Source organism: Bubalus bubalis, chromosome 2 (assembly GCF_019923935.1).
Source record: "Bubalus bubalis isolate 160015118507 breed Murrah chromosome 2, NDDB_SH_1, whole genome shotgun sequence".
Taxonomy (NCBI): domain Eukaryota; kingdom Metazoa; phylum Chordata; class Mammalia; order Artiodactyla; family Bovidae; genus Bubalus; species Bubalus bubalis.
The window spans coordinates 37,433,058-37,499,230 of record NC_059158.1 but is presented as its reverse complement, the minus strand read 5'-3'; the positions used below and the strand labels follow the sequence as shown (position 1 = coordinate 37,499,230).

At 50.0% G+C, this 66,173-nt stretch overlaps 1 long non-coding RNA gene across 3 annotated transcripts; it reads left to right on the top strand.

Annotated features, from left to right (window-relative positions):
- The first annotated feature begins 23,368 nt into the window (after positions 1-23,368).
- Positions 23,369-31,469, top strand: LOC123329956. Of its 3 annotated transcripts, none has more exons than XR_006545600.2 (3): positions 23,369-23,713; positions 25,761-26,002; positions 27,451-27,726. It is a non-coding gene; the product is annotated as an uncharacterized LOC123329956 (long non-coding RNA). The 3 variants fall into 3 exon arrangements; XR_006545599.2 differs by lacking the exon at positions 23,369-23,713 and adding an exon at positions 30,520-31,469 and having other exon boundaries at positions 25,567-26,002; positions 27,451-27,625; XR_006545597.2 differs by lacking the exon at positions 23,369-23,713 and having other exon boundaries at positions 25,567-26,002.
- The last annotated feature ends 34,704 nt before the right edge of the window (positions 31,470-66,173 follow it).

Here is a 66,173-nt window from a genome sequence, read left to right as displayed (position 1 = left end):
ATCTACATTGGCCTTCTTATCTTTTTGGCGTAAGAACAAGTCTTTGCAAGAGCTGGTTCTGCCCATTTTTTCACTTTATTTCTCCCAACTCTCTCTCCCTTTGTTCTTCTTGCTCCAACTACATTCAGCCTCTTTCACTTATAAATGCCAAGCTGCTCTTCCTCTGGGACTTACTCCTTGCTCTGGTCTCTTCCTGGCTTCTCTCCCACCTCCACTCCTGGCTAACCAAACTCCTAGTCCACCTTTAGGCTCAGCTTAAACATCACCTGCTCCAGGAAGCCTCTCCAAAATCTAGACCAAAATGGACCCTTCTGCTATTTGCCCCTTAGTACCCTATAGTCAAAAAACCTAGACAGCATATTAAAAAGCAGAGACATTACTTTGCCAACAAAGTTTCATCTAGTCAAAGCTATGGTTTTTCCACTACTCATGTATGGATGTGAGAGTTGGACCATAAGGAAGGCTGAGTGCCAAGGATTGATGCTTTTGAACTGTGGTGTTGGAGAGGACTCTTGAGAGTCCCTTGGACTGCAAAGAGAGCCACCAGTCCATCCTAAAGGAGATCAATCCTGAGTATTCACTGGAAGGACTGATGCTGAAGCTGAAGCACCAACACTTTGGCCACCTGATGCGAAGAGCCGACTCATTAGAACAGACCCTGATGCTGGGAAAGATTGAAGGCAGAAGGAGAAGGGGACAACAGAGGATGAGATGGTTGGATGGCATCACCAACTCGATGGACTTGAGTTTGAGCAAGCTCTGGGAGATGGTGAAGGACAGGGAAGCCTGGCATGCTGCAGTCCAAGGGGTCACAAAGGGTCACAAAGAGACATGACTGAGTGACTGAACGACAACAACAACCCTATACATGTCCTATGTATCACTCACCACACTTACATAGTTCCTTAATCACTTACATGTCTGCCTTCCTAGACCGGAAACTCCATGAGGCAGGGAATGTATCTATCATGTCCACCTGTCACTGTATCTTAGCACCAATACCACACCCACCCAATAGTAAGTTGCCCAATCAATATGGAATGAATGAGTGAGTGAACGAACTATGGTGCTGAGCCCAGTGAATTTCTGGCATTGTCACTGAGTTCTGAGTTCTGTATCAACACTGGCCAGAGCCAACACTCACTTGGCTAATCAGCTGAGAAAACCATCTTTGTGGGGTGGCCTGGTCACACAGAAGCTTCAGAAGCATCTTCTGCCGGTCATCTGCTATGCTCTCCAGGTTGGCTCACTGCGGTCATAGAATATGCCTCTGGCCACTGCATCTGCTCAAGGAGAGGTGAGAGGTATCCCCTATACTCACGGGGGACACAGGGACAGCCACAGTCACACCAAGGAGGTCCCTCGATAGTTAAACTGGAGGTGGCTGCATGCCTGCATGCATGTATGTATGTGCATGTGTATGTTTATGGAGGAAGGGGACAGGGTTTGAGAAAGGCATCCTCCTTATGAGCTCTTGTCACACTGCATTTTCTTTTTCTTTAAAACTTTTTATTTTGTATTGGGAGTGTAGCTGATTAACAGTGTTGTGATAGTTTCAGGTGGATGGCAAAGGGACTCAGTCATACATATACATGTATCCGTTCTCCCCCAAACTCCCCTCCCCTCCAGGCTACCACATAACATTGAGCAGAATTCCCTGTGCTATACAGTGGGACCCTGTTGGTTATCCATTTGCAATATAGCAGTGTGTACATGTCCATCCCAAACTCCCTAACTATCCCTTCCTCCCATCCTTCCCCTCTGGCAACCATCAACTCTGCATTTTTGGAGGCTCAGCAGCACTTCCCAACATCTCCCCGTCATAGCACACATAGCAAACAGTAATAATCATTGTCAGGTACATGTGAGTTCAGGGCCGAGGCTGTTGGTGGCCTGTGGGGGTATCTTCCACTGCCCCTCCAGATCCTCTCTCCACCCTCTCCAACCCTGCCCTGTGTCCTGGAAGGCTGACCAGTATGGCAACATCAGAGTCACATGGACTGACCGCCCTGTCCCACGGCGTCCTTGTGCCTTTCAGTCCTGCCTCCATTGGCTGCCCTCTGGGAGAGAGTGACAAGGCATCAGCAAGCAGGAAAGATCTGGACACTTTGGGATGCACAGAGCCCATGGTTTCAAACAGTTTCGTCCTTGTAAATTATGCTAAACAAAACACAGTTGTTTTAAAAAAAAGTTTGTTGAGGATTAACAAACGTCTAATGAATTCAAATCAATGACATAATAGAGCTGGGTAAATATATTTTAAGTAATCAGCATGGAAGATTACTGACAGAGAAGTGACTATTGAATCTTAATTAAAATTGTATTCTGAGAACTGTCACTTAATATATTACTCTCATAGCCAACAAAAAGCAGCTTAAACCCCAAGTTGGGAGGGAGGTGAGAGGAACAGGGTGAATAACAGGCAATTAGTGCACACCCTAGGGGGCAGAGGGCTCTCTCTTTTGAGAAGGGATTTTAGCAAATGCTAGAAGGAGCAACCCAGGTCCCTCTTAGCATCTCGGAATGGTGTAGGTGGTGGAGGGGACCACGGAGGGGTGGAGATTAGGAGTAGAAGGCTGGGATCAGGAACAAAGAAGCCAATGAAAGCAGGCAGGAGGGGCCATAGGATTATTTGCGGGCAAAACTGAGAGAGGTGCATGGGGATCTGAAGGAGGCTGTGAAATGGATGCTGGTATCAAATGTCAGAATCAGCCTTCATGGGAAGAATCCATCTGCAAGGGAGCCAGACCTTGTCTGCTCAGAATGTCTATGAGCCAGGACTGGGGGAAGGGAGGGGCGAGTCGGGAAAGTTGCCAGAGAAACAGAGGCGATGAACTGAAGAGGAAGAGAAACAGTCTCCTCTGGACCTACAGTGCCTGAGAAAATCAGCACATCTCGAGGAGTTTACCCAGGGTAGGAACGGTGTCTCCTGTCTCCTTCCCTAGGTTCTGCACTTGTTTTTCACAACTCTGCAAGGTGAGTACTAAGGCTGGTCCAACGGTGCTGTTGTGTAATTAGAAAGAGGTGTCCCCACTGGCGGAGAAGGCAATGGCACCCCACTCCAGTACTCTTGCCTGGAAAATTCCATGGGCGGAGGAGCCTGGTGGGCTGCAGTCCATGGGGTCACTAAGAGTCGGACACAACTGAGCGGCTTCACTTTCACTTTTCACTTTCATGCATTGGAGAAGGAAATGGCAACCCACTCCAGTGTTCTTGCTTGGAGAATCCCAGGGATGGGGGAGCCTGGTGGGCTGCCATCTATGGGGTCGCACAGAGTTGGACACGACTGAAGCGACTTAGCAGCAGCAGCAGCAGTCCCCACTGGGCATTTGGAGAGCTCCTTAGCTGAACAGATTTGTTCAGTGAGTAACCTGCCCTACCATACCTGACGACCTGAGTATTGCTACCCCTATTTTAACCACCAGGAAGGTTCAAAGAGATTTGGACCTGCCCAAACTCTCCCAGCTCCCCCGAGAAGAATCAGAATTTGAACTCAGGAGAGTCTAGCTTCGGGCCGTCCTAATAGTAGAAGAGGAGAGAGAAGAACCTGATAGAGAAGAGACACTCCAGAGGCTTCCACGTGCCTGGTGTACATAGAAACTGGCTGCCTCTACTACGAGATTGCTTAGTAACCTGGGACGGCCCAGCTGTTCAGCTAAATTTGGGCACTTGTGTTTCCTGCTTGGGGAGGAGCCTAGAAGGAATGCTGGTGTTCTCAGAAGCTGAGGCTTCACTGGCTCAGGAAGACCCACCTGTCAGGCCCAACGGTAGTAAGTCACTCATACACACACACACACAATGCATGCACACAATTAAATATACTGGCAATGAATTTAGAGTTGTGGAACAAGGCTGGTGGTTTGTACAGAATCTCCAGATGGGATTTTACATTTAAAACAAAAGGGAAAAAAGAAAGATGAGGACAGAAAGGGAAAAGCTAAGGGACATGGCAGACAAGGTGGCATAAAATGAAAGTTCCCCTTCCTTCACTTGATGTGGAGACCACAGACTTCCCTCCCCCACTTCCCCCAGCCCCTGGGCCTTGCTTCCCCGTCAGAACCACTTCAAGCTGTTCCAGACAGAAGAGGCAACATTTAGCAGATGGCTGGAACGATATATGTGATATCTCTCCACCCTGATTTCCATTTAAAAGATACCTTAGCAACCAGCCGAGGAGCCACCCGCCCCTGGAGCTTGTAAATCAAGTAAGATGCCTGTCTCTGCTTCAGGTGAAAAGAAATGGCCCCTCCAGGGTGCTCCAGGCTGATGGGAAAGTGTGAATTAATAAGAGTGGGAGGGGTTTGAATCCGCTAGGAGAGGCAGCCGCCTGCGTTTTGCCCTCGAAGAGAGCTGGCTGCTCCCCATAAATCACACCACTCAAGACGAGCTCTGAAGGGACCAACTCTGGAGCCAGGGGACTAGAAAAGGAAACTTGATTCCCAGACATGGGCTTCCAGAAGACGCTGCTTCTCTGGTCTAGGAGTTGCCAGGTGGGACCCTGCCCCCAGCCTGGGGTGTGGTTCCAGTTGGACACTTCCAGCCCTGCCCTTGCTCCAGGCCCACCACCTTCCAGGCCCTCCAGAAGTAACAGTTTGGGGCTTCTTCTAAGGGTAAGAAAAATGAGTTAGTATTAGAGAACGGTATTCCCCATTCCCCTCTCTGATGCTGACTTGTATAGGAATCCTTCTAGAACCTTGAGAAAGAAGGGAGGGTGCAAGTTCAATGAATGTGTTGGAGAGGAGATAGCTCCTGACTTCAATGATCTCAGTCTGACGGGGGAGGCATAGTCTTTGACCTCATGCTAAGTTGCTTCAGTCATGTCTGACTGTGCGACCCCATGGACTATAGCCTACCAGGCTCCTCTGTCCTTGGGATTCTCCAGGCAAGAATACTGAAGTGGGTTGCCATGCCCTCCTCCAGAGGATCTTCCCGACCCAGGGATTGAACCTGCGTCTCTCATGTCTTTTGCAATGGCAGGCAGGTTCTTTACCACTGGCGCCACCTGGGAAGCCTAGTCTTTGACATCAGGCAGCTTCAATTTTGATTACAGCTTCTAGTTTGAAGAGAGAGAAGGAGAGAGAGAGAGAACGAGAGAGGCAGAAAAAGCCAAATTCCCAAGGGATCCCTCTGCCCTTGGAAGGTCCAAGTTCCATGGCTGCAGAAAGACACCCACACAGAATGGGCAAAAACATTCCCTGTGCTGTCCCCGGGCAAAGCCACAGAGACAGAAACCACATCCTGAATCCCGGGACTGCTTCATAAACTGGAAAGAGTGGTCTTAGATAGCAGAGGTAAAAGGAAAGAAAAGGGGAAATGGAATCTAAAACATCGAGGGCAGATTGAGCCCATTTAGAGTCTGTGTAAACTTCTATTGTGCAAGGTAAGCAGTTGTTACGGTAAGTAAGTTATTAAGCTCAGAACTGCTTCCTCTCTGTTCTGGCTCTCTGTTTAGCACTCTGCCTCCGTGTTAAAGCATCCCCGGTAGCTTTCATTGTATTGCAGTGTAATTATGTGTTTCCCTGTCTTCTACCCCATTCACCTGGGAACCTCTTCTTGGCAGGGACTGTATTTTGTTTAGTTCTGAATCCCCAGTAGCAAGGCCAGTACCTAGCACTGAGCAGGCACTGGGGACGTTTGAAGGGACAAGGAATGAATGAATGACCAAATGAATGGATGGATGAGTGCTCCAACATACACCTTGGCACCTTTGACACTCTGTTCATGCCCTCTTACTGCAGAAGTGTGCTCACTCCCATCTGGGGCAGGCCAGGCAGGCTAGGGCAAATTCATGCCCTGGAGAGCAGCCCCCCAACCAAGGCCAGCAGCGGGGATGAAGGATAAACCCCTCAACTTCCTCACTGGTTGGGTGGGATGACTCCGAAGCACATTCTGCGCAGTCTCCTTCAGGTCCCCAGTGAGAATGAGCCCTGGCAGCCCTTCGCAGTAACCTGCTTCTTATACAACCTGTCCCGGCTCCTCATCTCACCTCCTACCCATCTTCCTTTTTTCCAAGTGCCCTGCCATCACGGGCTGAATACGCCACTTACGCTCAAATCCTTGTTTCAAGTCCATTTCTGGGGAATCCAGCCCAGGGGACACTTCTTAATTATAACTCTCAGGATTTAAGGTACCCACTGAGCCTGGACCATTGGGAATTAAAAAAAAAAAAAAGAAGGATCAAAAAGCCATGTACATTCTTGTCAAAGACTAACACAAACAGGCCACTCACTGAAGGAAAGGGACTTTTAGTTGCCATGCAAATGGTTGGTATTGAGAGTTGAATGGGAAAATGTCTCTACCCAATGTAGTCACACTGGGGTTGTAGAACACGAGTCCTCTTTTGTCTTGAGACCTGTGTGAGCCAATATGCGGATGAGTGTTTGTGCGTGGTGAGTGTTTAGTGTGAATGAAGAAGACCTGTGATCGGAGGGGTGTGGAGTGTGAGTGGAGAGGAGTGTGTGTGTGTGTGTGTGTGTGTGTGAAGAAGCGGGCGTGTCTGACTGAATGTGCCTTTGTGTATGAGAGAGGGGGCGTTGCATGAATGGAAGTGATGACTGAGAGAACTTGTGTGCTTGGTGAATGGAGGGCTGTGTGGGTGAAGGAGGGCCTGCTTTTACGAATGAGGGCCTGGATGTGAATGAGGGTGTGTGAGGGACAGGAGGCGAGCTTATTCGTTCGGCTTTGATAGGGACAAATACTGTTTTGTGGGCGTGTTGTCAACTACGAATGCATTAATCTCCATGGTTGCCTGTGATCTGGCCCTGCTTAGGGGACACAGACAGCCCACAGGGCTGGCAGCTCGCAGCAGCAGTTTAGGCCTCGGCCTTCCTCTCCATGTCCTCCTGTCAGCGTCCACTCAGGCCCTCAGGTGTGAGTGTGTGGGGGCTCTGGTTTCACACAGAGATTTTGTGCTTTTATTCAGTCATGACTTTCAAGACTCTCTTTCTGTCTCTGCAATACCCCTGGCCCCATTTCAAGCATCTTTTCGATTCTGTCACCTGAAGCCTCAAGCAAGGCTTCAGCTCTCGGAACCTGGGTGGCCTGCTTCCTTCTTACCTCACAGGTGGAGTGTGGAGAATGTGGATACACAGGGTTGCACTTCTAGTCAATCCAGGCTTTCAGTCCTAGCTCTCTCTCCCAAGGACTTCTCCAGCAGATTCACATCCAATGACCCAGTCTGTCACTTTAGCCCTTTCATTCTTCTCTGCTCTAAATCACAGAGCATCCCCAGGTTCACTGACTCACCAGCGCCGCCCTCAAGTACCCCTAGCCTCTCCCTAGTCCCCACACTCAGGGGAGCAAACTGAGTGTGTGGCCCCCTCTAGGACCTTGGTGATGAAGGGAGCAGTGGGGTGGATAATTCAAAGCGGCAGATAATCCAAAACTCATTTCCATTTGGCTGGGGAATGTTCACTCTATGATTTACTCTCCTCATTATGTTTGGCTCTGGCTAAAATTAAAATTGGCTTTTCTTCTTCAAGCCACCCAGGCTACACTGTAGGCAATGGTGGAATAGCACTGAAGTTTAGTCCAGCTAGGGAACTTAATTATAGGCTAACATCTGACGAGGATATCAGCCTTGAAGGTCAATAGAAGTAGGGGTTGGATTTCACCCAGCAGACTGGGCTCCCTGAGGCAGGGCTGTGTCCCCTCAGACTGGGGCTCCCTGAGGGCAGGGCTGTGTCTCCCCTCAGACTGGGGCTCCCTGAGGATTGGGCTGTGTCTCCCCTCAGACTGGGGCTCCCTGAGGCGGGGCTGTGTCTCCCCTCAGACTGGGGCTCCCTGAGGAGGGGCTGTGTCTCCCCTCAGACTGGGGCTCCCTGAGGCGGGGCTGTGTCTCCCCTCAGACTGGGGCTCCCTGAGGCAGGCCTGTGTCTCCCCTCAGACTGGGGCTCCCTGAGGCGGGCCTGTGTCTCCCCTCAGACTGGGGCTCCCTGAGGCGGGGCTGTGTCTCCCCTCAGACTGGGGCTCCCTGAGGCGGGGCTGTGTCTCCCCTCAGACTGGGGCTCCCTGAGGTGGGGCTGTGTCTAGCATCTGCCCACAGTTCTTCCTTTGGGATGAGGATTATTAGCAGCGTCCTGCTCCTCACAGCCCCCTCTCCTCGCCCCACCCTGGGAAGCTGAGGCGAGGGCCCGGCCTCCCTGAAGCAGCCCTTCCCCACAAGTCCACAGCTGGGCCTCATCAGGGGCTGCTCGCCGGCATTATATCACGAAAGCTCCCAGGCTGCTCTGAGAAGGACGCTGTCTCACGCCCCAGGCCTGCGGTTATTTACCCTCCCTTGTTATGTGCCTTTGGTACAACATTTAGCATAGCGTGTTTAATCTTGGACTCCTAATAACACCTCTGATTATTCAAATAAAAAGAATTTAGGCAATCAAATTGGCTTGATGGGAGTTTATTTGGTTATTTATGGGTAGTAGGGAGGGGGCTGCTGCAATGGAGGACACAGTTACAGACGAGGATTCCCACGTTGCCACCTCCAATGTCAGGTCTTTAACTGGCCTTGGGACAGAATCCTCATCACCTGTTGGCCAACCTAGACTCACAAGGTGACACACGAAAGCAAGAAGACTTTTCAGGACTTTCCAGTCGGCGCTGCCTTTGCTAACCCTAACCCCACAAATTCCCTCGGCAGACATAAGTCTTGAGAAAAAGTCTCACTAGAGAAAAGGCCTGCGAGACTGTCCTGTGTCACATGCCCCAGGCGAGCAGCACTAAAGGGGTAGGAGGGGTGGTGAGGCGGGGCTGTCCAGCCCTTCCGGGGGGTGGTGGTCTGGGGCGCCAGGCCTGTGTGCCCTCTCCACCTCTGCGCAAACTGCTCCTCACAGTCCAGGTCTGGTTCCAGCCCCTGAGGCTCCTCCCACTTTGTGAAAAGTGTCCTCTGTGCCCGCCCCTTTCTGAACAGAAGGGACAGAGAGACATCAGTCAGGGAGGAACAGATGACAGAATCGCAGGTGTACCTGAGGGAGGTTTAATGAAGGCACTGTTTACAGAGGTGTGGGCAGGGTTAGATGCGGGTTGGATCCCTGGGTTGGGAAGATCCCCTGGAGAAGAGAATGGCAACCCCCTCCAGCATTCTTGCCTGGAAAATCCCGTGGACAGAGGAGCCTGGCAGGCTATAGTCCATGAGGTTGTAAAGAGTTGGACACAACTGAAGCATGCACGTATGGGCAAGGTTAAGGAAACCCAAGATGGGTGACAAGGCCCCCAGGGGCTGGCAACAGAGGGGGGCTTTTCAAATCCTTTCACCCCAGGCCCGAAGGGGTGAAGGCAGAGGGCAGTTCCCAGAACCCATGCAGAGTTACAGCCACAGGAGAGAGATAGGGATGGATACAACCCACTGACCTACTAGGGCCTGGGAGGGAGCCAGCCAAGGAAACAGGCCCCCCTCTCATCCTCTTTCTCACCTCCTGCTGCGCCTCCCAACAACCAAATGGAGGAAGCCAGAGGACAAAGGATACTGTAGGAGGCAGTTCATATAGGCCAGCTTCCCAGGGCACAGGGCAGGGCAGATAAAGGAGGAAAGTTCACTTGGAGCAACAGATGGAAAAAAAAACTGCACACACAGAACAGCCTTCTCTCTTGTCAACTTTCCCAGTGAGTTGTCGGATAATAAAAGTACTTGTAAGTGTAAGGAGAACAGGGAGGAAAAGGAAGAAGGGGAGAGAGGAGAGAGACATGAATCCATTGGAAACAATAAACCCCACAGACTCAAGGGCAGTAAATATGAATTCAATTTGCTTTTGCCATTTACACAGCCCAGCCTTCTTAAGCGCTGACAGGCTGATCAGATAAAAGTCGCTATTGCCACCAGGACGGCACATTTAAATTTTTATTGCAAACACCAGGCTCCATTACCCTGGGATTTGCTCTCTGCATTCCTAATATTGTCTTTCTTCATGTAGGAATAGAAGCACTCTGGCTCCCAGGGGCAGACTAATTCGACAGGAAGAGTTTAGTGCTGGAGTTCTGAGACCTGGGTCCCATCCTGGCCCTGCCCAGGACTTCAGCAAGCCGCCTCTCCTCTGCAGGCCTCGGTTTCCTTATCTGGGGAATTTGGCTGGATGGTGTGGGGGGGCAGGGGGTGTGAGGGGTCCTCTATTCAAATCCATTTCCAGCCCCGGCCTGGTGAGATCTGGATGGGGAGCAAAGGAGACTCAAACCAGCTGAGCACCCTGCTGCTAAGTCACTGCAGTCGTGCTCGACTCTGTGCGACCCCATAGACGGCAGCCCACCAGGCTCCCCCAGCATCCTAGCGCACTCCTAACCTGGTCCCTTCCTCACGTGTGGGAAATGAGAGACCTTGGCTGCCTCTCTCTCCATCCTAATGTCTGAAAATCTCAAAGAGCTTCTCTTTTTCCTTTATTTTTTCTGTTTGCAGACTCATCTCTCCCTCCCCTTTACCGCCTTCCTTTTCTTCCTGCCCCTCTTTCTCTCATAATCCTCCATCTTTCCCAAGTTCCCTCTGCCTGTATGCTTCATCCTCTCCTTTCTTTCTCCCTCGGCTTCCTCTCTGGAGATATCAGAATCGAGATCTGGAATGGTACAGTCAATCCCCAATATGACCTTCCACCCACCTCTACAGACTTGGGGATGAGCCTGATCCCGCAGCAAGGGCTCAGTCATTCCATCAGGCTTCCGTGGAGCAGCTGCTCTATGTGGCAAGGAGGGCGTGGGCATGAAGGTGGACAGAGTCAGATGGGACATCTCCCCTCTCCTCAAGAGGAGCTTACACACACACATACTTAACCAGGAGCCACCAGAGGAGGGGAGTGTATTGAGTGCATCTGGCACTTTACACATGGCATCTCAGTTAAACCATTTGCTGCCATAATACTATTTACCCATTTTACAGGTGGAGAAACTGAGGCTTGGGAAGCTTCTATAACTTGCACAATGACTGAAGAAAAAAGGCAGAGCTGTAACTCCAAAAGGCAGTCCAGATATGCCCAACCCTACCACAAATGGCACTGTCCTCACAGAATTCTTCAGAAGACATCCCTCCTAACTAGAGTGATGGAATCCCCCTTGGAGGAAGGGATGTGAACTGTGGTCTTGAAGGATGGGTGATAGGCTATCAACAACTAAGGTTGATTCTCTTATGGAAATTATTCTAGAAGAACAAAGATTCACAGTACTTGGTAGACTGAGGAAGATCTAACAAAGCTGGGTAATTACAGAAACATTTTAAAGGAAAGTGCTTCTGAAGGCCCCAGTTTGAGAAGCACTGTGGTTAGAAGCTTGACTTGGAGGCACGTGGATTCCAGAGTCCAGCCCCCTTCATGGGCAAAGGGTTACCACTCACAAGCCTTGTGACCTTGGGCAAGTTGCTTCCCTTCCCACTACCTCGGTGTGCTCATCTGTAACACTGGATGATCTCACAGGGTTGTGGACGCTGACTGGGTCCCTCCATGTCAAACACCTCAGCAGGGCCACACAGAGTGAAATCTCAAACCTGTGTCACCCACTATAATTCTTCTTCTGGGGATGGTCTTTAAGTTGCAACTGGATGTTTTCTTAGATTTGCTACTAAAATCAAAAGCTAAAAGGTAAAACATATTCATAGAACTCAGCACCCACAGGGGACCTCAGCCACTAGTTTAAGAAATCTTGTCATTGTAGGCTCCATGGGAGGAGTTAAGGCCAGGAAAGCTGGGGTCTAGGACAATAACTGAATCTTCCTCCAACCCAGCTGCTCGGATTCTAGGATTAGGCTTGAGGGTTGCTTTGGATGTAGGATGCCTCCAGCCCAGGGAAAATGTAGCCAGAAATGAAGAGAGAGTAATTTTTTTTTTTTTTTAAGTGAAGGAAAGAGTCTTCAAAGGTAAAAGTGCTTAGAACCTATGAAAGTCATAATGAAGCTCTGATCAGGGTATTTTATGGCCACTCACTACGGGGCCAGAAAGAAAGTGTCCCCGCCTCTCCTCTCTTCTCACTCCAGGCTCCTTAGTAATTCTATCCCCAGCCTGTTTCTTCACCAGTGACCCCACCAGAACAGCAGTTCCATGTTCTGTTCATTAGGCTTCTGTCTTTAGGTGTTGAGTACATATCTATTGTGCTAAATCATTAAGCAGCTATAAATATTTATTGAGCACCTGCTGTGCTGGGCACCATACAGATTTCTCAATAAACAGTTCCTTCCTGTCCTCTGGGAGACTGCAATCTATTAAAGGCAAGACAGGAAGAGCCAGCCCTGAGGGAGAGGGGAGAGGTGGAGCTGGCAGCAGACACATGAAGGAAGTAAGATCTGCCCTGCCTCCTCCTCACCCTGCAACTCACCAAGAAACAGGGGCTGTGTCTCCCCTCAGACTGGGGCTCCCTGAGGTGGGGCTGTGTCTCCCCTCAGACTGGGGCTCCCTGAGGTGGGGCTGTGTCTCCCCTTAGACTGGGGATCCCTGAGGTGGAGCTGTGTCTCCCCCAGACTGGGGTTCCCTGAGGGCAGGGCTGTGTCTCCTGAGAGTGGGACTCCCTGAGGTGGAGCTGTGTCTCCCCCAGACTGGGGCTCCTTGAGGCAGGGCTGTGTCTCCTCTCAGACTGGGGTTCCCTGAGGATGGGCTGTCTCCTCTCGGCAACTGGGGCTCCCTTGTACCAAAATCCTGTATTTCACGATCATAATAATAGTTCTTCATAAACGCTCTGTGTATGCTTCTTTAGTGCAATAAATGAACACCTGGGGCTTCCCTGGTGGTCCAGTGGTTAAGAGTCTGCCTTGCAATGCAGGGGATGCAGGTTTTATCCCTGGTCAGAGAACTAAGATCCCTCTTGCTGTGAAGTAACCAAGTCCACAAGCCACAACTACTGAGCCCTGATACCACAGAGGCTTTGTAAGACACAGCGAAAGGTTCCACAAGACGCATCAAAGATCCCAAGTGCCAGCACTAAGACCGGACACAGCCAAACAAATAAAAGAAAAGAAAAAGAACTGAATACACCATTGACCTTTTCATTAACCTCAAGCTCAGCATCCTCCCAGTTCGTGCGTCAGTTTCCCCCATGTAAATGTGGGCATTCAGTTCAGTTCAGTTCAGTTCAGTTCAGTAGCTCAGTCGTGTCCAACTCTCCGCGACCCCATGAATCGCAGCACACAAGGCCTCCCTGTCCATCACCAATTCCCAGAGTTCACTCAGACTCACGTCCATCGAGTCAGTGATGCCATCCAGCCATCTCATCCTCTGTCGTCCCCTTCTCCTCCTGCCCCCAACCCCTCCCAGTATCAGAGTCTTTTAGAATGAATCAACTTTTCGCATGAGGTGGCCAAAGTACTGGAGTTTCAGCTTTAGCATCATTCCTTCCAAAGAAATCCCAGGGCTGATCTCCTTCAGAATGGACTGGTTGGATCTCCTTGCAGTCCAAGGGACTCTCAAGAGTCTTCTCCAACACCACAGTTCAAAAGCATCAATTCTTCGGCGCTCAGCCTTCTTCACAGTCCAACTCTCACATCCGTACATGACCACAGGAAAAACCAAAGACTTGACTAGACGAAACTTTGTTGGCAAAGTAATGTCTCTGCTTTTGAATATGTTATCTAGGTTGGTCATAACTTTCCTTCCAAGGAGTAAACGTCTTTTAATTTCATGGCTGCAGTCACCATCTGCAGTGATCTTGGAGCCCACAAAAATAAAGTCTGACACTGTTTCCACTGTTTCCCCATCTATTTGCCATGAAGTGATGGGACCGGATGCCATGATCTTCGTTTTCTGAATGTTGAGCTTTAAGCCAACTTTTTCACTCTCCACTTTCACTTTCATCAAGAGGCTTTTGAGTTCCTCTTCACTTTCTGCCATAAGGGTGGTGTCATCTGCATAGCTGAGGTTATTGATATTTCTCCCTGCAATCTTGATTCCAGCTTGTGCTTCTTCCAGTCCAGCATTTCTCATGATGTACTCTGCATATAAGTTAAATAAGCAGGGTGACAATATACAGCCTTGACATACTCCTTTTCCTATTTGGAACCAGTCTGTTGTTCCATGTCCAGTTCTAACTGTTGCTTCCTGACCTGCATACAGATTTCTCAAGAGGCAGATCAGGTGGTCTGGTATTCCCATCTCTTTCAGAATTTTCCACAGTTTCTTGTGATCCACACAGTCAAAGGCTTTGGCATAGTCAATAAAGCAGAAATAGATGTTTTTTTGGAACTCTCTTGCTTTTTCCATGATCCAGCAGATGTTGGCAATTTGATCTCTGGTTCCTCTGCCTTTTCTAAAACCAGCTTGAACATCAGGAAGTTCACGGTTCATGTATTGCTGAAGCCTGGCTTGGAGAATTTTGAGCATTACTTTACTAGCATGTGAGATGAGTGCAATTGTCCGGTAGTTTGAGCATTCTTTGGCATTGCCTTTCTTTGGGATTGGAATGAAAACTGACCTTTTCCAGTCCTGTGGCCACTGCTGAGTCTTCCAAATTTGCTGGCATATTGAGTGCAGCCCTTTTGCAGCATCATCTTTCAGGATTTGAAATAGCTCAACTGGAATTCCATCACCTCCACTAGCTTTGTTCGTAGTGATGCTTTCTAAGGCTCACTTGACTTCACATTCCAGGATGTCCGGCTCCAGGTCAGTGATCACACCATCGTGATTATCTGGGCTGTAGCTTTAAAGTTGTTGTGATGTTATGATGTTAACCACAGATTCAGAAGTGAGCCTCACCTTCAGTGTCTCTTCTTCCCCCAGACTTGGCTCCCTTTAGCATCCCCACAGGCACAGCCGTCACTGTCTGGTGATGCCTTCTCCCACCTGAACTAACTGGGGACCTGTGCTTAGAGAATCTTGAAAAAGTTTGTCCTTAAATTGATATATTTCTCAGAAGGCCAAAGACTTGAATGTGGCTTCAGTGATTCCTACTCTTCAGCACTTGAAATGTACATGACACCATCAACATCATCCATCCTGATCTAATGGTGAACACTTTAGAGTAATCATTACTCTTATACAGATGAAGCAAGTGAGGCTCAGGGAGGTGTATAGGTGACTGGCCAAATCCTCTTCTTAATCAGTGGCCGCTGGTGCCTCTGGGTTTGCCCATATTGTCAGCCCCGGGACCCTAGGACTCACTCATTCTCCTGGAGAGGCAACCAACAGAATACACCCAGGCTCTAGCCCAACAGTCAGCACAATCACCTTATTGTCAAACACTTAACTGAAGGAGAATGGGGAGCTTATCTTAGAATTTCAGGGTGGGGGTTCCCTGCCCTGACATGTCAAAGGTCAGAGTGCTCCCAGAATTTGAGCACAAGTACATGAGAGGTCAGGGGGCTGGTTGTTCCAGAGTGGTCTCCTTCTTACTGGCCTTAGTGGGGGAGTTTGAATCACACCATCGCTTGGCCTCAGGCTTCAGGGCGGCTGCCAACACAAGGAAAGGACTCATCCCTTCCTGCTATGAATGGGAGAAGTGGATCAGTGCTCGGTTGAGGCAATAAGTTTTATGTTTCTCCTGTAAACCTTGGGGGGTTAGTGCTCAGCAAGCCAGTGCTTCTTTTGAGATCCCAATTCAGGTAAGGTAAAAAAAAAAAATCCTTATTCTGATAAATTAGGGGATCAGAGTGAACTTGACGCCAAGGGGGAGCCATCCTTGGTGCCGTGTGACCACAGCCAACCTCGGCTAGCCTACCAACCTCAGTTGTCTCCAACATACATGGGAGGGGAGTTTGGGAGCAAGGCGATCTCTGAGTCCTCTTCCAGACCTAACCTTTCCTAATCCTATTCTTGCTGCAACACTTTAAAAGAGCAGATAAATCAATGGTTAAACTATTAATGGCTGATTAGGTTAACTGAGAATTCTGCACTGCCTTAACCAAGGGACTGAGTCCCTAATGAAATTTTAGGCATTATCCCCTGACTTGTGGGAGTGGTATTTGGTGAGACTGCAAGGCTGGGAAGAGTCTAATCATTTCCCCTAATTCACGTCACATAAGTGCCTCCCATCTTTTGACAGTAAGCAGGACCAGAAAGAACAAATGCCTGTGGCTTAAGGTCTCACGGAGAAGGAAATGGCAACCCACCCCAGTATTCTTGCCTGGAGAATCCCATGGACGGAGGAGCCTGGTGGGCTACAGTCCACAGGGTCGCAAAGAGTCGGACACAACTGAGCGACTTCACTTTCACTTTCACTAAGGTCTCTTGAAGAGCTAAGGAGATTGGATGGAGGCAGCTTGATAAGTAAAGGAAGACTCAGCCTGCTTTGCTGAAGGAAGGAAACAGGGTGACTTCCTTCTGTAGTTGAGTGGAGGAGTACTGGGGAAGTCAGGCTGGAGAGTTGAGAGGGTGATCAAATCAGTCAGCTCTTCCTCGACACCCAGCATTGTGCACTTCCCCCATGCAGTGACAGCATGGAGCCTCCAGGCTCTGTAGTTATTATTTGTTGTCCTCTAATATCCATTCTCCCCTCCTCCCTAGTAAGAATTTCCAAGTGTTATTTGGCCACAAGGCCATGCAGAATAAAGACCACATTTCCCAGCCTCCCTTGTACCTAGGTGTGGTCACATGATCAAGTTTTATCCAATGATCTATAGGCAAAACTCTAGTATGTGATATCCTGAAAGTGAAACTTGTGTCCTACTCTTTTGACCCCACAGACTGTACAGTCCATGGAATTCTCCAGGCCAGGATACTGGAATGGATAGCCTTTCCCTTCTCCCGGGGAATCTTCCCGACCCAGGGATGGAACCCAGGTCTCCCACATTGCAGGCGGATTCTTTACCAGCTGAGCCAAAAGGGAAGTCCAAGAATACTGGAGTGGGTAGCCTATCCCTTCTCCAGGGGATCTTCCTGACCCAGGAATCAAACTGGGGTCTCCTGCATTGCAGGTGGATTCTTTACCAACTGAGCTATCAGGGAAACCCTATGTGATACCCTAGTGGTGTACTTTAAAAAAGGATACACCCTTCTTTGCCCCTCCCTCTTTCCTAAGACTGGAATGCTGATGCATGTACAGAACTTGAGCAGCTATCTTGGCCCATGAACTGGCAGCCAAGTGTTGAGGATACAAAATTATGAAACAGAAGGAACCTGGACACCTGGTGATCATGGCACCACTATTCAGTCCTGGAATCTCTGAAGGCTTTGTCTTTTGTTTTAATTATAACTTTAAAAAATGTTTAAGACATAAGTTTCAAAAATAGTAAGAGTTCCCAAAGACACTTCACCCCACTTCCTGCCATGATAATATCTCACATACCCATAGTTATGAATACATTTTTAAAGGAGGAACTTGACCTTATTACAGTGCCATTCACTTGAATATGGACCTTATTCCTTGCACTTTCTACAAGAGAGAGAAATAAACATCTTTTTCATTTAGGCTACTTAGTTTTGTTTTTTTATCACTCACAATGAAATAAAAAAATTTCTAACTGATATAATTTCCAAAAGGTATAAGATGGCATCCAAATCCCACTCCAGAGAAAGGCACATGGTAGGCAGAAGGAGCTGGTCCAGATACAGGGAACAAGCAGACAACCTTCAGGGCAGTGTGGAGAAGCCCTTTCAAAGCGTGGGAGGCATAGGACTATCGTGCCATCTTCCCTTTGATGGTACTGGTGAACGGACTGTCCTCTCCCACCTCCTTGCTCCTCCACTGCCCTTGGCAGGCCTCCCTGTCCCCACGCTTAAATCTTCGCTCGTCTTTCTCTTGCTGGATCCACCTCTACCCCCACCTCTTACCTATGCAGAGCTCTGCATCCCCTGCTACTTTAGGGAGACCTGAGATGCTCATTAGTGTTGCTGGTTCCTGGCCCGTCAGAGTCACATGTCAGGACAGGGAAGCGAAGGCGGGTGACATTTGTTGGTATTTTCAACTCGGGTGAAAACAAACAAATTGCACTGGAGTTAAATGTCAAAGGCTCCTGAGCGTGCTGCCTGGGAGGGAGAGGGGATCATCTCCACGGGGGACAGCCTTCTCTGTGTCCCTGAGGGGGTGTGTGTGGGCGATGCAGCTGTGTTGGAAGTCTACCAGGAAGGCCGAGTGGGCTGTGTTTGTCAAAGTCCACCTTCATCCCACCATGGGCAGTCCAGTTAGACATGCGCAGTCCCCAAGGGAGGACATGCATTCCTCATCCATTGCTTCATCCAGAGAACATTTAGTGAGCGCTCGCTACATGCAAAAGACTCGAAAAGAGGGGCTGAGGGGCAACTGATGATGAGACAAATATGGCTGGTCCCTGCCTCCTGGGAACAGGCCTCCCTTCGAGAGGACAGAAGGCATCTAAACATACAATGTAAGAAGAAAATGGTCATCCTGGCCAGGGGTACAATGCTCTTTGGGTCCTTGGACAAAGAGGGAAGGAGAAATCAGGGATGTATTTCAAAGGCTTTGCCACGAGGCTTGAAGGATCTACCTTTAGATGTGCATGGAGGAGGGTTTAAGGGGACAATCAGCTCAAAGATAGCACAAGCCTCGTCTACCCACATTGCCATCAGCTTTAGTATCATTGTTACTCCCAAACAGGATGGAAATACACTCATGAAGCTGAACGCACATGATGTAACCCAGTAAGGAAGGGTTTCTGGGGTCCATGAAATTACTGGAATTGTGTGCTGAATTTTGTGTATTCAAGCACTTCTGTGGAAGGAATATGCATAGCCTCCACCAAATTCTGCAAAGTAGAGGTGATCTCCCCCTAAGTTGAACCCCTATTCTAGAAGCTGGCAAGAGGTAAGACCTTGCTGGATCTCAAACTATGACTTGTCTAAATGGATCCACTCCATGAAGAGCAGGTTGGAGATTTTCTAAATGCAGCCATTCCTTTACAGACTCTATTCCTGAGATCTGATTTGGAGAGACTAAACCAGTTCCAGCCCCAGCCCCAGCTCGGGGAGGGGGGCAGGAGGCAGAGGACAGGGTGAGGAGGGGCATCCAGGCAGGGCCAGCTCTTCTCCAAGGAAGCAGCATCCTCTGCTTAGGTCCAGCCCTGCAGTGATTGAATTATCCGCCCTTTCACTTAATGAGCATCTCTCTGGACTGGCCATGAGACCTGTGTTCAGGAGAGCAGACATTTCATTAGCAGGATTCAGTGGTGCTCTGTTGATCCTGGTTTCCTGACAACTAAGAGAAGGAGCCAGAGTCCTAAGCACAATCCTTTTGTGAGCCTTGCCTCTTTCAAAACGTGCAAGCTCTCATCCACCCCCCAGTCTCACGTGTAGCTCTGTGTGACTAGGGGAGGGAAGAAGGCCCTTGTAGGGGACTCCAGAGTATGTGAAGGCCTAGTGGGGCTATGCCCTTGGGCCCGGACCACTCTGGCTGCTGAGAGATGATGAGGAGACACATCACTTCTCCCTTCCAGATTAGGAATGAGAAAGAATTCCACAGGTGGCTGGTGGACAGTCTTCCAGGAACCATCCCTCCTTCATCTTGTCAGTTCCAAGGGTACCTCTCCCCATGAAAATGACATTATGGACATTCCAGGTCACTGTCAGGATCACCATTATCTTCCTTGCTACACAAGGAGAAGCAGAGGCCCAGGAAAGAGGCAGGGGGCATTGATGGAAAACCCTGGAAGGACGTTTAAAGGGATCAATGTTACCTCCTCCGTGAAGGTCTTCTGGAAACAAAGGGTGAGACACACCAGATTTGTTGTGTAATGCGACAGTGCATGGGTTTCCAAGGTGGCGCCAGTGGTAAAGAACCCACCTGCCGATGCAGGAGACACAGGAGATGCAGGTTCTGTCCCTGGGTCAGGAAGATCCCCTGGAGGAGGGCATGGCAACCCACTCCAGTATTCTTGCCTGGAGAATCCCATCAATGGAGGAGCCTGGTGGGCTACAGTCCAGAGGTTTACAAAGAGTCAGAAATGACTGAACTGACTTAGCACACACGCACATACCTGGCGGTGCAGTTGGGAGTTCTTCCAGGTCAGCCCGCTTACCATCCATGGTATCAGCTGGCCTCAAGGCCAGAGTCATGGCTGTTCAACATCGTAAGTCCAAGGCCAACTAACCCCGAGTCCGCCACGCCATCAGTCTGCTCCCGCAAGACCAGTAGCATGATCCATAAGGAACCACATGAGCTGTCAAAGCCACAGGAGCCAGCGGTGATGCCAGCCAGGATTATAACATCCCTGTCCACGCTGGTGAGCTCTGGGCCCAGCTGAACTCTCACCTCAGGGCATCCTGGGTATGGTAGAGAGAGGTGCTCTTCGGTCTTTGGGTCTGTAGTGTGTGAAGGGAGCCTGCCCCAAATCCTCTACATCAGAAGCGAGAACTGAGGGATTAGACACACCTGATCATTCCATCAGGTCTAGAAGAACTTACAGATGGGTCACAGGGGCTCTGAATGGAGCCACACAGGCACCAACAGAAGAGAAATGACTGACGACCTTAGCAAGGTTCCCTGCAGTCAACCATGAACAAACAGAATAATCCTTCCTCCCTGGCTGCTGCTGCTGCTGCTTTGGTCACTCAGTCATGCCCGACTCTTTGCTACCCCATGGACTGTAGCCCATCAGGCTCCTCTGTCCCTGAGATTCTCCAGGCAAGAATACTGGAGTGGGCTGCCATTTCCTACTCCAGGGAATCTTCCTGACCCAGAGATTGAATCCACATCTCTTGCATTGGCAGGCAGATTCTTTACCACTGAGCCGCCAGGGAATCTCCCTTCTTCCCCACACCTCCCTATAGCACAGGAAGAGGAACTGATATAGAGACAGGGAGGGAGGGAGTTAGAAGGATAGAGTGAGAAAGAGAAAAAAGGGAGGAAGGAAGTTGGGGGGGAAGGAAGGAGAGAGAGGAAGAGAGAGGGAGAGAATTATAAATGAATACATGGAGCTTTGGAAACAGACACACTGGCTCCCAAGGGCAGGAGGCTGGTTGTAGCTTAAGCTACCAATGCAGAAACAGAGTGTCCTGTTGCCAAGTACAGGCGATGGCGCCGTAGGTGATTTCTTCCCCATGGGGGATGTCCCGTGGCCCTGCTTCCCTGTGATTCACCACTGCAGGTGGATCCAGTGAACAATCAGCCGTGCTTCCCTATGTGTGTCCTGTAAGCTGCTGTCACCCTGGAAAGTTGCTGGTTGTGTCTGGAGCTTGGAAGGAGAAGGAAGAGGGGAAAAGGAGAGGTGGAGAGTGAGGCTGTGGCAGCGCCGTTGTGGATAAAGAGCGATGTGACTGGCCAGCCCCGACAGTCTCAGTGATATCCCACTATGGAGGATGGATGAAGTCTCAGCTCCCTCTAGCTTTAGGGATCTAAGAGGAAAGCATCCTTATAAACAGCACTGCCCCACTGCACCCACAGCCACCACCCTTAGCAAAGCCACTCCCCCACTGTAACTCCCCAGTAGTGGAAGTCCCCACTCATTCCCCTACCCAGACACACACACACACACACAACTCTGAGCCTGGCTTTGCTGCCCAGATGCTTCTTTCCTTTAGGTTCAAAAATCCCTCTTTTTTTCCCCCCAAAGGCATTTCCCCAAGGGAAGTGTGGTCAGGACTGGGTGTTTTGCAGGAGGGCTTGAAGTTATACTCACTGATCCTTTGCAGGGTCTCTGATTTTCTGGGGGGCAAGTTTCATGTCCAGGATCAGAAAGCCACTCATACTGACTATCATCTACAGCAAACTCATGTCAAGGTTGTCACAGACATGCCGGAGCTCAAAGTCAATAGGCATGTAAGCCCCATCCATCATTCCTCGGGTTCAAACATCTACCAGCCTCTCCCTGATTCGGGTTAACCCTCAGTCCCCACGAGCTTTTGTGCTTGACTAACTCTCTGCTCCATCTCATCCTGTTAGGAGTGAGCCTGTTCAGCTGGGATGCTCCAGACCAAGAGGACGGACTGCCAGATCCAGTGGGCAGGTAAAAAGTCAGAACTTCATTACTTTAAAACTCCCTCAACATTCTCAACCTTATCCATAATTAAGAAAATGCAAATGAAAACATCTGAATATCATCTTCCATTGAGAGGGTGGATAAAGACTGTTAATATCCAGTGCTGTGAGGCTATAGGCAAATAAGCACAACCAAACACTGTTGGGGTGGTAGGGAGAGGGGGTGCAAATTAGGATAGATTTCCTGGAAGACACTTTGGCAATACCTACAGAAATTCAAACGACGTCCACTAGTCCACATCTAAGAAGTGAATTTTGCATAGATACCTGTACATCTGCACAAAGAAGTAGATACAAGGATTTCATTACAGCATTGTTTGCAACAAAGTCTTCATATGATTTAAATGTTCACCTATAGCACATCTATATTTGAAGTGCTGAGTTGCCAAAACCTAATGTATCATGAGATCTTATACGTACCCAGAAAAGGACACATACTTTATCTATTTGTCTGTCTATCTGTCTATCTACCTATCTTTGATTTACAAGCCAGACAGTTTTTGGAAGGTCACAAAAAAATTGTGGTTTCTCTGGGAACTATACTTGGAAATCTAGGGCATAAAAAAGACTTTCATTTTATCATTCATACTTTTTTTTTTACTGTGTCCATTCTTTATTTAAAGGTACTACCTCTATAATAAAAAAGTAGTTATAAATATCTTGATTCCCCTCATACACCATATTGTCATTGCTCCTGCCTTTGAGCCATTTCCTCCATGTGGACCACAGCAGGTGCTCTCCGTTGCCCTTGCTCTCCCTCCTCTGTGAGTGGCTGCTTTTGCATCACCACGGGATTAGTGTGTATCACTCTACCAAACACACCATGATCTCCTGGCCTCACCTGCCTCCCAGATCATTAGCTGCATCTCAGTCGTCACCCTGGCAGAACACTTTCATGCAGACAAGCGTGGCCTGGAACCATACCCCACACCCCAGGGCATGGGATCTGGCTTCTAGAGCAGCTCTCTATGAAGGGACCAATGGAAAGCAGGAGGTAGGAGAAAGTCAGACAGCCAGCTTTTTCTATCGCCTCTTCCCTTCAAAGGACGGATTTCCCACACAACCTGTCCAGAGAAGTTTTGCTTGGCTGAGCAGGTTTATCTGATGCCTCCTTGGGGGCTGTTGTGAGGCCATGGCCATCGCAATGATAGTGACCCATCACCATGTGTGCTCCCATCCTTCCCTGTCTGTCTCCCCTTTGCCCTCACTCTCATTGCCCCGGGACTGTACCTCCTAAATAAGCATCAGCACTTCATCCCTGCCCCAGGCTCTCATTTCTAGGAACCTCGGGCAAAGATAACCACTCCAACAATTACTTGTTTCTAGGCCTCTTTGCATCTTTCATATTTAGGGTACCAGAGAAGACCCAATCTTTGTTGAATAGAGTTCAGCTTGAACTGAAACCTCTTGGATACTGTGGTAGGAAGAACGCTCAGATGGCCTCCAAGAGGCCCAGCTCTTGAACAATTCCCTCTCCACTCAGGGTGAGGAAGTGGAATGTGGGGACTTGTGAATATGCTGGCATATTACTCCCATGATTATGTTACATTATATGACAGGAGAGTTTTGTGGATGTTACTGAAGAAGGTCCCTAATCAACTGACTTTGAGTTAATCAAAGGGGAGATTATACTGCATGGGCCTGATTTAATCAGGTGAGCCCTTAAAAGGGACTCAGCCCTTTCTAAGATCAGAGAGATTTCTCCTGCTGGCCTTGAAGGTACACACTGCCATGCTGTGGAAGGGCCACGTGGCAGGGGACAGCAGGCAGGCTCTAGGAGCTACGGGATTCAGCCAACAAGAGAGTAGGGGCCTCAGTCCTACAGCCACAGGTAACGGAATTCTGCCAGCAATCTGAGAGAGCTTGGGAGTGGCTATCTCCCTACCTGAGCCTCCGGGTAAGAATTCCTTGATCTCAGCCACGTGAGATTCTGAGCAGAGGATCTACAAGACACAGTGAGGCAGTACGTCTGTGTTATTTAAGCCACAGCATTTGTTATGTGAGTGTGTGTGTGTGTGTGTGTGGTCAGTCACTCAGTCATGTCCTACTCTTTGTGGCCTCATCGAGTGTATGAGGCTCCTCTGTCCATGGCTCCTCTGTCCATGGGATTTTCAAGGCAAGAATACTGGAGTGGGTTGCCATTTTCTCCTCCAGAGGATCTTCCTGACCCAGGAATTGAACCCGCATCTCCTGCATTGGCAGGAGGGTTCTGTACCGCTAGCGCCACCTGGGAAGCCCCGGTTATCTGTTGTACAGTGATTAAATCTAACCCAGATATCCAGAAGTGTGGATTCTTTTCAGACTAAAAAGAGGAGGCACAGAGAGTCAGAGGAAAATGAAATCATACCGGGGGAACTGGATTGAGGAAAGAGAGGCTGAGGGAAACCAGACCCAGGCATGCTGACAAATTTGTTTCCTAAGCCAGAAATAGCCAGACTCGATAACTACTCTGGATACTAGTAATTGCTGCTATCTTTGTGTCTTCTGCTCTCATATACAGGAGTAAAATAATGGTGAGGATGACGACGACGACGATGATGATAGTACAATGCTAACCCCTTACTGTGCACAGCTCTTTATAGTTAAAAAAAAAAAAAAAAAACTGGTATTTTTTTTTTTTGCACGTTTGATTCTCCAAGAACTCCAGAGAGAATATTTCCATCTTCATTTTACAAGGGAAGAAAATGAAAACAGAGAGTTAAAGCCTCTCTGTGGTTACATCGTTATTAAATGGTTGTCCAGAGCTCAAGGCTCATGGGTGCCTCCAAGGAGGAACAGAAAAGAGAAGAATGAAGGAGGAGCAGCTCTGTTCCTTGGGTCAAGGCCATGGGAACAAGTCTGAAAGGCAGCCCTACTTAATGCTTACTTAGAGGAATTTTGGCACCTGGGGAAAACGGCATTCCAGAGTTCCCCTCACCCCATACATGTTTTCTCTAGCCAGTAGCAGATCAACCACACAGCCCTTCAGTTTTTTACTCAATGAAGGATTAGACTGGTCAGTGTCTCTCCACTCTGGGCATCTCACACTCTCCCTTCTGCACCTCCCCTCCCTTTCCTCTTTTTCCTCCTCCTCTTCCCCTATTGAAACACACCTGTTCTGATTCCCAGTCTCTGCCCACTAAGAATACCATCGCCATATGGAGGTGTGAATGAATAATGATGATTGTACATGCCTGTCTCCAAGCCAAGAGAAAGTGTGCATTTTAAGAGGGCTTTCCCACGGCTCTAATCCAAAAAAAGGGATGGTAATTATGTGGATTTGGGGCCTTGAAATATAAGTAAGCTGCCTACTCTGCAAGAAAGCCTAGCATCTCACAAGAAGGTTCTGGTTATGGGATTAGCCTTTTTCTCCCCCAAATGACTATCTTATCAGTCACAAAGGTAATTATTTGTTGTGATTTCTAGGGGAAAAAAATAGATGAAGCTTGCCTTATTATCAGACTAGGGTTACATCAGAAATGAGAAAACTCTTTAAAAAGCTTGCTGTTGCTGTTCAGTCTTAAAGTTGTGTCTGACTCTTTGCAACCCCATGGGCTGCAGCACTCTTCCCTGTCCTTGATTATCTCCTGGAGTTTGCTCAAACTTATGTCCACTGAGCTGGTGATGCCATCCAACCATCTCATCCTCTGCTGCCCCTTTCTCCTGCTGCCTTCAATCTTTCCCAGCATCAGGGTTTTTCCCAGTGAATCAGCTCTGCTCCTCACATGGCCAATGTATTGGAGCTTTAGCATCAGTCCTTCCAATGAGTATTCAGGGTTGATTTCCTTTAGGCTTGACTGATTTTACTCCTTGCAGTCCAAGGAATTCTCAAGAGTCTTCTCCAGCACCACAATTTTAAATCATTAAAAAAAAAAGGCTTTGTGCCATTATTTTCCATGAGATCTTGAGCAAAAAATTCATGTCTAACATTCACCCATACCCAACTTCCAGACAACACTTCTCAGCTCCCTTGCAGGTCTGTGAGCTCTGTGACTACGTCACAATGGAACATGAGCAGACTGTGTATCTTCATCAGACATGATTACCTGGTCTTTCTCTTGCCCCGCTTTGAGGACCAAAGGGCTGGCTTCATGTTCCAGATGATGAATGTACAAGAAGATGGAGCCATCATCATCCTGGATCTTTGAGGACCACATGGAAGACAGTTGCCCTGAAGAGTCTCTCAGGCCCCTTTTACTTTGTGTGGGTAAGAAGTAAACTTCTGTTGTGTTTGGGTACCAAGATTGGGGGCTGCTTGTTATTAAAGCATAACTAGCTTATCCTAATTAATACATCTAACTTCACTGAGCCTGTCTTCTCTTTGATGATGTGGAGAAAATCTGCCAGCCTTCATCCTAGGGTAGCCACAAGGAACAGAAACCATAGATACTGCTTTGCAAACATGAACCAGTGTCAGATTAAATCAGAGAATGGGCAGTTCACCAGAAGGGAGGTTTTGTTGACCCTTGGTTCTGTTCCTCCATGTGAGCAGGGATGGCCTTGGTGTAGGAGGCAGGAAGACCTCATGAAATGAGGTCCTGCTTAAGAGCAGCAGAAGCCCAGCAGTCTCAGAAAATCGCAACACATGTTCCTTTTAGTGCTCAGCTCCACAGCTGTCCTGAGTTTTCCAGGTGGTGCAGTGGTAAAGAATCTACCTGCCAATGCAGGAGATGCAAGAGATGCAGTTTCGATCCCTGGGTTGGGAAGATCCTTTAGGAAATGGCAACCCACTCCGGTATTCTTGCCTGGAAAATTCCATGGTCAGAAGAGTCTGGCAGGCTATAGTCCACGAGGGCACAAAAAGTCAGACACAACTGAGTACACACCACAGCTGTCCACAGTTATTTTCCATAATTGGGCTCTAAGCTCCAGTTTCATTGGGAGGTGATGGTCCAGAGCAATGGGAAATAAACCTCAGCTGCTTCTATTTCCTCAACAGTCAGAGCAGAAACACTCACACTCAGATTCCTTATGCTAACAGAACCCATCCCTTCCCCAGGGCTCCACCGGGCACAAAGTACTATCCAGAGACTATTTCCCAGCCCCTTGTAGGGTTAGGTGTGACAATGTGATCTTGTATTTTCAAAAGAAAGTGTGCAGAAGTGATGAGTGCAGCTTCTGCATCACTTGCTCTAAGGAAGAGCCTTTAAGCTCAGCTTCTCTTTCCAGTCCCCACGTGTTAGAAAGCAAATGTGCCAGCCTCACAGCTCCAACCACGCAAATGAGCACAATGCCCAGGGGAGAGTTGAGCCACAAGATGGAAGGAACCTGGGTCTGAACATTCTTTCAATCACAGTGGTCCCACCAGCCTGAACCAACTAGACTGTTCTATGAGAGTAAAACACACTTTCCTCTTATTTAAGCCACTCTCTCAGGACTCTGTAACAGCAGCTTCACCTTTATCCTAACTGAAATGCTGGGTGAAAAGAGGCTTCAGTGAATGCTTTAGTTTATTTCACACATGCTTTCCAAGAACCCATAGGGCCAATTGCAACAGAAGCAATCTTTCCTGTTTATGGAAACTGGCTAAACATTGCTTCTTCCCTAAGAAGGAAAGCCAGGTTCTTCTCCTAGGCAGGCAGGCTGGGGGCTCTGAAGAGTCTAGTGATCTGTTGCCCGTATCATCTAACACTTTTCTTTTCCTATTAATCCAAGGAAACTGTATCTCCAGCTTGGCTGCCACATTCTCAACAAAGTGGACAGAGTCTATGATGGGACTGTCAAAGGAGTAAAGTCTTAGACCAGAGGAGCTGCCACGGAAAAGGCCCAGCTGACACAGGCTGACACAGGCCCCCTGGTATCCCTGCCCAGGGGTGATAGATGGGACCGGGTAAGAGACTTGGGGAGGATGTGAGTAATGTATAACTTGTTTGTAAATTGCAGTGAAATTGAAAACATTTTTCATGTAAATAGAGATATTTTAGGTACAGATACAAACATGTGCCCTTTGTCTTGATGCACAGCCCACCATTTCTTGCTTCCTAATGGCCTCCATCTCCTCTCTGTCAGTCTTATCTATCAGTCTCGTCAGGCCCAGAACAAATGCTACCTCTTTCCCCTGAAAAACCTGCATGTTGTCCACACCCAGATCAATTTCTCCCTTCTCCAAACTGGTAAAGCATTTTCATCTGTGCTTCCTTGGGGACCCTTGGAACTGTGTGCCTTGTAGATGAGTTGGTGAAAATACATAATGAAGGCTTGCAGAGTGGCTGGAGAGAGGACCTTTTAATGAGAGCATCTAACATCTGTCTCTGGCTTTCTGCTAAAGGACTCAAATATATGCTCACTTGATTTTTTAAAATTAACTTTTTTATTTTTTTGGCTGCACTGCGCAGCATGTAGGATCATAATCTCCCAACCAGGGATCAAACCCATGCCCCCTGCATTAGAGGCGTGGCATCTTAACCACTGGACCACCAGGGAAGCCCTTCTCACTTGATTTTTATGTCAGTCCTAGAAAGTGAAAGTGAAGTCGCTCAGTCGTGTCCAACTCTTTGCGACCCCATGGACTGTAGCCTACCAGGCTCCTCCGTCCGTGGGATTGTCCAGGCAAGAGTACTGGAGTGGGTTGCCGTTTCCTTCTCCAGGAGATCTTGCCAACCCAGGGATCGAACCCAGGTCTCCCACATTGCAGGCAGATGCTTTACCATCTGAGCCACCAGGGAAGTCAATCCTAGAGTCAGGTACTATTGTTACCTCCACTTGAAGGATAAGGAAACTAGCACCAAGAGGTTAAGGAACCCATGGTCACCAAGCTAACAACTGGTGGAGAAGAGATTCCAGCCCAGGAAGCTGCAGTAGAGAGCTGACAGTTATGGTCATTGCATACCGCTGCCCTCATTCATGAGAGGGACAAGCGGATACCCAAGAAGCTGGGCACAAGGAAAATGTTCGTGACAGAGGAGGTGCTGCAGACAGGAACAGGCACCCCTGTGTTCAGAAGCCCCTTGGGCTTGTGTGTGGGGCCATCACATAACAGCAGGCTTGAGTTTTGAGCTACTCAGCTGAGACAGCAAAACAATTCTGCCAATTAAGCCAAACATCTGGTCAATGTAGTGAAAAATCAATCACGAGGGGTCTGGCCACAGACCCAGGGCTCCTCCCATGTCCCAGGTGATGGAAGTGAGGCTTCCCTAGTTCTGAGACCCTAATTCGCATGCTCCCCTTTGATTGATTGGGGAGATTCACACCTAAAGCAGACCTAAGGACATCAGGAGAGCAAAGGAGGGACAAATCCTGTGGGCTCTAAAAAGTGCTTCAGAATGGAGAGCCGCATTCACCGCAGATCCAAAAAGCACATTCCCAAGCCGGGTGGTAAATTCTGTACTGCCTGCTGTAGAAATGCAAATTGCCATAATAAATGCCGATTATCCCAATTACCTCTAATTGTCTGGCTTGTGTAGCAAGAGCATTACCATAGGAGAGACCAATAAGGGAGCCGGTGTATTTAGCAGAATACCCTATCCTGGGAGTTGGGTTACAAATGAAGTAGGTGAGCTGGGCCAGGAAGCCCCCTCTGCGGTCCCTGGGAGGGATGTCGCAGAAAGACAGGGGCTTCCCAGTCTCCCAGCTGCTTGGGGACGGCACTGATGCAGTGACATCTTTATGCAATGGTCATTAAATGCTATTTTAAAAATTGGCTGTGTGCTGGAGAGATAAGGGCAGAGAATATATGCTTGTTCTCCATGCTTCCTTCCTTCTGGCCAGCTGGGTCTGCGGAACAGCTAGTGGGGAAGGGCGGCTATCGGATGGAACATGACATTATTTTCCATCATTGTAATGTAACATTTGATTCATCCATTTATTTAATCAACCAGCTGGGGCAAGCATACACTATATACCCAGCATCTGGAAACACAGAATTTTAGAGCCAAAAGTGACATTAGAAACTGTTGCCCACTCTGTACACAACCATCATACCAGGTGATTTCATCCCTTGCAGTAGCAAATAATTTCTTGAGTTTCTGTCATGTGCCAGGCATTGTTCTAGGCACCAAGGACAGACACAGCAGTGAATAAATGAGACAAAACAGAGGACAGACAGGGAATAAACGAGTTAAACAAAATAGAGAGAATACTAGAAGGCAGTAAGTGTTGAGAAAAAACAAGCAATGGAGATGATGGAGATTACTGATGACCAGACTTGAGGTTGAAATGCAATGTAATCAGGTTGACATGAAAGAAGATGACATAAAACCTGAAACTGTAGCAGAAATGATAGACTGGCCCTGCCACTAAAAACATACATGCTTTTAGTCAATAACTGAATAAACCAGAGAAAATGTGGTACAAGACAGAAAAATGTGGTCCCCAGTTATTGACAAGTACATCAGCTAGGGTCTTGTCTGTAGTTATGTAGGCTCATTTTTTATTAGCTTAGGTAACATCACAAGGCTTGCTGGGACCTCTTAATTCTCTTACTGTATTGATTAAAGGCATAATAAATGCAAAATGCACGATTTGCCCGCACCCTTGTGAAATTAAAACCTTTCCATTCACTGATAGAGCAATAATTACTACAAGGAACTAAGGGCACCTCAGCTAAACCAAGCAATGATTTCATTTGCCCACGAAGAGGAAAACAGGACCTCAGCAAGTAATCTTCACCTTGGTTGGGTCCAAGGACAGAAGCTTTGTGGGGTCAGATGATGGAGGAGGCTCCAAAGATGACTGGATTATGAGGGAAGCTATTTAACTGCTTTCATACTCTCTTGCCCAATTCAGGTACAACCATGGGGCTTTGCTTGAAGATGCCTTCTCCAAAGATATGTGGACACCCCTCCAGGTGCCCTCAGTACCTGATTCACAGCCTCCCTGCCCTAAGCCCTCTCAGTCTGGAAAAAGCCCCAACACCACATTCCTCACTTCCCTCTTCCATCCCAAACTTTTTTGCTGACATCCTGGTAAAGCAGTTCCAACTCATCAATGGGGCCACAGTGCATACAAGCTCAGGGATATCTCACAAGTGACGGCACTTGACAGCTTATAAAGTTCTTTGTGTCCGTTATTTCATCGAGTTCTCACAAAAATCCTACATCGCTGTTTAAGGAGAAGGGCACCCAGGTTCAGAGGAAGAGTCTAACTAAGGTAACAAAGAATGGAAGCCAGGCCTGTCTGGTCACAACGCACATGGCCACTATTACCTCATCATGACCAGTTGCTTCCAGAGTCCACGGTGCCCTTCTTTGTGGCTGGGCATATGGCTTCTAGAAAGAAGACATTTCCCAGCCCTTCCTGCAACTAGGTGTGGCCATGTGACTGAGTTCTGGCCACGGAGGTGTAAGTGGTAGAGGTAAATGCAACTTATCAGAAGTGTCCTAATGATACAAATGAACTTATTTACAAAATAGATACAGACTCACAGACTTAGACAATGAATTTATGGTTGCCAGTGGGGAAGGATGCAGAAAAGGGACAATTAGGGAGCTTGGAACTGACACTTCTATATTTAAAATGGGTAACCAATGAGGTCTACTGTATAGCACAGGGAACTCTGCTCAATCTTATGTGGCAGCCTGAATGGGAGGGGAGTTTGGGGAGAATAGATACATACACATGTATGGCTGAGTCCCTTGCTGTCCACCTGGAACTCTCCCAACATGGTTAATCAGCTATACTCCAATACAAAATAAAAAGCTAAAAAAAAGAAGTGTCCTTACAGGAAGGTGTGATATACTCTTATTAGAATATAATTTGGTCTTCATTCTGGTCTGGGCCCAGAGCTCCTAAAATCCTTTATAATTTCCTGTGATGAGAGTCATAAAGGCATCTTCTGCTATGTTAATGGTACTTTTGGAAAACACCTAAGGATGGGGTCTGGTTGCTGGGGAGTCAACCATTTGGTTAGAGTTTGAACCTTCAGTCATACCCTCCTGACCTCTTGGGAGGGGAGTGATGCTGAATCAGTCACTGGTAGCCAAAGATGAATCAACCATGCATGTATGACGAGTCCTCAGTGAGAAGGCTCTGGAGAATGTCCAGGTTGGTGAACACCTCGTACAGGACATGGAAGTGTTCTCTGCCCCTTCCCACACATCTTGCCCTGTGCATCTCTTACAATGGCTGTTCCTGAGTAATGTATATATTTCTATAAGAAACTGGTGAGCTAGTAAGTAAAATGTCTCTCTGAGTTCTGTGAGCTGCTCTAGCAAATTAATGAAACCCAAGGAGAGGACTGTGGGGAACTTCTAATCAATAGTCAGTTGCTCAGAAGCATAGGAGACAAAACTGGACTTAAAACTGGTGTCTGAAGTGGAGAACAGTCTTGCAGGACTGAGCCCTTAAGCTGTGGGATTCTGATACTATTAATATCTCCAAGTAGATTGTGTCAGAATTGAGTTGTAGGACACACAGCTGACTCTGGAGAATTTTGGGGTGGAAAAAGAACACAGGTTGGAATTAGTGTCAGAATCATAGAAAGTTTGGGTGGGTCCTTCTCCTTCCTGGTACCTGGAATGTAGATGTGATGGCTGGAGCTGCACTGGCCATTTTGGGCCAAGAGGTGAGTTTGGAAATGGAGACCATAGTTAACAGGGAAACAAGGTAGAAGGAGGCCCAGCTGCCTAGCTGGGCTTTTAGGTAAAATGGAATAAACCTCTATTGTCCAGTTTGGATTTTCTGTAAGTCAAAGTCACACTTTATCCTAAATATTTCATCTATAAACACAGCTGGCTTTATAACACAGACATAGTCTTTCTACCTCTGCAACCAGAATCCTAATCTGAAGGCTCTTCTTCTCTCCCCTGGACCACTGCAATAGCTCCCTGCTTCTAGGCTTGCTATTTCATACACCAGGGAGGGACAGAGGCACCTACCAAGTATGCCCATCTGGCTATATCTCTTACTGTCTCAAAACCTTAAATGGTTTCCCCTTTGCTACAAGATGGTGCTCAAACCTCTTCTGGTGGGAGAGAATGCTCCATGACCACACCCCTGCCTAGGTCTACAGAGGAGTTCCCACAGTCCCCTGCCCAGTGTTGTAAGCCAGGCTGCTTACTCCACTCCATCTTCTCTGCATGCATCATACATTGCTTTCCCAGGTCTGTTTGTTCATGCCATCTCCTCCGTCAGGAACAGTGACCTGCCCCTGTGATCTGGCCAACTCCTAAATGTCCTTCAGTGTGAACTCAGGCTTTAGCACTGCAGGATACCGTCTCTGATCTACCCCTTATCCCCCATCCAGACCATGTAACTCTGGCTCAGGCCTATACTAAACAGACCACACTACATTATAACCATCTTCTTTGTGTCTCCGCTTCACAGAGTAGGGACTGGCATCAATTTCATCATTCCCTCACTGGGACTTGGTAACGACCTGGCCAAATCAGATATTCATATTTTTGGTGAATAAATAGATGAATTAACTGTAGCAGACTCTGTTGATGAGTGGACCATATCACCTCAGGACCATTCCAATGCTTGTTGATGGCTTCATACTCTAGCATGTGGGACTCTAAAAGCTTTCTCTGGCCACAGGAGTTCCCTGAGCTAGGACAGACAGGCCAGAAATGCTGAGAAATTACTTTCCCCTGCAACCAGGCTTGGATGGGGGTGGATAAATACTCTCTCACTCCTTGTGTGGAACAACTCTGAGGTGTGATCTATACAAATTCCTTTGGTGGGCTCCTCAAAGATGTCCATATCCTAACCCTGTGTATATGTTAGGCTATGTGGCAAATGGGGAATTGAGATTGCAGATGTAATTAAGGCTGCTAATCAGCTGACCTTAAAATAGAGGTAATCATGGAATATCTTGGTAGGTCCAATGCAATCAAAAAGATCCTTAAATGCGGAAGAGGGAAGCAGAAGAGGAGGTCACAGTGGTGCAGTGTGAAAAACTCTGTGGCCACCTCTGAAGGATGAAGCCATGAGCCAATGAATGTGGGCAGCCTCTAGAATCTGGAAAGGGCCAAGAAGAGGATTCTGCCCATGAGCCTTCAAAAAGGCAGCATTGCCAAGACCTTGGTTTCAGCCCAGTGTGAACAAGTGTGGAGTTCTGCACTATAGAACTATAAGGTAATACATTTGTCCTTTTAAGCCACTAAGTTTATGGTGTTTGTTACAGCAGCTACAGGAAACTAATACACTCCTAGAGCTCCCCAGTGGGACTGAGTTCCGGTTGTTCAAACCAGTAATCTGCTCATTAACACACATTAACATTGGCTTCCTGCCTTTCCTGATCTCATGTCCCCATTTCTCTGCTAATGCTTCCTGAGTTCATCCCCAATAGATTGAGGGTAATCTATTTACCCTCAAATCCTTGCCTTGGTTTGCATCTGGGGGACATGACATAAGGCATTAGTTAATTGGAATAACTAAAGTATTACTTGAACAATAAGGCCTGGGCTCTCCTGACGCAGAATTTGAACCAGGTCTGATACCCAATAGCTTCAGGAACTTTGGGGGGATTAAGTTCCCAGGATGATCACATTTATGGGAACTTGGAGACCTAAGAGATATACCGCAGTGACCAGGGGTGAGGGGAAGCCCAGTAGGAGCTCAAAAGGAGAGGTGGGCTGGAGCGGGTGGAACAAAGAGGAGAAAGGGCAGGTGGAGCAGCAGGGGGCTCAGAAGGGCCACCCAGAGAAGGAAGGCAGTGACTTCCCACTCACCCTCTGCTTCCTTCAGAAAGGTGCCTGTAGGAAATAAGAGGCTTTAGCCTGGAGAAGAAGAGGTTGGGGAGGGACAGTAGCTGGAGAATAGGGTGGTGGTGGTGACGTGCAGTGCCCTAAAAAACCCAGTTTATGGAAAGGAGAGAGTGGTGCCACAGAAGAAGTCAGGTTCCAGCTGTGAGCTGGGCACTGTCTCTCGAGCCACAAAGCACATCCTTTGAGTGTGGAATTTCTCTGCAAAGGATCCAGGAACTAGAATAAATGGGATGACCTTTGCAGACCCATTCAAATCTGAGTTTGGAGCTTTTATGACCTTAAAACCGCCCCAGGGAACAGACAGCATGGCCAAAGAGAGGGAAAATCAGGAGAACCTATAAATGCACTAAGCAAAGGTCTTCCTGGCACAACCACCACCTGCTCTGAGGCAGCAGTCCCCAGCATTCTTGACACCAGGGACTGGTTTCATGGACGACAATTTTTCCATGGACAGTGGTGGTGAGGTGGGGAATGGTTTCCAGATGATTCAAGAACAGTACTTCTATTGTTCACTTAATTTTTATTATTATTATTACATCAGCTCCACTTCAGATCATCAGGGATTAGATCCCAGAAGTTGGGGACCCCTGCTCTAGGGGAAGGGCCAGAAGGCAGAAGCAGAGCTCTGGCCTGGAGAGCTCCCAGTCTGAGGACAGAGACCCAGCCCCATCTTTAAGGAGACCCTGATATAATCAGGGGGTGGGGGATCAGGACACCCACCTGGAAGACATCCATTGGCCACACACCCAACAAAGCCTTGGAAGAGTGGGTGTCTTCACTACGACGTGATGTGAACAGAAAGGAGAGGACCCCACTCAAGCTCCTATCAGGATCACTCCCCCTAGAGGGTAAGCCACAGGGTCTTGGGCTGGGCACAGCATGAGATTTACAGAGAGAACGTGCTCTGACCTACTTCTGCTTCTCTGTGTGCTGTGCTGCCATATTCAGCACCATGGACTGTAGCCCGCCGGGTTCCTCTGTCCGTGGCATTCTCCAGGCAAGAATACTGAAGTGAGTTGCCATTCCCTCCTCCAGCGGGTATTCTCAACCCAGGGATCTCCTGCGTTGGCAGGTGTGTTCTTTACCTCTAGCGCCACCTGGGAAGCCCTCTGCCACTCAGATCACCCCAGACAAGCTACTCCTCTCTCCACCTTAACTTTCTCATTGGCAAAATGAAGACAACATATGTTTTACTTATCTCAGTAGCTGGAAATTTGAATGAGATGCCAATGGTGATGATGATGGCAATGATGATAGTGTGTATGGTCCAAACATGAGGCCCTCTCCCCTTCCCCTCTGCCTGCCTCCCAGGTCCCTGATGTCCTTTCTTTGACATCAGTTGGTGGCCAGAGGGGAAGAGCTTCCTTCAGATCCCATCTTGGGGCAGGCCCAGCTGCCCATGTTCAAAGAGACTGCACTCAGCCTGCAGACGCTGTAGCAAGCTCTGGGCTGGAGCCAAGGCCTGGATTACAGGACATGGCATCCCCTCCTATGCCTGCGTCCCCCTGCAGTCCAGCCATGCTCATGTCTCAGAAGCTCAGAGCTGGAGACACGGTGTCTGAGGAACATGGTAAGTGACTCTTGGCAAAGTCCAGTGAGATGCAATAGGGACTTTTTTTTTTTTTCAAGTGAGTTATCTCCAGGCTGGGAGGTAAGAAAAGAAAACAAGGATGCCTCAGAGAGGTCTGTACTGCTCAAGGACATCTCAGGGACAGGAGGCAGGGGGTCAGCTCTGCTTTCTGGAAGCACAAAGGAACACTGCACCTTCTCTCTTGCACAATGGCAAGAAGACAGCTCTCACTGCAGGAGCTTCTGATAGAAAAAAGAAAGCTAGCCCAGCCTTACAGATGGTCCAGTCTGATGGAGAGATACAGCCCCTGTCTTCAGGTGACTCCCAGTCAACTTCCCACCTCCAATTTCAGGAAAATCTCTCAGGTGAAAGACACCTTAGGATGCCCCAAGCGGATAGGGGAGACACACCTGATTTATGGTATCTCCCCTCATGGCAGAAGAGACCCCATGGCTGTGGCAGGTGGCCCCAATCTAAAGGGGATGGACGGCCTCTGCTTCAGAAATCTCCAAATCTGATTCAGGACCTGACCTCAGATGCCCAAACCCTGGCCTGAAGGATCTCGTAGTGAGAGGATTAGAACATACACAGAGAGCATCTGTCGCAGGCTAGTGCAAACATCACCATGTGGAAAGGGATATAATGGGTTCATCTGGGAATGATTCCCCTGAATCAGATATGGAATGGGCTGCCTTGCGAATACCTCCACCCAACCAACCCCAGACCTTGCTCATGACTTTCCTGAGTGGGCCGCAGGCTCTGCTGACCTACAACAGGAGGTTTAGCATCTACTCCAGAAACACTTCTGTTATTAATTCTATCAATTCTGCTTACTGAGCCCCTGCTCTCAGCCAGGCAGTGGGGCTTCAGAGAGGAACCTCTTTGAATCTGGCCTCTACCTTCCAGAAATTCCCACCCAGTGTCAGAAAAAGGGAAATGAACAAGTCCTCCTCCCATCGCTCTTCTTTCCTACCCCAAGCACTTGGCGTTTGGGTCAAGGATGACCTCATCACCTTAACTGAATCACATCTTCAAAGACCCCCTTTCCCAAGTCAGGCAGCATTCACAGGTTCCGAAAGTTAGGTGGTGGACTTATCTTTTGGGGGAGTGGACCATTCAACCCACTTTAACGGTCATCTCGGGTGAGCTCTTGTCCCTTCTCGATGTCCCCTACATGTGTCACCTCAGTGCTGTATTGAGAGGTCCCGTAATGCCCTGTTGACATGTTCTAACCTCACTGGCTGTCAGGATTGCCACCTCCCTGACCTGTGCCCAGCATGGGGTTCAGTCCCAAAGTTGGTGCTCAAAAATAACCAGCTGCGTTTAACACACAGCGAGGCAGCTATAAATACACTACTTTCTACACTTTTCTGGATGCTTGAAATTTTCATAATTTAAGAGAAAAAGAAACATGATGAGAAAGACATGCAATAGAACCACACAGAGAGGAAAGCTAAGGGAAATGTCCAGGACTCAGAGCAATGGGGGGATTCACATGTGGGGGAATCAGGTGTGGGATGGGGGAAGTGAGTGCAGATGTAGATTGTATTCAAGCTGTTTCCTGGGAGTTAGTGCATGCCCTCCATTACTAAAGACAGTAATGAAACAGCCACATAAAAGTGGCTCATAGGAAACCAGTGAGGTGTGCGACTCAACCACGTCTAGGTACCTGAAATCCAAAGAAGAAAAAATCACAGAGTAGAAACGATACGAAGAGATGAGTGGACAGAGCGCTGAGGAGCTGAGAGTGGGCTGATCTATGTCTGCTGGATTGGGGTGGGGGTGAGGGGTACATGACACAGAAAATCAACACCCCCAGGCTCCCCTCCTGCCTCTATTTCTTACTCCCATCCTCTCAGGCACATCTCTTCTCCTCTTTGGCTTCATTTGTAAATTGGAAATAGCGTCAGCCCTTCCTTCCTTTCTGGCCAGTTCTGAAATGCACTGAGGTGACACACGTAGGGGACATTGAGAAGGGATAGGCGCTCACCCGAGATGACCATTAAAGCGGGTTGAATGGTCCACTCCCCTAAAAGATAGGTCCACCTCCTAACTTCCGGAACCTGTGAATGCTGCCTGATTTGGGAAAGGGGGTCTTTGAAGATGTAATTCAGTTAAGGTGATGAGATCATCCTCGACCCAAACTCCAATGACAAGTATCCTTCCAAAGGACAGAAGAGGAGATACAACGACATAATGGAGAAGGTCACTGAGGACAGAGGCAGAAATCAGAATGTTCCTGCCACCGCCAAGGGACACCTGGAGCCACCAGAAGTCAAAGGGGGAAGAAGGATTACCCCCCAGAGCACTGGAGGGGGCACCGCACCAGAGACTTCATTTCAGACACGTGGCCTCCAGAACTCAGAGAGGACACCTTCCTGTTAAGCCATCCAATTTGTGGAGGAAGAGAAAACAATTCTCATCACTGGCTCACGCTGTCTATTCTCCGTGGATCCACCCCCTCTCCAATCCATTCGCTTTCCTGCTCAGACCCCTGCAGGCTAGTCCCCACCAGCTGCATTTCACAGACTCCCCTTTGCTCTGGCTTTCTTGGGTTGGTCTCCGGGGGCACCGACAGGAACCTGGAGAGTGAGGCAGGGCATTTTCCCCACCACCCTGCCATGGCGTGGGTTTCGTGGCCATCTGGCCATGGCTGTGTCCAGCGGCCACAGCTCCTGTGGGACGGCCCCTCTCCCTGGCCGCAGCTCTCGGGGGCACCTTTGCCCCCTCCCCTTGCTCCGCAGTCCCCAGGGATGGTAACTGTCCCAGCCTTGTGCTGGGAGTGCACCTGCCCTAGTGGGTCCTGCTGCCCTGCCCACACCTCTGCAAACCATCTGCTCACTCATCCCTCTGGTAACGCTGGGAGTTAGTCATCCTTGTAGCCGTGTTCCTGCTAGTCAGTGCCCACTGGCTTGGGGCAGAGGGACAGACTTCTCACCTCAGAGCCAGCCCCTTCCGTTTGAATTCTCACTGGCAGAGTTTTCTCTCGAAACTATCACGTGCGGTGACAATGGGCCCCTTGTCACCTGAAGCAGGTGCCCGGGCCTCCATGTCTTCACCTGCCACACATCCCCAGCTTCCCTGTGGAATCCCACCCAGGACTTCCCTGCCCCGGCCAGCTCAGTCCCCTGGGGCATGCCGGCTTGGGGCCCACATGCAGGGTGGGCCCGCCTCTAAGAAACATAGCGCCCCTCCTCATGCAATAGAAACAAATAGTGGAATTATGCCAACTGTTTATGCCAACTTAGCCAATGATTGAAGAGGCTGCTTTCTGCCTGCTCTCATCGGAATTCCCTGAGAGAGGAGAGAGAGAGATATTTGGAAGGTCGAGCAGCTTGTGATGACCCCCAGCCCCATCCCCCCTGACCTCAGCACCTGCACCCTCCTCCTGCTCTGGCCCCCACATCACCTCCCATTGCTCTGACTGTTGAGCTCTGACATATGCAACCGCCAGGCCCAGGCCCACTTCAGGGAGCACCTGGATGGGGTGGAATGTGACAGGCAGGAGACAGGATGGGGTAGAGGATGCACACGGGTACGGGCTCCAGTGTCAGAGCTGGACACGACATCAGAGCCACCTGAGCCAACTCTGTCCCTACAGATGAGGCCGAGGGCCAGGAGTGGCAGCTCACACCCAGAGAGTCCCTAAGCCAGTGGACAGCAGACGAGAAGAATGCTGGCAAAACTGAGCATGTCCAGCAGGCCCAGGCCTGACAAGTGAGGGGCATGGAAGCCGATGGTCAAGAAGGAGGAAGGGTTGAAGGGCCAGGGGACCCTACTTGTCCTATCCGAGTCTGCAGGTGCAGGTAGGAAGCTGGCCTGCAAATATCCGAGGGATCTCAGGCTGAAGGGACAGACTTCTCAGTGGTTCTAGAATTTCAGCCAGGGCAGGAGGGGAAAGGGAGGCAAGTTTGGGGCTCAGCATCCAAACATTTTTTTTTCCAAAACTCCAAACTCCAGGAAGACGGGTTCAGCCTCCTGGAGAAGTAACAAGCAGCCCATCATTGGATGTGTTCCAACTGGGCTGTGGGATCCAGGGATGCTGCCATGTGGGTCTCTGTAAAGGATGTTACTCTGACGGATAAAATCTCTTCCTGATACCCTGAAGTTGTTCTGTAGAGGTGGCATGCCGTGGAGTCCAGAGCATAGACTGGAGGCAGCTGGCCTGGATTCAAATCCCCCCATGTTATTAACAGCAGCGTGGCCCGGGGCAGCTGGCTGAAGCTCCCTGCTGTACAGTGGGGGTAAAAATGGCAGCACCCCCTTCGAAAGACCACTGTTTCATTCTGTATCATGTCAAGAGATGCCCTCTGTGAGGTGACTTGTCTACACCCATAGCCAGAGCAGATTTGCCCATAGGAAGAAGGTGAACAGGGGACCCCATGTCTGCAGGCAAGGTTCGTGAGAGGGTGCAAGTGCCCAGAATCAGTGAGGCGCCCACCACTCACACTTATTTAGTAAACTTTGTCCCCAAGCATCCCACGTGCTGGTGGCAGTTTTAGGGACCCAATAACCTGTCTGAACGCATGCTCCACCCCACACAGGGGCCTTGATGGTAAGCCTCCCTTATGTGTACACAGAGGTTAGAGACAAGGTGGTTATAAAAAAAAAAGCTGGACTCTCCCCCACCTCCCCCTTACCCTCCCCTCCCCACTGATGCTTCCCATCTTCCTCCCTGTTCCCTCCTTCCCCTTCAGTTTCTCTTGTTTCCTCTTCTTCCAGAGCCGGAATAGGTATTTCCAGGTCAAAACAACTGGTCAATTCCACCAGTTCAGGGACCTAGTGGGCAGGGCTTTGTGAAAGCCTGAAATCCAAGGACTTATTCTCACAATAACCGCCACTGCCTGCCTGAACTCACTTGTTCACCAGCTGAGCTGGCGTCTGAAGACCTGACCTGTTAGGGGGAGAATCTGAGGGCGTGGGGAGCAGGGGGGCCACTGTGGTCATTTTTAGTCCAATAAGGACTCCCAGGGGTCCAGCCCAACGACCTTGGGGAACAGTCTGCTGAGTGTCCCCTCGGGCCCCACAGAGCTCCAGCGCCCTGCCATGAACCTGTAGCCTTGGTCCTTGGGAAGTCCAGCGGCCCAGTGCACGTCCCTCCTCCTGATGCTGATGTTGGCACGAATCATTCAAGAAACTGCATCCTGTGGTTCCAAGGAGGCCCTATGGGGAGCCCTAGACATCTCACGACTCCGAGCATCAGTGGAGACAATGATGTCATATTCTCCCCCTCGGCCTCTGCTCTGCCCAGGGCTGTCATCCCCACCTTCAGCTCCCCTGGCGGTCGGACAGGCAGGAACCACATCATTCATTCCCTATATCCCATTTTCATTGGCTCTCAGCTTTCCACGACTGTGATTCTCCTTGGCCTGGAATCTCCTGTGTCTTTCCATCCTGGTGTTCACACCCTTCATTCACTATGGGCTGCATCCTCCAGTAGCTCCTTAAACACCTGTTTCTCAGGTTGCTATGGGAACGGGTTTCACTGGCTGAGATGCTGGGCCACCTTGTGCCATCAGAGGAACACAGCCCACACCAGGCCCATTCCTGCTCCTCTGCGTCTGGCTCCCCCCATCCTCCATGACCACTCACACCTCATCCTCCCATTTCCCTGCCTCCAGGCCCCGCCTCTACCTTCTTTTTCCTCATAATTTGAGACCTCCTGGGCACCAGCCCAGCTCCGAGGCTCTGCTCTCTGCCAGGTGGTGGCCAGGAATGATGGTTCTAAACCGACAAGCAGAACAGCCCCCAGCTGCCACCCCTTGACAAGACGCCCTGTTAGGCAGCTCAGGTAATGTCACACCTCCCCTCAGCTTAAATGTCAAGTCTCCAGGAAGCTCCTGAAAAGGAGACAGTGTGTGAGACTAGAGAGCGCCTCTGCTTCAAAGTCAGAAAAACCTAGAGTAAACTCCAGCCAGGCCATCTGCTAGCTGGGGTTAGGAAAGTGACATAACCCGCCTGAGCCTCCACTTCCTCCCCTGAGCTGTGAGGAGGTGATAGATAATGACTGAGACTCGCTGAGTCCCAGCACGATGCCCCACGTGTCATTTGCAGCTGATTCAGGTAATCCTCCCTACAGCCCTGAGGGTGGGCATTGCCGTTCCCACCGCCATTTCATTGATGAGGAAGCTGAGGCACCAAGTGGTTAAATCACCTGCCCATGGACACATGACTAGAAAGTGGGCCTCAGCTCTACTGTGGCCTTAATCACGATCACACACAACTTTTCACACATGTCTTTCTCACCCGTTAGGATGCAAACATCCAGATGTTCCCCGGCTCACAGCAGGCACTCGGTAAAGGCAAGATGGTCTTATGGTTGTTGGTAATCTAGACACTCAATATACCAGCAAATTTGGAAAACTCAGCAGTTGCTACAGGACTGGAAAAGGTCTGTTTTCATTCCAATCCCAAAGAAAGGCAACGCCAAAGAATGTTCAAACTACTGCACATCTGCACTCATCTCACACTCTAGCAAAGTAATACTAGGCTTCTAATTCTCCAGGCTAGGCTTCAATAGTACATGAATGGAGAACCTCCCAATGTTGAAGCTGGATTTAGGTAAGGCAGAGGAACCAGAGATCAAATTGCCAACAACCATTGGATCATAGAAAAAGCAAGAGAATTCCAGAAAAACATCTACCTCTGCTTCATTGACTATGCTAAAGCCTTTGACTATATGGATCACAACAAACTGGAAAATTCTTCAAGAGGTGGAACTACCAGACCACCTTACCTGCCTCCTGAGAAATCTGTATGCAGGTCAAGAAGCAACAGTTAGAACTGGACATGGAACAACGGACTGGTTCCAAACTGGGAAAAGAGTACGTCAAGGCTGTATATTGTTATTCTGCTTATTTAACTTATATGCAGAGTACATTATGCAAAATGCTGGACTGGATGAAGCATAAGCTGGAATCAAGATTGCCGGGAGAAATATCAATAACCTCAGCTATGCAGATGACACCACCCTTATGGCAGAAAGTGAATAGGAACTAAAGAGCCTCTTGATTAAAGTGAAAGAGGAGAATGAAAAAGCTGGCTTAGAACTCAGTATTCAAAAAACTAAGATCATGGTATCTGGTCCCATCACTTCATGGCAGATAGATGGGGAAACAATGGAAACAGTGATGGACTTTATTTTGGGGGGCTCCAAAATCACTGCAGATGGTGACTACAGCCATGAAATTAAAAGACACTTACTCCTTGGAAGAAAAATTATGACCAACCTAGACAGCATATTAAAAAGCAGAGATATTACTTTGCTGACAAAGGTCTGTCTAGTCAAAGCTATGGTTTTTCCAGTAGTCATGTATGGATGTGAGTGTTGGACCATAAAGAAAGCTGAGCATTGAAGAATTGATGCTTTTGAGCTGTGGTGTTGGAGAAGACTCTTGAGAGTCCCTTGGACTACAATGAGATCCAACCAGTCAATCCTAAAGGAAATCAGTCCTGAATATTCATTGGAAGGACTGATGCTGAAACTGAAACTCCAATACTTTGGCCACCAGATGCAAAGAACTGACTCATTGGAAAAGACCCTGATGCTGGAAAAGATTGAAGGCAGGAGAAGGGGATGACAGAGGATGAGATGGTTGGATGGTATCACTGACTTGATGGACATGAGTTTGAGCAAGCTCCAGGAGTTGGTGATGGACAGGGAAGTCTGGCCTGCTGCAGTCCATGGGGTTGCAAAGAGTCAGACATGACTGAGTGACTGAACTGAACTGACTGAATGAAGACATGGCATCTTCAGGCAGGCCAGTGGCACGGGATTGGTGTAGTAAGGGAGACTGGAAAAGAAAGAGCAGGGACTTCCCTGGTCGTCCAGTGGTTAAGACTCTTGCTTCCACTGAAGGAAGCATGGGTTCCATCCCTGGTTGAGGAACTAAGATCCCATGTGCCAGGTGGAGCGGCCAAAAGATTTTTTAAAAAATAAGGAGAGAAAAAAGAAACAGGGAGAGCAGGACACAGGCAGTTATCTCATGACTCTTCTGCAGTAGTTTCCTGGGGTGACCTTAACAAATTGCCACAAACTCTGTAGCTTTAAACAGAAATTGATTCTCTCACAGCTCTGGAAGCCAGAAGTCTGAAATCAAGGTGTCAGCAATGCCGGGCAACCTCTGAAGGCTCTTGGGAGGAATTCCACCTTGGCTCTGCCAGCTTCTGGGTGCTCCTTGAAATCCCCAGCCTTCCTTAGCTCATGGCCGCATTGCTCCAATCTCTGCCTCTGTTTTCTTGTGGAGGTCTTCCCTGTGCCCCTCTGCATCTTAGGAGGTGTGGGGAGATGATGCCTTTTCTTTGTTGCTTATAAGGACACATACCTGGGGATTAGGGCCCAGCTTAATCCAGGATGATCTCATCTCAAGGTCCTTATTATCGCTGAGGTCCTGAGTGCACTTATCTTTTGGATCCATGATTCAACCCATGACACATTCTTCACGCTCCTTACATAGAGAAGATGGTGCTAGAAGACCATGTGCTCTTCTGGGTCTTGAAGGAAGAGGATTGCACCACATCAACCAATGAGGCTGGGCGGCCACTAGTGGGGATGGCCCTGGCTGCACCCACTCTCATGATTGCTGAAAACTGGGGTTGCCATGTGTACCCAGCACATGGAGGAAGGGCAGAGCCTGCAGAGTGCCAGTGGACAGGGGCTGGGCTGGGCTGGGAATCCCAGCACCCGCTGAGACTGTGAGATTGCATTTGACTGTAGCCGTACTGCTCTGAGAAGGCAGCTGGGACAAAGGAGCATCACAGGGAAGAGACCAGGATAAGCCCAGAAGCGGCTCTAGAGGGAAAGTAGGGAAGGATTTGGGATTTCGTTCAGTATCACAGACAAGCACCGGCTGGCCTCCCACCAGTTCTGGCCGCAGCATTAGACAGAGCTGAGTGCAGGGCATGCAGGGTGGGAATAGACAGAGTCAGATCCTGGGCCTTGGGGCTAGGGGGTGTCAAGGAGCATGCAAACAGAGCTCTGTAGGTTGTGCAGAGAAAAGGTATTATCAGCACTTCAAACTGAGTGGGTCTCTTTGTTTCAGTGAGAAGACTTGATGGGATGTGTAGGGAATGGGGATACTGAAGCTGAGAGAAAGGCTCTCAATCCCTTAACCAAGTGCTAAGACTAAGGTTCTCATCAGAGCTGCCTTTTTTTTTTTCAAGTGGTTTCACACCTCCTATTTTGCAGAGTCCTCACTCCTGTGGCCCCTTCCATCCTGTTGCACATTCCAGAACACTTTTCTCTACGGACCCCAGGTTGGTGGCACCCCCCACAGGGCACTGCTTATGAGCTGGATCAACTGCCCCTGGTTTCATAAGGGAAGGGCTTCCCAGGCGGCACTAGTTGTCAAGAACCCACCTGTCAATGCAGGAGACCCAAGAGACGTTCGATCCCTGGGTTGGGAAGATCCCCTAGAGGAGGGCATAGCAATCCACTCCAGTATTCTTGCCTGGAGAATCCCGTGGACAGAGGAGCTTGGTGGGCTACAGTCCATGGGGTTGCAAACAGCTGGACACAACTGAAGCAACTGGGCATGCACAGAAGGGAAAACTGAGGTTCAATGAAGATTGGTGATTTGCCCCAAGACACACAGTTAATCAAAGGTAGGGCTCGGAAGAGGATCTAGGGATGTAGAATCTCCAGCTGAGCTGTCTGCCCCAGGGTGGCATCGTGACTTTCCTGGGATCTAGACGTGTTTGCCTTGCTGGGCTCCTTCTGCCACAAAAAGATATTAAAAATTGTATTTTATGATTGCATTGGTATAAAGAGGAATACAATCCAGGCCTGATTAAACATTAAAATATTTTATTCAACTTTAAAGACTTGAGAATGGGTCTACTCAGCCCAGTGTGTCTTCTAGGGACACTTTATCGTCCTGCCCCAGCCTGGTCTGGTGCAGCCCTGCCAAGGAACCTCTCTGGACCTCAGTCACGGGGCCTCCCTGCCCCACCCATACCCTCAGACCATGTCAGGGGCTGGATCATCAAATATGCAGACTTCCTGCTCTCCCCTGCCCATGGCAACTGCAGTCCCCTGAAATGTCACCTGCTTCCTGTGTGCTATACATTTCTGCAGACTCACCACCTCCAAGTAGCCTTCCCGGATAACTAACAAGCCTATTAGGAGACCCTACTTGGAATTCCCTTTGTATGGAACCATCTTGAAATGGTTTGAACTGTGTGTCTCCCAGCCTCACTGTAAGTATAAGGGTGAACCTTGGCTCTCCTGTGGGCACCACTTCCCAGGTACACCAGCAAAGCCTGGTACAGCACTGGGCACACAGGGAGCCCTCTGGGCAGGAACAACCCCTGGGCCAGACACACAGAAGTACTCGCTGTTTCCTGTTTCCTGCTTAGGAATGCTGCTACCTCTCCTGCTTTTCCACCAGGCAAACTTATATACATCCTTCAAAGCCCCAGCTCAAGTCTCCTGCTTCCAGAAGCCCTCCTTTACCTTCCCAGAGAGAAGCCATCTCTCCTCTTTCCCACTCTCCACAGTTCCCAGCACACACCCCACTGGAGGACAGATCATACAACCCCCTCATCATGCTTTACAGGGCTGTTTTCCCAGCGCCCTGGGGCTCCCTTAATAACAGGGCTCAGCCCAAGCCTCAGGAGTCAGTAGTGACCTGACGGATGTTTTCTGCCCCAGCCTCAGCCCACGCGCAGTGGGAAGCAGAGTCAGGAGCAGTATCCTATTTCCAGCCTCCTGGGCTGGACCCCAAGGAATGTCTTAGGTCTAGATGCCAAAAGACCTAGATGTCTGGTTCCCCCAAATCTCTTCCCATCTTCTTCATTAATTAAAATCACCTTCAACTCTTGATCGCTAGGGAGTGGATTATCTAGGTCATATCTATGGCTCTCAGCCCTGGCTGCATGTCAGACATGTGTGAAGCTTTTATAAAATTCCCACACCTGGGCTTCGGGCAGATCAATTACATCAGAAACTCTGGGAAGGGGGACCCCACCCACCCCCGCATTAGTATTTTTGGTGTTTTTAAAAGACTCTTCAGGTGATTCTAATTATCAGGGGGTGAGGGGCATTCAGCCTGGGGTTGAATGAATTTTCTTATCAAAAGGGTCCCCTTCTGTTCTCACGATGTTCTATTTCTAGGCTCATTTCCTAAGCCAAGGGGAAGGCTGGCTGGGAAGAGTTTCCCCTGGATGGTGTGATTCGGCTGCCTGCCTTTAACATGGTTTTCTCCGTTGTCTCTGGGCCCAGAGACGTTGAGTCTGTCTTTCACAAGGTCACCCAGCTAGACAGATGGCAGAACTGAGTTGATAAGTAGGTTCTTTCAACCAATGATTCAGTGGCGGGCAGGGCAGAGGGACTCTCACTAGGGCACAAGTGAAATGGACAAGTCTTGGGGATGGTGAGCAGCGTGCCTTTCCCCAGCACCCGGGGCTGGAAAGGTGTTCCCGCTCTGTCTCCCTGGGTAACACCTCCTCAGCCTCTCTGCGGCTAGCTCTGGTCCCATCCTGCCGTGTCCTCCCACGTGTCCTCTGTCAGTAAACAGACCCCCAGGCTGTAGCTGCACACTCTCCACCTCCTATCCCCCCCGAGCACTCGCTCTCAGGGCTCCACGCGAAGCTCTGCAGTGGCCCAGGCAATGAGTTACCCGCACTCTCTTTGGGGACCCGACACTCCTCTCCAAGCCCAGAGATATTTCATTTCTCAGACAATGCCACAAGAAGCTGTTTACACGCACACAGGATGTACTACAGACGCAGCAAACCGTGAATATCGTAAACCTGTTTGCAGCTTCTCCTCCCTCGCGTGATAATTAGACAGCCTGGGTCACACATGCAAAGTGGCAGCGCCAGGGCGGGAAGCCACAGGCGCATGCTGGCGCAAGGGGACCAAGCGCCCTGTCTGCTGCCAGGCCAGGCTCCAGGTCAGGGCCTACCCTGCCGCCCTCTTCTACCTCCTGGGCAGGGGAACAAGGTGGTACCCTGCACACCCTTCTTCTGTCCCTGATCCGAGACATGAGTCGGGGGCTGAACCCACACTCTGGGTCCTCACACTTTTGCTTGGTCCTCAGAATAACCCTAAGAGGTAAATGCTATTACTAGCTCATTTTATAGGCAAAAAGCAATAAATCATATTATCACCATTATCCCCGCAATCATGGTTAATATCTGTGCGTATTCACTATCTGCTAAGCTCTGAGTCTTTTCCACATATCAATTTATTTAATTCTTGCAACAGTCCTATGAGTAGTATGATTATTATTCTTGTTTTACTGATGGGAGAAATGGGCAACAGAGGGGTTGAGTAACTTACCAATGGTCACACAGCTAGAAAGCAAAAGTGAGGAAATAATCTAGTCATTTGTTGAATAATAACAACTGGAAATTCAGGGGCAAATGAAATAGACACAGCCACATCTCTCAAGGGCAGGCAAATTAAGTTGCCAAGCTTCCCTCCGCTGGACAGCAGCGGGGTTAGGACTTGATTAGGAGCTCTGGGTCTCTGGATTCAGTATACTTTCTGCTTGACCAAGCTCTCAGCCTTTTCTAATGAGTGGGTATGTGTAGGTGTGATAAGTGTGTGTGTTTGTGTGTGTGCATATCCACCTGCATAGTATATGAAAGGTTAGATCTGAAATTCATCTTATAGTGATACACTTAAGAACCAGCCACTGTTTTGGGCTATCCTGCTGATCATATCAGAGAAGGCAATGGCACCCCACTCCAGTACTCTTGCCTGAAAAATCCCATGGACGGAGAAGCCTGGTGGGCTGCAGTCCATGGGGTTGCTAAGAGTAGGACACGACTGAGCAACTTCACTTTCACTTTTCACTTTCATGCATTGGAGAAGGAAATGGCAACCCACTCCAGTGTTCTTGCCTGGAGAATCCCAAGGACGGGGGAGCCTGGTGGGCGGCCATCTATGGGGTCGCGCAGAGTCGGACACTACTGAAGCGACTTAGCAGCAGCAGCAGCAGCTGATCATATACTATGTGTGTATGTGTGTGTGTGTGCATGTGTGTGTGTGTGTGTGTGTGTGTATTTAGTCACTCAGTTGTGTTTGACATTTTGTGACCCTGTGGACTGTAGCTTGTGAGGTTCCTCTGTCCATGGAATCTTCCAAGCATGAATACTGGAGTGGATTGCCATTTCCTACTCCAGGGGATCTTCTCAACCCAGGGTTCGAATCAATGTCTCTTGCATCTCCTGCATTGGCAGGTGGCTTCTTTACCACTGAACCACCTGGGAAGCCCCAATTATATAGTAGGTCACAACAAATATACTGATGAAGTTAAACTGCATCAAATCCAGCACCATTATGTTCCCTGCACATCTATAGACTGGAGATGCAGAACCATTACCTTCCAAGGAGTCAGTATAGACAAATAGTTGAAAGGCAGGTTTTAGAATTTTGTTTAGCTCAAGACCAAGTTCCTGGGGCTTCCCTGGTAGTTCAGTGGTAAAGAATCCACCTGTCAATACAGGAGACACGAATGGGTTCAATCCCTGATCCGGGAAGATCCCACATGCTGCAAAGCAGCTAAGCCCATGCACCACAGCTATTGAGCCTGTGCTCTAGAGTCTGGGAACCACAACTGCTGAAGCCCAAATGCCCTAGAGCTCTGCTCTGCAACAAGAGAAACCACCGCAATGAGAAGCTCACACACTGCAGCTAGAGAAGCCCCACTCGGCACAACAGAGACAAGCCCAAGCAGCAACAAAGACCCAGCACAGCCAAAAATAAAAAATAAATAGAATTATTTTTTAAAAGAGACCAAATTCCTACAAGTACCAAACGGGAAACCTCAGGCAAACTGCTTATCTTCTCTGTGCCTCAGCTTCTACTTATAAAGCAAGATGAAGATGGTTCCCGCCTCACAAGATTAGGAGAATATTATGCACTTAGAACAACGCCTGGCGCTGCTGCTACTGCTGCTAAGTCGCTTCAGTCGTGTCCGACTCTGTGCGACGCCATAGACGGCGGCCCACCAGGCTCCCCCGTCCCTGGGATTCTCCAGGCAAGAACACTGGAGTGGGTTGCCATTTCCTTCTTCAATGCATGAAAGTGAAAAGTGAAAGTGAAGTCGCTCAGTCATGTCCGACTCTTAGTGACCCCATGGACTGCAGCCCACCAGGCTCCTCCATCCATGGGATTTTCCAGGCGAGAGGACTGGAGTGGGGTGCCACTGCCTTCTCTGACGCCTGGCACTAGCACTCAGTAAATTACGGCTATCATCACCATCATTACAATGAATAGCACATGTGTCTCTCTCCATCTTTTGTGTTGCCTCAGCACTTGAGAAGACTCACTTTCCTCAAGCTGACAAGGAGTAAAAAAGCAGAGTTTGGGGGACGGGGAGGGGTCCGGTTTCACACTCCTGAGCTAACAGCTGCTACAGTGTCAAGGTCCCTGGGCCTGCGAGACAGAGCATGCGTGTTTCCCCGTCCCAGCCCTGACATCACACAAGGCACTTCCCCTGCAGTGCGGCCTCACTTTCCTCATCTGTAAAATGGGAAGTGTACTAAGTAACTTTTAAAGATCCCTTCCAGCTCTCACTTTCTGGAATTTCTAGGATCTCTCTCCTCTCTTCTTCCTGCTATGAACATCTGGTACTGTCGCCCGGGATTCTGAGGGGCACTCTGAGTTGGGAGGACATCAATCTGAGCCTGTGTTGCTAAAACACAGGAGCAAGGTCCTCGATTCACAGGTGAGGAAGCTGAGACCCAGAGCAGGAACCCAGCCAAGTGGAAGGACTGTCCTCACCATAGGCTCTCCCTAGAAAGTCCTAGGGCACCAGGGAGGGTGAAGAATGTGCCTGGGTCTCCCTTTTATGAAGGGCAGAACTTGAATTCTAAATCAAGTCCATCTGGCTCCATATTCCTTTCTTCCTCCTCTAGGTGAGGCCCTGCCAGCCTGAGGAATCTGTGCTGCTATGAAACTCTGTGTGTGTGTGCACACGCGTGCATGTGTGTGTGCGTGCATGTGTGTGTGTGCTCAGTCATGTCCATTAGTTTGGCAAAATAGTTTGAGCATAAAACCTGAGATTTTTTTTAAGGCCTGCTTCTAGGAAAATCTCAAGGACTCTTGAATATCAGTGTTTGGGTAGAGGCTCACACTTACTCCTCTTTTCCAGGTCCGTATATGGAAGCCTCGAGGGCTAGTAGAAATGATAAACACAAATTTAGCACTTACTGTGTTCCAAGCTTTGTTCTAAGAGCTTTGCATATATTAACTTACTTTTTTTTTTTTTAACAGCACCAGATTAGCAGTATGATCTCTGTTTTTCAGATGAGGAAATGGAGGCCTGAAAGCTGGTTTCACATAGCTGGATACTGGGGAAACTGGAATTCAGTCCCTCTTGTCTGGTGGGCAGTTCAGACTCTAATCACCAGCAGGGGTCATGTCTTAGGGCCTGAACATCTTAGAGCTGAGTGTTCTTAAGTCTGAAGCCTGACTCATTGACCAGGTCACTGTGTGGCCTTGAATGAGTCTATGACCTCCGAAATGAGGATACGAGTGCAGAGTTATGATTGGGAATTATCAATAATGTATTAATCTATCATCAAGTCTCAGAAGTGACTTGGTGGGACATAAACACTTAGCAGGTGCTATTATTTGTGGTTTGTAAAAATATCAGATGGCTGAGGGTGCTTAATGCAAAACCTAATTATGCTGAACTTCATAGTAACTGAGATGGAGCCTAAAATATTATCAGCTATACATGTGGAGAGCAGGTTTAAATAAATGCTCACGGGAAAACATCCACAAGAACCTTTCTAGAGCACTTACATGTCATTTGCAAACGCCGTGCTAATTTGAGTGAGTCACCAATGGCTGACAGGCCCCTGACAAGCGTCTGGGTCTGTTTGGGCTTGGGCCTGGAAGGAAAGAAACTACTTATTGAAAAGCAGTGTCTGGTTCAGACTGTCATCAATGCCGACAGGTCCTCCCTGAGGATCGAAATCAGCTTGTCTGAGGTTTGTTTATTTTTCTTGCTCAGAATTCTAGAAACAGCAGAAATGGAAAGCAGCTTGGAGAAACTGAGGTCCAGGGAATCTGGGTGCACAGCCTGGCCCCAGGGTGCCTGGAGAGGCTGGCCTGAGGGGAGGGGGCTTCCCCTCCTCTGCTTCCACATGGCTGGAGGCTCCCTGGGCCCATGTCTGAGAGGTCCCTATGCCCGGGGACAGGAGATGGGGTCTCCGGGAGCTCAGTCCCACAGCCCAGCCATCAGAGCCTCAGTTCCCGAGGCTGAAGATTACAGAAACCCTGCAGCAGCAGTCCAGACCCATGACACTGCTTTAAGTGTTTTACTTACGCTAACACATGAAGCCCTTCCAACAACCCAGTGAGACAGATATGATTATCGTCTCTGCTTTGCAAGGGGGAAACTGAGGCACCGTAGCTAACCAGCCCTAGCAGCTAGAAGGGACACTGGGGCTGTGGGGCCAGGCAATGTGACTCTGGGGTCTGAATTTTTGTCCCCTGGGCCTCTTGGATGTATGTCAAGCACTGTGCAGATGGAGGAGGTACTTTTAGGCAGGAGTGGGGAGAGTAGGAGTAGAGAAAGTGTTAGTTTCTGAAATCCCCTCTTCCTAGTAAGCCCAAGTCTGAAAAGGCTTTCTCTGTGGGTCCCTTGGCCAGACCCGGGTGACAAGCCCCACAGAGTCCCCAGTTCTTGAAACAGAATCTGGGAGGCAGAGTACAGCTGGACCAGCATGCCAAGAGGAAAGGATGCCAAGGTCCGGGGTCCTGAGGCCCACATGGAGAAGGCTTCTATAGGGCGCGACTCACATCCTCTCTTCAGAAGGAATCTTACCTCTGACACCCACCCACCCACCTGCTTAGCATTCCCCAAGCTCCCCACTCCTCCTCCTGCAAAGGATATAAGGACAGCCAATAAAATCTCCAAACTTGTGGTCTTTTTTCTTTTTCAAAGATGTCGCCCATCTGTGGTTGCCATGGAGACACCTGCCAGCTCCTCTGAAGTCAGGCCTCAGCTCCCTCCCGTGGCCTTGGCAGCTTCCCCCCAAGCCCTGCACCCTCTTTCTGCACCCCGCCGTCCCACCCCCGGCCATCTTTGCCCTCGCAGGTCCCCAGCCCCAGCCTCCTGTTCCTCCTGGCCAGGCTGTTTCAGATGCCATGGGCGGAGGCGGAGACGGCTCAGGCTGGGGTGGAGAGGACTTCAAAAGAACCAGGCACACAAGCGGGTAAGTGACAGTAATGAGCTCCCGGGTGGCAGGGACCTCTGCCAGGGACGCCCGGACATGACTGAGCTGTCCAAGGGGCCAGGCCCGCTGCACTGCCAGCTCACTCGGCCTGCGGCAGCCTCCGTCCCCTCTGTTCCCCTGGCCTCTCCTCTGTCCTGCGGGCTCTCTATTCTTCCACCATAGCCCAGAAGGCTCCCATGTAGTCGAGAAGAAAGATTCTGTGAAAATGGATTGGCTTGATCCTGGCTGAGGAATTTTACCGTTCAGAGCCTCACCTTTTACACCCACAAGGGGAGACTGAGTGTTGCTGTGGGGCATAAATGGGAAGTGTGTGCAAATATCAGAGACACAACAGATGCCAGAGCAACACTCTTCCCCCTCTGCTCCTCACTGTTCCCATCCCTCCTCCCCGCTCCCCCTGCTTCTCGACTTCTGTCTCCGTGAATCCACTTTGCTTTCCCCTCTTTGCCAGCGTCATCCTTGCTCTGTCTGCTCTCCACCCCTTCCTCCCCAGGCTTTATTGCTTCCAGCCTGGAGTCACCGGTTCTTCCCTTAGGTCATAGGACTTCTTGGGGAAGGTGGGGGTAGGGGATGCTTGGTGTCCAGAAGGGACAGCCTTGACCTCTGATGGGAAGCCAGCGAGAGCATGAGGACGACAGCGGTGGACACCCTCTATGAAGCACTTACAACGTGCCAGATTCTATTTGAGGAGTTTTCCACGAAGCAGCTCATGGAATCATCCCACCGCCCCTCTGTGGCACTTAACTACCGCCATCCCCACTTCATGCCTGGAGAAGATAAGCAGTGGCAGGAAACGGGGAAGGAGCTGCAATTCTACAGCATGGGACACAAGAGGGGAGGAGGAAGAGGGGACCTGGCACCTCAGGGGACAAGCAGCGTCTTCTTGCCCTTCCTTTTGCCAGGTCGCAGTTGGCTTTGACACAGGTCCTGCCATCACATCCGAACTACTCTGAATCCCTGAAAGCATCCTTGGTTCAAGTTCAAGTTCACCCACCAACCTCCAGAGTCTGTCCACGTGCCCAACGCAGAGTACATGGCCATCTCTGTAGACTTTCCTACTAGGAACAGGCCCGTCCCTGCAGGCAGCAGAATTCTCAGTCTCCTCTGGCAAAACCTTCTCCATCCTGCCGGCCCATGCCAGCTCTGTAGGGCTGGGTCCCGTTACTCACCTCTCACCACCTTTCTTTAGCAGTGATTCTGCGCCAGCTGCCACCCCACTGTCAAGGAAACCATCTCATTCCAGGAGCAAGGGTTTAGCAGCAGACAGACAGGGACAACGGGCCCTGCCAGGGACACAGTGTGGTGACAGGTCGAGGGACAGGGCTGGCTGAGAGCTCTCATTTCCAGAGGCTTCTGCCCACTTACTGCTCAGCAGCTTTTTATTTTCTCAGCCTCCTGGAGCCTCCTGGCTATTTGCCACTTCTAAATCTCACCTGCTCCACTGCGGGTCCAAACTGGGGAAGGAGGGCTCCCCTCTCTGGATCCTGCCCCAACTTTCTGAGTCCCAGAGCAGTTTATCCCAGCTGCCTCTCTAGTGTGAGCCACAGCTGCACACACTCAAATGCACACACCAACCACCTGGGACTCCAGGAAAGAGCAGATCCTGATTTGGAAGATCCAGGTGGGACCAGAGATACTACATTTCTAGCTCTCTGGACATTATTTGGGAGTCAGGGTTAGTGAGAGCCTAGATGACTGAAGGAGATCCAACCAGTCCATCCTAAAGGAAATCAGTCCTGAATATTCATTGGAAGGACTGATGCTGAAGCTGAAACTCCAATACTTTGGCCACCTGATGCAAAGAACTGACTCATCTGAAAAGACCCTGATGCTAGGAAAGATTGAAGGTGGGAGGAGAAGGGGACGACAGAGGATGAGATTATCACCTACTCAATGGACATGAGTTTGAGTAAACTCTGGGAGTTGACAATGGACAGGGAAGCCTGGCGTGCTGCAGTCCATGGGGTCGCAAAGAGTCAGACACGACTGAACTGGAACTGAGATGACTCAGGATGGCATCCTAAGAGCAAAACCTTTGAGAGCCAAGGGTCTAGGGGTCCCCAAAGCCTCATATGGCCCCCCAAGGCCTTCTTCTGGGATGCCTCCTTTGGAACTAGACATCACACAATTGCTCTCAGCTGCTGCCTACCAGTCATACAGGCCTGCTCATGAGCATCTTCAGACTAAGACCGTGAGTTCTGAGCCACGGAGCGCAATACCTCTAAGCCACAAAACGTAGCACCTAGTCCCTTCCATGGAGGAATGTGGTCCTTAGATCCCTCCAGACCTCACACACTAACAAGAATGGCCGGGTGAGAGCTGCACAGAAGGGCTCTGTCGTCCTCACTCACCCACAGTCTGATCCCACAGATGCTGGCAGAGTTCAGGAGAGATGAGAAAGCTCAGGGAAGACACAGCGAGAGTCCAGATGTCAGCTTGTATGTCAGTAGCTCAGCCGTGTCTAACTCTGCGACCCCATGGACTGCAGCCAGGTTCTTCTGTCCATGGAATTCTCCAGGCAAGAATACTGAAGTGGGTTGCCATTTCCTTCTTCAGGGTTTATTCCCGGGGATTGAACGCAGGTCTCCCACATTGCAGGCAGATTCTTTACTATCTGAGCCACCAGGGATGTAGTCTTGGCTAGTAGAAAATCCCCCAAATGAGGATCTGAGGGGCGCAGTGAACCACTCCCCAAAGAGCCTAAGAATGGTAAGAACCCCATATCCGCTTTATGAATTGTATTCCGACCTTGTGCAGAAAAGGTCACCATTAACCTACTTCCCCTTGGGTTTACACTTCTATCTGTAAAAGGTGTATTTCTCAGCCAGGTCATTTCTAGAAAAGATCTCATCCATCAGTCCAAGGGGGTCTGTGTGCATTCAGACACAAGAGGATGGGCCAGGCGACATATCAAGGTCACTCACAAGTCAGAGAAAATCTATGAATTCCCTACCAACAACCGGGCATCGTGGAGAGAAAAAGTCCCTTCCCTACAGCAGTGTGTGGTTTTGGCTTTGATTAAATCTCAAGATTAATTTTTCCCAGTGACAGAGTGGCCAGCCTGGAAGCCATAATCCTTTCAGTAGTTCAACATGTTTATGAGGGTGAGAGGGTGCTTAATGCTGCAGTTAAAATGCTAAGCTGAGTAATCAGTTCATTAGGAATTTACTCAATATGTTTGCTGTCTGCAGCTGGGCCCCACTCCACTGGACAGAGATAAATCAGCAGACAATGCAGATAGTGACAAGATAAACTCTTCCAGCATTGATGTCTGTGCTCAGACATACCCTGACCCAGAGGAGCAGTCTCTGGCCCAGTACCCCATGAGGTCTTGGACCAGGTCAGGCTGCTTGCTGGCCAGAGCTGGGGAGAACTCAGTGAGGAGTACACACAGAGACTGGACTCTAGCACCCCCCAAAATTAGGTCAGTTCCAGCCCAGAGACTCTGGGTTATCACGGCCCAATGAACTTGAGAGATTTTACATTTCCCTAGGAGATCCTGAGACACAGATTCGAGGACACGTGGTTTACTTGGGGAGTCACCCCTGAAAACACTGGGTGTAGGGGAAGTGAGAAGGAAAACAGAAGGCAACCCAAAAAGTGTGTGTTATCGAGCAAGTTACAATGATGAGCAATGGAGCTCAGTCCCACTGGGGCCTCTGAGCAACTTGTAGATCCCACATCAGAGTTCTCTCTGCTGCAGGGTGAGGGTGTTAGGACAGAAGTGCCCAAAGGTCACTGTTTTGAGGGCAGTTCCAGCAGTGAAGTCCCCCAGCACTTCTGGCCTAGAGACTTGCCTGTGTAGAGTGCTCCAGCGGCCAGGGAAGGCCCATAAGCTGAAGATGCAGGTGGAAGTGGTGAGAACTGATGTGAACATCATGGGGTTGAGGGTGAGGGTCATTGCTGCTCCATAGAGAGTAAGCAGAGCCCAGTAGGACTACAACCCCCAGAGGAGTCATATTAGAAGAGACTTGGGATGCATGGACTAAGTAGTTTCACTTTCTGACCCAGTAAGAACTGCACTCATCTCTAAAAAGGGCAGGACCCCGGACCCCCAAAGCACAAGGACTCCTCAGGGAATCAGCAGGTAGCAAGCCCTTGCTGTGGATTGATTCAGACTTCCAGAGGGGCCCTTGGAATGGTGGGAGGGCCTCTCAGCAGCACCCTTTCTGGGTTAGAAACGGACAGGAATTTGGAAGATGCTCTGGACCACTTCTCTGGATGGAGAACGGCTAACAGAGGCATCCTGTGTTAGGGCAGGGAGTCTTATTTGAAATTTTAATGTATCATCTGGAAGAGAGAGTGTGCAGCAGCGAGAGCTGGAGATGTGCAAATGGCACCAAGTTTTTTGGGGGAAGCGAAATGTCAAGCCAATGGGGATACACGACAGAATCCCACAAGGGTGTGTGTGAGTGGGCAGAAAAGCAACAGATGAGACACGGTGTGGGCAAGTGTAAGATAGTGTATTTAAAGACCAATATCTCAACTTCTACAGGACTTCCTTCTGAGATGATGCACGCTGTGGTGGTTTTATTTTGGGAAGAGTAAGGAGGGGCAGGAGAACTGACATTTACGGAGTGGCTACTAGGTGCCAGGTAAATAAGACACGTCGGCTTTATTGAGTTCTCTGCTTGCAGAGTGGAGAAGTGTGCTTCAGAAGGGCAAAGTAAGTTGTCCAAGGTCACACAGCTGGGGGTGGGGGCTGAGACTGGACTTCCGATTCAATCTGTGTTCTTTCTGGTCTGTTCCCTGAAGACGTGAGCTCACTATGTGAAATGGTCCGAAGACCACCAGGGAGCAGCCATAATAGGAAGACACTGGAATCAGATGTCACTCCTGGTCTCTTCTGCTCACCTCTTTTCCTGGTTCTTTCAGCAAAACACCGAAGTGCCCCAGGCCCTTCCTGGCCCTTTCTTTTCTTTCTTCCTTTCCCTTGGGGTAATATCATTGTATGCTGATGAGTCCTCTCTAGTCCCCAGCCCTGACTTCACCCTGAGCTCTTAGACCCACGATTCTACCATCAGGACCTCTCCCCTGGGGTGACTGACAGACATCTCAGACCTAACAGGGCCACATCAAGCTCTACATCTCAGACCTAACAGGGCCACATCAAGCTCTCACTGCTTCCCCTGGAGCCTGCTATTCCTGCAGCCTTCCTCATCTCAGGAAATGGCAACCCTGTGGAGCCCATCCTTCCACCTTTGTACCTTGAACACATCCCAGGAAAGTCAACAGAAAGGCAGGGAGGTAGGCAGATGGCTGCGGAAGGGGAAGGACCTCTTACTTTTGGAAAGATGGAGGTAAAACAATGGCTGGGCACCCGAAGAACCAAGACATAGATGGTGAGAAGTCCGTGTGTTTTACCAGCAGCTCCAAGGGTGGTAGGTAAGGGAATGGCTAGGATTACAGACCTGCCCCCAAGAAGTGTGGACAATACACGGCAGGAGCAAACCAAAGGAAGCCCCCAGGCCCACCACCCACTGCTACCTGCGAGCCCTGCCCCACACCCCCAACCTGATCTCTGGACCCAGTCTGCTCCTCTGCACTTTCGTCTGACCTGCGCTAATCCCCTCCACCCACCAGGCTTCAAGGCAGTGGGAACCGGCCAGTCTCTGCACGCCCTGGCCCCACAGCAGCAGCTCTGATGTGAGCACCAATCCCAGACAGAAATGGCCTGGAGTGGAGAGTGGGGACTCCAGACCCATCTGGCAGGTGTCCAGGCAAGGGCTCCGCATAGCAGGGTCCCAGGGCCCCCAGTCACAGCCGCGGCCCTCAGTTCCTCCCTGTCCGGGGGTTGGTCGAGCAGGAGAGGGAATGGCTCCTCTTGTTGTTGGGAGGATGGAGCCGAACAATAAAAAGCCGTTAAGTCACTGGATTGGAAAATGAGAAAGCAGAATAAATAGGCTCCTGGGAGGGAAATAGGTCTTCCCCGCTCTTTGAACAGGAATAAACAGGGAGAGCGCCTGTCAGGAGGGGACTTACACCAGGAAATAGGTGGCTTGGGCCTGTAAGGAGTCCCTGAGGGGAGGACTGAATGTTCTCTCCAGCCCAGACTTTCCTTCTCCTGGACCACCAGGCAGCAGGGATCCACTGTGTTGGTCACCTGCCTGTCCCTTCCCCATCCACACCTGTCCTCCATTCCCTCCACCCCGGTCCTCCCTGACCCCAGCACCCTCCGCCAGGGTGTCCTGTCCTTCACTGAAGCAAACCCACCTCCCATCGAAGCCTCATTTCCTGTGGAAGCCTTCCTCACCTTTCTCTTCTCAGACCCGCTGAGTCACAGCCACACATTCTGGGCACCACCCCCACCACTCGATCCCTTGTCTGACCATTTGTCCAACTTCCCATGGCCCTTAGAGTATAATGACTCTGTTTACGTCTCCTCCTCCAGGAAGTCCTCCCTGATCTCTACAGCTCACTGGCAGATTTAATGCCTCTTCCGTGTACCCACTGCAAATTGGAGTAATTCTAGTTATAGCCTAAGCCTCCTGGTCTGGTCTAAAGGTGAATCACTCCTGTATGAAGGAGCCTCACCTTCTGTGCCTCCTTGAGAACAGGTCCACTCTGTATTCCACAAGGCTTCAGGGTGTTGGGTTAGGGAATGACTAGGATTAGGGATCACCTACAAAGTGTGAAATGTTCGGAGCAAACCCAAGGAGGAGAACTGACTCAGCCACACAAAAAGCACCTGCTGGAGGAGCATTGGATTGATTATGGTCAATTTTATTTTCTTTTCAAGGTGTTGGAGTAAACATTTCACGCAGCATGAAGCACGCAGCCTGGTATAAACTTTGTCCTTTGTACAGAGACAAGTACAACCCTAACCTCTTCCCCTACATACATGTAGGCACGTGCCTCACAGCATGGACAGGGACAGACACCCTCACACAGACTGCCTCCACCCCGCTGCCCTCTCTGATCCCTGCTGGTCCACTTTGTTGCACTTAAAAACCACTGACGATCTCTTACCAACATGAAGCCTTACTGCAACAAAACAGCGGATCAAACCCCTTTCCCCTGAACTCCACTCAAACCATCTCCACCCTGCAGAGCTGGAAGGGGGTTTGAAGTAAGCTTGCCTGACCTCTTAACTCCATGGATTGGGTATCTGAGGCCCAGAGTGAGGCAGTGCCTGTCTGAGAGAGCACAACTGGGGTGGCATCAGCAGGGCTGCACTGTGTCCCCAACTCTGCCACTCTTTAGCTGCGCCACCTCAGACTGGCACTGCCTGGGACCCCGTGGGCCCCTCATCACTCATTCAACAGTGTTCACTGGCTGCCCATCTCAGGGTGTGCCTGGCGGGCAGGCAAGGGGCAGGATGTACCCCTGCCCTTGTCAAGGCCACCACCTCGTGGAAGAGAGAAGATTCCCTCCCCCAGCAGTGCCTACAAAGAACACCAGGTGGGACCCTGGTGTCCCAGGCCCTAACTCTACTCTGCCACTATTATGCTGTGTGACTTTGGGTAAGCAGCTTACCCTCTCTGGAGTCTCTAATTTCCTCTCTGGAAAAATCAAGGGTTCAGACCCTGGGGTCTAAGGTGCCTTCCAGCCAAGCCACTAATTCTCCTGGATCCAAGGAGGGGGCCAGTTAGAGCAGGGTTTCCCACAGGAGCCCTCACCTGAGTCCCAGAGGTGGGGGAAGCCAGGAGGCGAGGTTCTGCCCCTGGTCTGTTCTAATTCCTCCTCTCCTTACTGCTGGGGAGACAGTGGGGTGATGGGCGAGGGCTGCCTTGGGGAGGTGATGAGCAGATGTGGTGGGAAGGACTCAGGTGAGGCTTAGAACTCTGAGGAAAGAAATACTCCTTCCCCTTCTCCTTGCCTCCTGAGGAGGTAAGCGCCTTCCCTCAGGGGTCTGTCCTCTGCCTGATTCAGGGAAAAATGTAAAGGTGCAGAGGAAAGACCAGAGAGAGGGCCTGCCCACCGGCTCCTCCCTCTGCTGTCTGTCATCTGTGCCCATTCACTGCCCCTCTCTGACTCATGGCATCCCGCCCACTCCACACATATGCCTGGGGGCCCGCCGCTCCAGTCCCCCACTTGGCCCACCTCACCCCCATCTGCTTCTCCTGCACTCCAAGCCCACTTGGCCACGGCCTCTCCGGGTCCCCTCTAAGTCCCACCTGCCAGTTCAGTCTGCCAGGATTTCCCCCTCCCCCGGGCAAGTTGCGGATCTGCCTGCAAGGCTTCCACGCCGGGCCCTTCGCTCCCGCCGGGCCCCTCGCTCCCGGATGGCGTGGGCAGCGGAGGCTGGCCGCCTCTTACCCGGAGCCGGGACCGGGAGGTCGGCCGGCGCCAGAAGGAACGAGGGCCCAGCGTCTGCAGCTTCAGGCCAGCCGGTGGAAGAAGGCAGACCCCGGCGGAAGCGAACATCTTGTCAGGGTTCCACGGCGGCCTGGGAGGAAATGGGACCAATTAATCCACATTTGCCTCTCCAGATTGGAGTACAAGCGGAGAGATGGAAGAATTAACCTTTTCAAAAATGTAATTTCACAAAATCATCTCGCTTGGAACAGACTCTCGTTATTACTGTTATTGATGGCCATGTCCGCTTCAGGCCACCACCGGCCTGGAGAGACGAGGAGGGACCCCAGCTACCCCGTGGACAGAGTGGGGCTGCCTGGACTGCAAACCCAGGCTCGGGGTTCAGTCACAGACACCCCCGGAGCCCCCACAGCCCTCAGGGGTCACTGGCAGCCACTCTGTAGGAGCGCCCTCCCTGGGACTGAGTCCCATGTCACTCTCGACCGTCAGGTGAAAACATGGCTCCTGTGACCCTTCTCCGCCTGCCGACCTCTCTCACGCTGCCTGGTCCCTGCCCTTCTTCTGGAGCTCTCGTGGCTGGTGCTGGGGGTCCTTCAGCAGCCACCCCGCATGTGAGGCCCACCAGGACAGGGACCGTGAGGAACCCTCTGCTGGAGACCTTCTCCCCAGCTCCGAGAAATGGGTGTTAGGCCCCGTCTGCTGCCCACCTGCCTGTCCACCCTCCCAGGCTGCCACCTTCACTTATGCCTCTCGGCCCCAACTCCTTCAAAGTCTATGGCTCTTCTCTGTAAAAGGGGGACCAGGAAGGAAACCAGTGTGGCCATAGGGTGGTGAGAAGACAGAGGAGTAGCCACGAGGTCAGGGCGGGATCACGTGAGGTCTCGTGTGCCTACGTGACCCTGGAAGGTCTTGGGCTTTTACTCTGAGTGAACTGGGGAGCCACAGCAGGATTTGGAGCAAGGGAAGGGGCATGATATGCCTTGTGTGGTCAAAGATTGTTGCTTACCCATTCTCCAGAGCCTCATCTATTCAAGCTGGCCCATTGCCTCCCCACAAAGTCTCCTGTCCCTCCGTGGGACCCCATGGACCCCTCTTCACTCATTTAACAATGTTCAGTGGGTGCCTATCTCATGTCCATCTCAGGGTGTTCCTGGAGGGCAGGCAAGGGGCAAGATGTGCCCTGGCCTTGTCAAGGCCATCATCACATGGAAGAGAGAAGATTCCCTCCCCAGCAGTGCCTACAAGGCCCTGACTCTACTCTGCCACTATTATGCTAGGTGACTTTGGATAAGCAGCTTACCCTCTCTGAACCTCTACTTTCCTCTCTGGAAAATCAAGGGTTCGGACCCTGTGATCTGAGGTGCCTTCCAGCCAAGCCACTAATTCTCCTGGATCCGAGGAGGTGGAGGACAGTGAGGGCAAGTTTTCCCACGGGAGCCCCCACCTGAGTCCCAAAGGTGGGGGAAGCTGGGAGGTGAGGTTCCGCCCCTTGTCTGCCTAGACTCTCTTCTTCTTCCTGCTCAGCTGTCCCCACTAACTCTGCAGCTCCCCTCGGCTCCATCTGTCCGGCCCCAGCTCCCCTGCCAGCCCCATCTCTGGCTCTGAGCAGGAAGCACATTGAAGTTGCCAGGTCAAATCAGATCCTCATGTGCAACAATTTAACAAGAGATGGATCTGACGTATGTATGCAGCTTTTAAACAGAGGTTCCTAGGAGCCGGTTATTTCACTCAGAATGAAAACAATTGATTTTCTTTAGAGCCACTTTCTAAGGTTTATCAGCCTTGATACAACCGGCCAGGTGTTTCCAGGGGTCCAGTGCTGCTCACTTGCCCTCAGGTGAGGCCCTGCTCCCAGGAAGTGGGTGAGCATCACAGCATGGCAGCCGGGGCCCCCACCTCTGCTGGGAGGAACAGGACTCCCAGGCAGGAGGGGGCGGATGGGGCTGGACAGGGAGGTCGGCCTCCCTGCAGACCTAAGCTCAGACCCAGCTCTACAGAGCATGAGGCATTGAGAGTGGAGGTGGCTGCAACTCAACCATGCCCTGGGAGCTGGGAAAGCAGGAGAGGCCACAGGGCACCCCTCCCAACTCACTGCTGAGTCGGCCCCTCCTCCTGGGATCTGACTGACAAGGAAACCCAGTTCTGACCTTGGGGGCTTCCCAGTGTGCAAGCGTGCAAGGTGGACAATAGCAGTATTCACATGCATTCTGAGATGTCCGGTGTAGTATGGTCTTCTGAGAACAGAGAGTAGGTTCAGGGCTGGGAGAGGAAGGGGCTATGAGGCCTGGGGGTGGTCAGGAAAGACCTCTCCTAGAAGGGGACGTGTGAGGCAGCTGGGTCTTGCTGGGGAAGAGCTTCAGGGCAGAGGGGACACCCTCGAGTCCTCTGTGCGTGGGGGCCTGAACGAAGGCTGGGCTCAGGGGTGGAAGAGGCACCCCTGCTCCCGTCCACCTGCTGGGGCTTCTGCACGTTTCTCTGGAGGGTATTCTGGTGCACTTGGTGTCTTGACTTGTACCTTGACACTGGTTCCTACATCCCAGGCTAGGTGGGTCCTCTGTGCATGGGCAGACAGCTCAAAATCAAGACTGGATGCCCAGCTGGCCTTGGGTACTACCTTCTGCCTTCATGTCCCTCTTGACATCTTTGGGCTAGACATGCCCCCTGTATATAGTCCTGTCCAACACCTCGCTTACCGGTGAGCCCCATGGAAACTATGAAAAGCCCCTGTGCTCTCCAGCATCTCTGAAAGCCCTCCACTTCTGTCTCCTCCCCTTCTCCCAACCCTCCTCCATCTCTTGAAGTCTGGTTTCTGTCCCATTGCCTTGCAGCTGGCTTCTACCTCTCAACCAGGCTGATGTCTGACTTGGGCAGTCCACTTAGCTGGGTGCCGGCCTTACCTCTGGGCACTGATTCCTAGCCTGTGAGTCAATCCTGCTTCATCCACATCCAGCCAATGGTCTAAGAACCCAGAAATGGGAGAGTCCCAGGTTGAAGTTAACCCTGGACCCTGAGTTCTGACCAAGGGCAGACCCTGCAGCTGAGTGAGTGTCTCAGCCATTCCAGCCTGGTTTTCACCTAAGCCTAGCCTCCTACTATGGTAGGATGGTGTTGTTCTGGAAAAGAGTAGGCAGGGTGAAATGGACCTCGCTAAGGACACGCTGGAGAGGAGCTTCCCGCTAGTGCAGTGGTCAGTCTTGTGTTTACAACACAGACTGTTAGGAGCCTCAGGGAAAGCAGCACAGAATAGGAAAACAGGTTCTGAGTAGTTATGGAAGCCAGGTCCCATGGGAGACAGGAAGCCTGGGCCCCATCCTTCCTCTGTTCCTAACTACCAGGGTGACCTTGGAGAAGGAGCACTCTTGTTCCTCAGATGAAAAATAAGGTGCAATGGATTAAATCAGGGGTTTTCTAACCGTGTGCCGGGGAAGTTTCCGTGGAGCCCTTCCAAAAGCCCCTCAGAGCAGAGGTGAGGATTCGGGCCTCAGACCTCCACCCTATTTCCATCAGTAGATGGCTTTCACTTTCACTGTTTGTTTCAAGCTGCCTCAAAATGCTTCCTGTAAACAAGAGTTGAGAGTTTGACAAATCGTTTTAAAACCACTTCACTAGATGACTTGGAAATTCCAAGAATTAAAGATTAGCCACCCATTGATAACCTCAGCACTTGGCTCGCTGCCTCTGTCTTTTCCTCTCCACCATGTTCCTGCCATCATCTGCAACATCTTTAGGATCCCTCTGATGGTCTGTTTCACACCCTGACCCCTCAGCTCATGGACCGCCACCCCCGCCTTAGCACCAAACATCTCCTGTCCTTCTTCTCCACCTTCCACACACATGGCTACACTGTAGGCCACATCATCTCCAGTAACAACCTCACTCAGAATGCTTAACTTCAAGGACCCCCAGTCTAACTTCATCCCCTTTAGTACTCCAGTTATGCTGTGTTAACAAAATACCGACTGAGACGTCCCAATCCGGTCATCACTCAGCCCAGATTTCACAGATTTCAGCCCCCCAACCATCCCCTTCCCAGTTCTCTTGATGTCCTTGGCCCTTCCCCCTCCTTCATATTCATCAGAAAAAATACCCACCCTGGTTAAACTCCACCATCCACTGCCTCAGCAGCTCCAGCCCACCAGCCAGTTGCTCTCTAGGAATTCTCTCTAGAGAATATCACACCACCTTGTGAACTAGTTCACACTCATGACTGGACATACCTTTGAACTCTGCCAGGTAATGTTTCTGGACTTTCCTCGTAAACCTACTTTCCAGCTCTCTGAAAACATTATTTCGAAAATGCCCCTCATCTCTTAAATGATCATCTTCTCTGCTTGGCCCTTCTCACCAGATGATGGCTTTGATGTGTACTTCATAGAGAAATCGATGACATCAAAAACCCGTCTCTTCTTCCTACCCATACCTCACCCATCTACCTACATCTGTCCTCACCTTCCCAGCCTCCCTTTTTCTTGAAAAGAAAATATATACACATATACACACACACCATTGATTTCAAGCTCTTCCCCTGTGAACAGGAATCCTATCTGGGCTCATCTTCTCCAAGGTTCTCCTGCAATGATTCCCGCCATCCCTGCATCACCACTGTCTCTCTCGCTCTCTTTGGATCAACCTTATTGACAAACATGTCTTACTAGTTCACATCTTAGAAGAAATAAATCTTTCCCTTGACTCCACATTGCTTT